The following is a 72,089-nucleotide window of genomic DNA, read 5'->3' on the forward strand; positions in this document are numbered from 1 at the left end:
TTTTATATAACTTGATTCAGTTTTGTTGTTCTAAAGTTTTATTTGTTTATGTTGCTATTTCTATTTTATATGAGTAAATTTATATATCACCTGTAGTCCTATAAAGTTTTTTTTGTTGTTGTTGTTGGTCGTGGGGCTTGAACTCTGGGCCTGGGGGCAGAGCCTCAGCTATTCAGCTCAAGAAAAGCACTCTATCACTTGAGCCATAGGTTTCTCGATGTTATTTGGAGATAAGTCTCACAGAGTTCCTGCCCATGCTCATTTTGAACTGTAATCCTTAGATCTCAGCCTCCTGAGTAGCTAGGAATACAGACATGAGCCACCAGCACCTGGCCAAAGTTGTATGTTTTTGTTTTGCTTGCTTGACTGATTAGAACCTAAAATTGTTCATCTGTTGTAAAATTTGCAATAGTTTTATCGCCAAGAATAGTGAAATATTTAGAATTACGTATTTTGAGAAAATATAGCCGATTAGGTTTTATTGTTTTAAAGTAAAGAATATCTTTTTTGTATACCCTGAAGTCTGAGTTCAGAACATGTAGTTATTGACAGGAACCCTCCTGTGTGAACCACATCCTTGTTCTCATTTTTTAACCAATCATCTATTAAATAATTTGAAGTTCATAAGGCATCTTTTGTTAAGAATAAGTAAAATAAGCCTAAACTCCTGCCTTTTGAGTAATAAAATAAATCCTATTATTAAGAATGTATAGACATAAAAAAATGAAACATCCTAAGAACAAATAATCTTATCAATAAATCGGCAAGTGAATTGACTAGATAGTTCCCCAAACAGATATAGGTGTCTAAGGAATATTTGAAAATATTCAACTTGCTTAGTAATCAAGGAAATGTAAATAAAATCTATGTTGAACTTCCATCTCTGCCTAATCAGAATGCCTATTATAAACAAAAACAGGTATATTTTAGATATGAGACCCTTGTCTGTTGAATGGCTAGTGAATCTGTAGGCTTTCTCCTGATCTTGCTAGCTATGTCCTTTGCCATGCAGAAGCTCTGCAACTTCATGTAATCCCATGTGTGCAACCTTTCTTTGATTTGCTGTGTTTCTGGGTCTCTATTAAGAAAATTTCAGCCTGTGCCAAGGAGACCTAGGGTTACTCCTATTCCATCCTGTAATGTTTTCAGAGGGTCTGCTTTGTCTCCAAGGTCATTGATCCATTTGAACTTCATTCTGGTGCCGAGTGATAGATAAGGATCTAACTTTAGTTTTCTAAACATGATTAATCAATTTTGCCAGCACAATTTTGCCAGCACTGAAGAGGCTGTCTTTCTTCCATTCTATTTTTTAGCTCCTTTATGGAAGATTAGATGGCTATTTGTCTGTAGGTTCATGTCTGCCTTTTCAATTCTATTCCATTGTTTCCGAGGACTGTTCTTGTGCCAGTACCAATCTGTTTTGATTACTATGGCTTTGTAGTGGAGTTCAAAATTTAGTATTGATATTCCCCCAGCACTGTTCTTTCTGTTAAGGATCATTTTTGCTATTCAGGAACTTTTATTGTTCCATATGAATTTTTGTATTGCCTCTTCTATTTCCTTGAAGGATGAGGTTGGAATATAAAACAGACAAGAGTTTCATATCTAAAATATACCTGGATTTAAAAAAATTAAATCCTCCAACAACAAATCCTCAAAGAAACAATTGCCCAATAAATAAGTGGGCGAAAGACTTAAAGAGAAACTTCTCTGAAGAGGAAAGAAGGATGGCCAATAGACACATGAAGAATTCCCCACCTCCCTAGCGATAAAAGAAATGCAAATCAAAACAACATTAAGATACCACCTAACACCAGTTAGAATGGCTAAAATCAGGAACTCTAATAACAACAGATCCTGGAGGGGAGGTGGACAGAAGGGAGCCTTACTACATTGTTGGTGGTAATGTAAACTTGTTCAACCACTTTGGAAAGTAGTGTGAAAGTTCCTGAAAAGACTCCACATAGATCTCCCCTATGTCCCTGCAATCCCACTTTTGGGCATTTACCCAAATAATCACAAACAAGACCACACTAAAGCTACCAGCACAACTATGTTTATTTCAGCATTATTTACTATAACTAAGATCTGGAACCAACCCAGATGCCCCTCAGTAGATAAATGGTAAAGAAAATGTGGTATATATACACAATGGAATTCTATGCCTCCATCAGAAAGAATGACATTGTCCCATTCGTTAGGAAATGGAAAGACTTGGAAAAAATATATTAAGTGAAGTAAACCAGGCCCAAAAATACATATGTCCCATGGTTTTCTTATTTACAACAACTAGTATATGTATGAGACAAACAGAAAAGGTCAGATAAGTTGTTGTTAAGTGAAATGACCCCAAAATAAGGATGCACATGTTTTTTTTTCTTTCTATTGTTTCTAACTTATTTATATGTTGATTTCTTTGTTGGTTTGTATGTCTTTCCCCCACGTTATAACCCTTGCTTTCACTGAATTTGATGTTGTTATAATTTGTGAAGGGGAAGGGAAAAACAAATTGTTTAAATTGGGATATGGGTGGACCCATTGCAACAATGAGATATACAAGTCATGTGGGATAATGAACTTTACAACTTTGGCGAGGGGGGCATGAGATGGGCGGGGGGTGTGAGATGGGAAGGGATGGGAAGTGGAAACAAAGGATGAGGCAACAATGCTTGATAAAAAATGTACTCACTACCTTTCCCATATAATTGTAACCCCTCTGTACAGTATTTTCACAATAAAACCAAAAAAGAAAGCAGAAATACTCACAAGGAGGTGGGGGGGAAGGTACCCTACACAATATTGGCAAATAAGTGAAACAGTGTAGCCCCAAAAGAAATCAGTGTGGAAGTTCCACACAAGAAATCCTACATATACTCCTGAAGAAATGTAAATCATCCCTACAGTAGAGCTATCTGCACACACATTTTTTTCAGCAGGATTCAAAATAATCAAATTCCAGAATTGGCCACCACAGGCAGAATAGTGTGTAAAACTATTATCGCCAATTAACAATAAAAAAAATCTGGGACTATACCTGTGCACCAAGTGGCAGAGTACCAGACTTGATGAAAAAAAGCCAATCAAGTGATTAAGGCCCTAGGTTCAATTCTCAGAACTGGCAAATACACACACACATAGACACACACACACACACACACACACACACACACACACACACACACACACACACACACACACACACACACACAAACACACACACAAAATCAATGCTTACTATATTTTTTAGCCAAGCTTCTTATTCACCTTATATCCATGTACCTATGACAGAGCTAAATATAATGGGAAAGCAATATTTATAATGATAAATTCTATTGAAGAACACCATTTCTTTTTCTTGTTTTGTTTTATTTATATGGTCACTGGGTTTGAACTCACAGCCTGAGTGCTGTCCCTGATCTTTTTAGCTCAAGGTTCGTGCTCTACAACTTAGCTACAGTGCCACTTCCAGTTTTGTGGTAGTTCATTGGAGATAAAGAATCTCAAGGAATCAGAAATCTACACACTGATTTCTAACTGCAATTCTCAGATTTCAACTTCCTGAATTGGTAGAATTAGAGGCCCAATCCACCAATGCCGGGCTAGAATCTGATTATTTTCACCACTGCTCATTGGAAAAGTTCAATTCTTTTTACTCCAGAACACTTGCCAAGCACAATTCTCTCTGGATGGCAATCGAGCAAATAGAGAGGCGCCAGTAGCTCACACCTGTAAATCCTAGCTATTGAAAAGTCTGAGACCTGAGGGTAGTGGTTCAAAGCCAGTCAGGGCAGGAAAATCTGGGGGACTTTTAGTCCCAATTAACACAAAAAATCCATATGTTCAGCTGTGATGCAAGCAGTAGAGCTCTACCTTGATCAAATAACTCAGGGATAGACCTCGGGCGCTTTCAAGCACAAGGATGTAGCAAACCCTGGGTCCCTCCAGATCAGGCAGGTAGCCAACCATGGCATGGGGTCCACATCATTTTCATCTCCAACTTGTTGGTCAGACTCCTGTGAGTCCCTTGTCCAAGGTGCTGGCTGTAGGATCTGGTCCCTGAGAGGCTTCCATTGAACTTCTCTATAGTTCATGGTCCACTTTACATAATGAAGACTGCTGCCAAATTGGTGTGTGTGTGTGTGTGTGTGTGTGTGTGTGTGTGTGTGTGTGTGTGTGTGTGTGTGTGTGTGTGTGTGTGTGTGTGTTTGTGTGTGTGAACAGCACATTATAATTAACATTATGTCATAATATTCTTATGAGAATTGTGTGCTTAACCCATGTGAAAAAAACTAACTAGTACCAAAATACCCAAAAAGGACCAGCTGATATTAGTACCAGTTATGGGTTAGTATGAACACTAGCATTAGTATAAATCAGAGCACATAGAAGGACCCATCTGATCTACCAGTTGAAAATTCAAGAATCATTTCCTCCTCTGCTGCATCTCAGGCAGTCAAAGACAAATCTTTTCAACAGACTTGGGGAAGAAGTAGTTAACTCCATCTGTAAGGCCCAAAAGAATCCCCATGCTGATATATGAGTACTATCACACACACACACACACACACACACACACACACACACACACACACACACACACACACACACACACACACACACTTGTAGGTCCAGCAGTATTCCCAAGCATCTCCCCTGATCTGTGTACTCTATACAGCAAAGGCTAGAATTCGGTGGAAATAGGAGCAAAGCACCTTGTACACACTTCACCAGCTGTTAGACTGGTCTTCCACTGCCCAGTAATAGATGGATGTAATCTTTGTTGCTCTGCTCTGAACTGCAGGAAAAGTGTCTTGCCTTGGGAGGACAGTGAAGGGATTAGTGTATCTACACAGGTAATATGAGGAGTCCTGCATCAGGAAAATACCTCTTTTAAGTGCTAGTTTATTAGAAAGCTTTGAGCACACTTGGCCAGTACTAACATATATTCATGTATTCTCCTTATTTTATTTAAATAAAAATCAATATTTATGAACTCTCATTTCTCCTTGGTTCTTCTGGTATATTCCTGTCATGTCTAATGCTTCACTTTAAAGCTTCATTCCCCCTTCTCTCTGGTGAACTTTCGTGAGAGTTATCAAGTAATTTTCTTATTTAATGCAACCAAGACGATGCTGATGAAGAAAACAGTGTTACCTTCAGGTTAGCTTAAATATCTGCTTTGATAAAGGAAGATGAGGGTCTTACAACCTTCATGCCAAAGGTACTGCCTCTGGAGATAGGGAATTGCATTTCCTCTGCCTTCCTAGCATCCAGGGTAACCTCTGGTCTCCCAGTAAAGGAATTCCTTTCTAAGAAAAAAAAAAAAAAACATTCCAACAAATTGCAGAAGGCCAGCAATCCACATTATTTCTGCTTAAGAACACTTCTCCTACCATATACTGATGATTCACACCCATATCCCTAGCCATTCAAGAGTTTGAGAGCAGAGGATCTCGGTTCAAAGATTTCTGGGGCAAGAACAGTCCATGAAACTTTTATCTCATTCACCACAAAAAGCCAGTAGGAGAGTGATGGGCCAAGCGGTACAGGACCACCCTTGAACAAGAGCTCATGGACAGTGCCCAGTCCTGGAGTTCAAGCATAATGCACACACAAACACACAGAGACACAGACACAGACACAGACACAGACACAGACACACACACAGACACACACACACACACACACACACACACACACACACACACACACACACACACACACACACACAAAAGCTCGAAGTGGAGATGAGGCTCAATACTATAAGTTTAGTCTCTTTTTTTGTATTTTTTATTTTAAAAATCCTTGTTAGAGGGGTTGGTTACAGTTACATGAGCAAGGAACTGATTACATTTCCTATTGAGCATTGTTGCCTCCTCCTTTGTTTTCCACCTACCATCCCTTCCCTCTCACATCCACAAATACCCTCCCCACCCCGCACCCCCACCAAACTTGTAAAGTTCATTTTCAACTAAGTGTTTTGAACATCTTATTGTTACACTGGGTCAACCCACATCTGCAAAAACACAAAGTTAATCTTACGTGAAATTTTTTACTAAGGGAAAATGTCAATGCCCAGATTTCAAGCCAGAAAATCAATACACATTTTTTAAAAAGACTACTTTTGATAAGCTTACCAGACATAACTGATTCTCTTCTTTTTATGATACTGAGGTTTGAACTCAGGGCCTCATGTTTTCTAGATACACACTCTAATATTGAGCCACAGCTGTAATTTTTGCACTGTGTTTTAGACAGGGTCGCATTTCCTGCTCAGGTATTCAACTGGATTTCAGTCATCTTACTTTCCTCTGCAACTATTGCTGGGATGAGAGGTGCACACCACTATGCACAGCTTCTTCTGTTCAGATAAGGTCTCACAGGATTCTGCCTGGGTTGACCTGAAAACATAATTTTTGCAGTCTCAGACTCCCAAAAAGCTAAGATTATAAGTGCAGATCACTAAGCTCACATTATTGAAGCCCTAGATTCAATCACCAATACAAAAATTGAAAATAAAAATAAATTCAAATGGAAAGACAGTATGGTAAGAGCAGGGAAAAGGGATGGAGTAATGATCCTGGGCAGCTCCTGACGTTCAATCTGATGGCTTTATTTACCAACATTGGAAAAGAAAATGAAACGATGTAACAAGAGAACCCTACATGCTTTTCCTTAGCAACCAGACAGTCCTGCCTGTCTTTTCTCATTTATGCCAGAGCCAAAGGGCTCAGTAGACCACGAGTAAGGAAGGAAGTTAGAGATGTGTAAGATGAAAAAGAACAAGCCCTGGACATGTTGGAAATCAAGACAGCCTCTGGAACCTTAGAACTGTTAAGTATTTCAGACACTAGTATCCCAAAGAAACCAAATGTTCAGAGAGAAGGCCAAGATATGCTCTGAGGTGTATAGATTTCCTTATTCAAAGAACACACAGACCTCCCAATGACACAATCCTCCCTGCCAACAGTAGTCTTTCACAGTGAGTCTCAGGGGGTAAACCAACTGCCCTTTTCTACCCACCAGACACCAGCCCACATCCTGAGAGCACTGACAGCAGGGAGAGAAGGTTCATCCCTATAGCAACCCAAGAATGAAGCTGAGGACCACACCTAATTACATAATGTACTCAGACCTCATAAAGTTCCAACAGCTGCCCGAAGGTGTCTTTAGCTCTTCAAAAGGATCATGCTGTGATGCCTAGCTTTACAGCCCAAACTTCCCACCCAGTATTAGCCCTGTTGAATGACATACAAGCCAATTAGGGCTCTCTGATAAATTTCCTAAAATAATCAGGCTCAATGCCAGCATCCAGTCACTTGTCCTCTGGTGACAAAGCCTCAAGACCATTCAAGACAGAAGCAGCCATCACCTCAACTCCACCTGCCATGGGCAGTTCAGAAATCCTTACTCTTTTGCTCCCACAGGCTAGGTTTAATTTTGGGATAATCTCACCAACACTGTCTCCTAATATCACTGTCCCCAAGGGCTGACACCCCTATCCAAGCAAATAGTCAAACAAGCTGGAGGTGTCCTCTTTTGGGAGGACAGACCAGCCATTCATGAGCCCATTTCCAGGGGCTTCCCATCCTCCAGAAGCCTTGGATGGGTCATCTGCTCCCTCCAGCAGCAAGCCTACCACTTTTCCCAGACCCAAACTGACCACAGTATCCTTTAATAAGCTGGAAACTCATCTCCAAGTTAGGAAAGCTGCTGTCCCCAAACTCTTTGGCTGAGATGGTAGGCAGCTTCTTGTGCATTCAGGTGGCCCAAGTTGAACCTGCAAAGCCATCCAGCAAGGTTTATCCTACCAGCCTCATCCCTTGTTCCCTTGCCAACCTGGACAGCCCTGCTTCTTCCAGCTCCATTGCCCACCCTGTCTTTAGGGTGCCTCTGAGCGTAGTTTCTGCTTCCTGAACTTGCCCACATATTCTGAAAAGTGCACAGAGAAGCCTTAGGCATCTCTTTGGCTCCAGAAGTCAGATCACAGGGAGACTTCTGCATCTCCAAGTCTTGCTCCTAGCACAGTCACCAATGGAGCAGTGCCCCCATGATCCAACGCAGACCTCTTACTTGGGTAAAAAAAGACCCTGTGCTTGTATCGCCCACAGTCAGCAGTCAGCAGTCCTGGCACATGGGCATCTACTGAGGCCACCCCAGTAGCTATGGGGGCTCTGACATCAAGACAGAGGCAGGCACACCCAAGCAGGCTGACGTTGGAGCAGCTCCTCTTCCTGGTGCAGGCATGGTGGCCTTTGAAGAAGAACATGACAGTTCACACACTAGAAGATCACAGTACACACTCTAAAAACTTGGTAAGCAATGGCCCTGTGCTCAGAGACCTGACAGAGGCAGGAAATCAGAGAGAGATAGAGAGGGAGACAGACAGAGAGACAGAGAGACAGACAGAGAGAGAGAGAGAGAGAGAGAGAGAGAGAGAGAGAGAGAGAGAGAGAGAGAGAGAGAGAGAGAGAGAGAGAGAGAGAGAGAGAGAGACTCTAGGCTATCTCTGATTTGGGTTTCAAAATCCTTGCCGAGAAATGCATATTTTCACCATGAAATAAAAAGGAAAACTGCTAACTCTAACTCTGACGGAGTAGCTGGGATCAATCTAGACTTCCTAACATAAACAATCACAGAAGTGGAAGTTATGTGAAAAATAAATATATGTATATATAAAATAAATATGTAGACATATATGTATATTCACATATATAATGTGAATATGTAATGTATGTATAATTTATTATGTATATATGTATAACGTACAGGGAGAAAAAAAGAAATACATAGTGTTTGACAGAATAATGACCAAAACGTTCCCAAATTTGATTGAAAGAATGAACCCTTCTATGCAGGAATCTAGCAGCTTAAAGAAGTCAATTAATGTAAGTACACAGGTCCACACTAAGCCATTCTAATTAAACAGTCAAAGTCAGAATACCTCCCAAAGCACAGACACACAACTCATCACACACAAGTGATCTTCAACAATATTATGACAATTTCTTATCAGAAACTGGATTAACTATTAGCAAGGGCAACAAATTTAAGGTGCTAAGAGGACATATCTAATAGCCACCTTTCTTATTTTATTTTATTTTTTTAGTGTGAAAATACTGTACAGAGTGGTTCCAATTACATGGGCAAGATGAGTACATTTCTTATCAAGCATTGTAGCCTCCTCCTTTGTTTCCCCTTCCCATCCCTTCCCATCCTCCCCCTGCCCCCCACCCAATTCTCCCTGCTTACCCCCCACCCCGCACCAAAGTTTTAAAGTTCATTTTTGACATAATGACTTGTATATCTCATTGTTGCAATGGTTCCACCTATATCCCTATTAATCTTTCTAACAAATATATATCCTTTCTCCAAATGTGAGAGATGAGCTAAGTACCTAACGATGGTTCAGGAATATAATCTTAGCTACTCAGGAAGGTGAAGATTGTGGCTCAAAGCCAGCCTGGACCTTGTCCCCTCAAGAGCAAGTTGTAGGAAAGCTACCTTTGAGTTGGATGGAGTCCTTTTTGCTTTGTCATTGCTGGAACAAGATATAAGATAAGGTGACCATCAAGAATGGAGGCTATTGTCTAGTGTCTCCACGGATGCAATTTATGAGACTCAGGAGTTTTCCAGAAGGTCAGAGGATTTTGACCACTGATGTAGTGGTTTCAGGAATGGCATAATAGTGACCAGAGCAACCACAAGCCCACATAGAGTCTTAGCAACAGTCTTTGAAGACTATAAGCTAGAGTATCAATGCTGGCAAGCTATGATTGGTCCACTTTTTCTCTGACCTCACTGGCTCAGACTTTGATTGGTCCATTTCCTCTATGATGTCACTATGCCTGGCTGTGATAGCTCCATTCTGAGATGTCATGCAAGGTATATATGAAGCCAATGTGCTCCAACCTATGTCTTTTAACACCTCTAGGAGCTCTTGATTGGTGACCCGCTGGACTGACTCAAAGCTAAATTCGTGATTTTTTTAGTTGGGGAGGTGAGTTGTCGTTTGGATTTTGGTGTTTCTTTTTATTTTTTTCTGAGGTTTCCATTATTTTATTTAGTTAATTTTAGATAGACTTGCTACCTGCCATCATAGCAGAAGGATGGAAGAATACAAAGAATCCTCCTCCAGATCCTTGAAGAAGGATATCATCAAACAATAAAAGATGAAAGAGCTCATCAACCATCGTACCAATGGACAAGTGAGGCTATCCCATCCTTGCCTCACACACATGAAAGTGGCAGTTAAAATATTCCTGAAGGGAGAGTCCTCCAGTCATCAGTTAAAGAATGAGGTGGTCATTTTTAAGACGGTATGGCACAAACACATCAACAGGTTGTACCAGGTGATGGAGAAGGAAGAGTATGTGTATTTCATCATGGAATTGGCCAGTAGGGGATACCTCCTGGGGTGGATCTGAAGATCCTGCCACCTATATGAGGATGAAACCAAGAGGCTCTTCACACAAATTGAAAGTGCTGTTCACTGCCCATACCAGAACAGAATCACAAACTGAAACATTAAGTACAACAACATCCTGTTGGATACCAAAGGCAATATCAAGGTCAGTGGTTTGATCTGAGCATCTGGTTCACCCTGGGGCAGTTGCTATCGAATGTATTTGCTGCTGAGCTATTCCACCACTTAAATTTTCCTGGAAGAAAGAAATGATTGCTGGGTGTCGCTGGCTTACACTTGTAAGCCTAACTATTCAGGAGTCTGAGATCTGAGGATCATGGTTCAAAGCCAGCCGTGGCTGGCTTTACCCTCTGATCAAACTCATACTGATACCAAAGACTAATTTGAGGAGGAGATGGCAGTGGATAGAGGTGGCTAGCAAAATAGTTACCACTCTTGTCAGAACAAGCTGCTGAATGTGGACCCAGGAACAGAGCAGTTCAAGACAAAGGGGAGGAGAGGGCTGAGAGATATCAAAGATAACTTCACTTGAAAGCCAGAAAGCCTCTTATTGAGATGGGAGAGATTTGTAGGTGGTCTACTAAAAGAAAGAGTTGTAAATGGGATCCACAAATGGAAATGAAAACCCTATTTGCCCAGAAAACCCCAAGAAGACAGGTAAATCAACTGCCTTAGGTTTCCTCAGGAGGGATTCCAGCCAAGGGACATCTTGTACTGCAGTGTAAACTGAATGTTGTAGTTATCAAAGCATGTAATTTTTGTGGATTGTATCAATTCCTTCCATATACAAAACTACTTGAATTACTCTTGAACTACACCCTAGTCTTTAAAAATATAGTTTGTTGAATTTTATTCCGTTATTCTTTAAGATGCAGTCTCATCATGTAGCCAAGTCAACTTCATAATTCTGCTGCCTAGTCTCCCAAGTTTAGGGTTAACAGCTGTGTACCTCTATGTCATGCATCATCCTATTGTCTGTACATTTCCTTAAGTTTTAATACTTTATTTTATCCCTTGGCAGGACTACAGTTTTGATTGAGAGGCTGGTGCTGGGCAAGCAAGTGCTCTACCCCTTGACCCCTGCCCCCAGCCCTTGCTCTTCATTTTACTTTAAATAAGCTCTTATTGTACTATTTTGCTTGGGTCAGCATCAGACTGTGATTGTAAGATTTTTCCTGCTGGGAACCTTTTTTTGTGCTTTCATATATTTTGTAAATATAATTTTTCAGCTGAGGGCCAGTGGCTCACACCTATAATCCTAGCTAGTCAGGAGGCTGAGATCTGAGGATTGTGGTTCAAAGCCAGCCCACGGAGGAACATTCGTGAGACTCTTATCTCCAATAAACCACTAGAAAACAGGAAGTAGCACTGTGGCTCAAGCAGTATAGCACTCGCCTTGAGATGAAGAGCACAGGGACAGCGCACAAGCCCAGAGTTCAACCCCACGACCAACAAAAAATAAAATAAAATCAAAGTAACTTTTTATCTTATTAAAATGAAGCTACACATAGGTGTTACCTTTATATAAGTCATTTTAAAATTCAAAGCCTTATTTTAAAAGAGTAAAAATGCATAAAATCACTAAAAGTTATCTCTAGAAAAAAATGACTACCAGATTAAATGTTTTTGGAGGCTGGGTCAGTAGCATTTGGTATTGTTTTCACTTCAGCTCTAGACAATGCTACATAGTTCCAGGGCTGCATGGCCTAAATAAAAACAAGTAAAAAGTAAAAAAGAAAAATGATCCTTTAGGGCACAGTTGTGGAAGATTTGAAATACTTTTGTACATTTTATTGACCATTTGTACATTTCTGTGCTGATGAAAAGTGATGTAGAAATTTTGGTAGAATTTGACACATTCTTCTAACGTAACATAGAATTCCACATTACACAGCAATTCCATTTCTCATTGCATAACCAAAACAACAACAACAAAAAAAACTAATAGCTCATATACCAATGATAACAGCAAAGTTCAGAATAGTCAGAAGTTGGAAATACCTGGCATGTCTATAAGATGAACAAGTTTATAAAATATTAGGTATACATAAATGGATTATGACTTATCCACAAAAAGGCTGCAATTAATATATATCTGTCACAGATGGATACAAAAATAATCTACTATTTATGTGAAACATATTGATTAAACTATTTCATAAGAGAAAATGTAAGATTAAAATTTCTGGGACAGGACATTGGAATTATCATTACTCTATGATTGTGTGGATTCCATCAGTATCTAAAAGACAGTTCACAAATAGAGGTAATTGTTACAATGCAGTGTGGATATAATTAATCTCACTGAATTTTATACTTACCTATCAAGTATGAGGCCCTGTGTTCAACCTCCAACACATCCAAAAAATGCTAAATCTTCCTTCTGTTACCTACCTTCAGTGGTAGGTCCTTTTCTACTGTTTTGATTATATTCCTCTGAGGATCTCTCGTGGATCTCTGATGTTTAGTTATTCTTTACAGGAAATCCATTATTTGAATATTAATTTTGAGTTTTAAAGGAAACCTCGTATATTAAAATGAGGGAAATGCCTGCAGTTCTAACTCAAGAGGCTAAAGCAGGAAGATCCTTACACAGTCAAGGATGCATAGGTAGGTCATGTCTAAATCCCCATGGTAGATGCTGAAAGTGCAGGGACAATTATTTGTAAGCAATTACAAGTGAGAGATAAGTTTCTGATCACATTATAATATGGTCATGTCAGCTTGTAGTTAATATTTACATGAACTTTAAAATTTTTCCTATTTCCTTTACTCAGTATGTCATTTTGAAACTTCGTACTTTCTCATTTGCCACATTTACAAAGAAACATAATTTTCCTTAGCATCATATTAAACATGGTTTTTGATTTTTTTTCTATATTACACCTACTATTATTTATTTTTAAAAGTTTTTTTTTCTGCCTGTAAGGACTGGCCACTGTCTCAGAGGTTTTGCTTAGTTCTGCCAATTGAGCCACAGCTCAACTTCCAGCTTCATTCATTTGAAAAGTCTCATGCAATGCTCAGCACAACTAAGGAGGCTGAAATCTGAGGATCCTGGTTTGAAGCCAGTCTGAGCAACAAAGTCTGAGATTCTTATCTCCAATTAATCACCAAAAAACTGTGGGTAGTAGAACTATAGCCTTGAGTAAAACAGGGCAATTCAAGCTCTAGTACTGGTAATTACATGAACAAGTCTCATGGACTTTTTTCCTTGGGCTGGCTTTGCACTTCAGCCCTTAGATTTCAGTCTCCTGGGTAGTTAGGATTTACAGACACGAGCAACCAACCACTGACTTATTTTAATATTGCTGTTTTTGTTTTTCTTTTTGTTGTTCCTGGGGCTTAAGCTCTGGGCTTTGGGTGCTGTCCCTGTGCTCTTCAGCTCAAAGCAAGCACTCTACCACTGGAGCCACAGAACCACTTCCAGTTTTCTGGTGGTTTACTGGAGATAAGAGTCTCATGAACTTTCCTACTCCGGTTGACTTTGAACTATGATCTTCATATCTCAGCTTCCTGAGTAGCTAGGATTACAGGCTAGTGCCACCAGTGCCCTTCTGTTTCTTAGCTTTTTGACCCAAGGATGATGTTATACAACTTCAACCACAGCTCCACTTCTAGCTTAGTTTTGCTTATTGGACATAAACTTCTAATATATATTTCTGGGTAGAATGGCTTCAAACCATGATCCTCAAATTTCAGCTTTCTGAGGTGCTCCAATTATACACATTAACAACAAACCCATCGGTATTTGAAAATATTAATATGTTTTCCCCCTTTTGTCTTTTTAAATTTATTCTTGTTTTTAATTTTTGTATATGTGCTAGCCCTGGGGCTACAAATCAGGGCCTGGATACAATGCAAGAGCTTTCTCTTCAAGACTAGTGGCTTACCACATGAGCCAAAGTGTACCATGTGGCTATACTTGTTTTGTCTTAGTGCTTGAACTAAAGCTCTGGGTGCTGTCCTAGAAAGTGATTTTCCAGTTTGCATTCGGGTCACAGCTCAATTCCAGGTTTTCTTCAATTCTTGATAGTTAATAGATGAGTCTTATGCAAAGCCCAGCACGAATTATTTGGCTAAAATCTGAGGATCATGGTTCAAACCTACTAGGGCAGAAAAGCTCATGAGACTCTTAGCTCCAATCAATCACTGAAAAGCTGAGAGTAGTAGAGCTCTATCCTCGAACAAAACAGAATAAGTTCAAGCCTCAGGATGGTACACAGATGTGAAAACAAAGCCTCATGGACTTTCTTGCATGGGCTAGCGTTGAACAATGATTCTCATATTTCAATATCTCTTCATCCTCTTTCTGAAAATTTTATTGGTTCTGTGGTTTGACCTCTGATTCTGGGGCCTATATCTTACATTTTACACTCAAGGGTCGTGCTTTACCATCTCTGCAACAGCTCAAGGCTTTGTGCTGTGTAGCTGGAGATAAGAATCTCAAGCACATTCTTTCCCAGGCTGACTTGACACTGCAATCCTCAATTGTCAGCCTCTTGTGTAGTGAGGATTACACATATGACCAGCAACATTTGGGTCATTTTAAATCTTTAATATGTGCTTGCTTCCACCTTCTTTTCTTATTATTTTTTCATTTTTGCTTGTCCGGGGAGTAGAAATTGAAGCTCAGATGCTGTCTCACGACATACATGGGACCAACCATAACATTTTGCTTTTGGGGGGAGGTTAAATGGAGAGAAGAGAATCATGTAGAGCTAGGCCAGATTCAGGAGGCTGAAAATTGAGGAGAGTCCATGACACTCTTTTCTCCAATTAACCACTACAATCTGAGAGTAGTCTATAATGGAGCAAAATAGTGCAAGTTCAAGCACCAGGACTGGCACACACACACACACACACACACACACACACACACACACACACACATATCTTATGAACACCTATACCTGAACTGAGCTTTAAACAGTATCCTTAAATTTCAGCCTGAGTATGTAGAATGAAAGATATGAGCCACCAATGATTGGCTGATTGACACCTCTGTTACTTGTTCTTTCTTCTCTTCTTCTATCCTTCTTTTCATTTATTTCATTATTTTTGTGTTTATTGGTCTTGGAGATTGAACTCATGCAAGGCCTGGCCTTATTCAGGAGGCTGAAATCTGGCCATCATTGTTTGAAAGCAGCCTGCACAGGAAAATCCATGAAACTCTTATTTCCAATCAACCAACAAAAACCTATACCCAGTATGGCGCCACACACAAAACAGTCTCCTGAAATTTCATGATTAGGTTTGCCTTTACACAGGATCTTAAATTTTAGCAACTTGCATTTCTAGAATTACAGACATGAGCCGACAGTCTTAAGTTCTCTACTTCCAACCAGTTAATTTTTTATTGTGATCCTGAGGCTTGATCTGTGATCCAGGGCACTGTTTCACAGGTTTTTCTCAAGGCTGGTGCTTTATAACTACAACCACAGCTTCATTTCTGCTGTTTGTTGCTGGCTATTTGGAGACTTAGGCACTTCCCTGTCCAGGCTGGCTGTAAACAACCACCTTCCTTCAGATTTCAGGCTTGTGAGTAACTAAGATTACACATATTGAGCAAAAACTCATGCATGGCTCATTTTGAAATTTTAATTGGATTTTCTCACACCGTTTTTTTTCCTAGTCCTAGCCCAGGCCTTGGGCACTGTCCCTGAACTTCTGTTACTCCAGGTGAGAATTGTACTACTTGAGCCACAGTGCCACTTCCAGTCTTTTCTATTTATGAGGTACTGAGGAAACAAAGCCAGGTATTTAAGCATGCTAGGCAAGCACTGTATCACTAAGCCACATTCCCAGCAATTCTTACAACTTTTTATTTGTATTTTTGTTTCTATGTATGCTAGTCCTGGGTCTACAAATCAGCCCAGGTGCAGCCCCAGAGGTTTTAATTGAAGACTAGCACACCAAGACATGAGCTACAGCACAACTTGTGGCTATTTTGTTTTGTTTTGTTATAAGTAGCTACTTAGATTTGATTCCAGGAATTCTCCTACCTGGGCTGGCTTTCAAATGTAATCCTCAGATATGAGTCTCCCAAGTGGATACCATCAAAGGTGTTTGCCACCTATGCTTAGCTCATTTTAAACTCTGAAATTGGCTCTTTCTTCTCCTATATTCTCTACATTTATTTATTTTATTCTTTGTGTGTGTGGGTCCTGAAGTTAATATCAAGGTCTGGGTGCTGTCCCATAAATTATTTTCTCATTTCTGCCATTGGAGCTACAGCTCAATCACCAGGTTATATTTTTCTTCCTTTTGATGGTTAATTGGAGATAAGAATCTCATGTAAAGCCCAGAAAGACATAGAAGGCTGAAACCTGAGGATTGAATTTGAAGCCATCCTGGGCAGGAAAGTCCATGAGACTCTTTTCATCAACTACCAAGATGCTGGGAGTGGTAGAGCTCCTACATGAATTCAAGCCACAGGTTGGCACACAAAGAAAAAAAGCCCCATGAACTTTCCTGATTGGGCTGGCCTTTAAGTGGTATCTTCAGACTTCAGCCTCTTGAATAGCTAAAATGATAAGCAGGAACCATCAGACCCAAGCTTATATTTAAATCTCAAATGGTCATTTCTGCTCTTCTTTCAGTTTTGTTTTTGGCCAACTTTGGGCTGAATTATATACCTGGGTACTGTTTCCCAGGTTTTTCATGGAATTTCAGTAATTTACAACTACTATCACACCTTCATTTCCAGCTTTTGCTGGGTAGTTGGAGAAAAGAATTTCAGCATGTTCCTCCCCAGGCTGGCTTTGAGCTGTGATCCTCATTTTTCAACTTTCTGAGTAGCTAGGAATACACAAATAAACCAACAACCGTGGCTCATTTTGAAATTATTTTCACTTTCTCCCATCTTTTATAATTTGTACTCTTTTTTTCTTTCTTTTTGTAGGTGTCTATGCTAGGGCTTCAGCACCAGGGCATGTGCGTTGTCCCAGAGCTTTCTGTTTAAGACTAGCCTTCTACCACATGTGCCAGAACACAGCTCGTGGCATATTTTTGGTGGCAAATGAGACATAAGAGTATCATGGATTCTTCTACCTGGGCTGATCTTCAACTGTCCTAAGATTTCATCCTCCTGAGTAGCTGATAGAACATCAGTGAGCTACCAATGCTTGATTTATTTAAACCTCTGTCATTTGATCTTCCTTCTGCACTTCTACCCTCCTATTGTTTAATTATTCTGTGATTGTCCCGGGGCTTGAATTCATGACCTGGTTGCTATCCCAGAATGTGATTGCCCAATTCTGCCACTTGAGCCATAACTCAATTCCAAGGTTTTTTTCTTTTCTTTTTGACAATTAATTGGACATAATAGTCTGAGTCAAAGCCTATCATGAATCAAGCCAGCCTTGGAAAGAAAGTCCATGAGATTATGACCTCCAATTAACCACTGAAAAGCTGGGAGTGGTAGAGCTCTAGCCTTGACCAAACCAGCACAAGTTCAAGGATGGCACATACAAGCCACAGGATGGCACAGAGATGCACACACACAGAGAAAATCTTATGGATTTTCTTACTTGTGTTAGCTTTGTACTGTGATCCTCAGATTTCAGTCTCTCTTTTTCCACTCTCCTTTTTATTTATTGTGTTTTATTTGTAAATTTTAGTGGCCCTGCAACTTGACCTCTGGCACTGGAGACTGTTTCTGAGCTTTTTAACTAAAGGCTGCTGCTTTACCACCTTGAGTCCAGCTCAGGGCTTTGTGCTAGATAGCTGGAATAAGCATCTCAAGCATGTTCATGCCCAGGCTGACTTGATACCACAATCCTCAGAGGACCAACAAACCTTGTGTCATTTAAAAATTTTAATATTTTCTTGCCTCTACCTGCTTTGCTTTATTCTTTTTTTTTGCATGTGTGTGCTGTTCCTGGTCTACAAATTGGGTTCTTATTCTGTCCCAGAAGTTTTTATTCAATGCTATCCTCTATTACATGAGTCACACCATAATTTTTGGCCCTTTTTTGGGAGGTGATTAATTACACACAATAGTTTCATGGACTCTCCTGCCTGGGCTGGCCTGAACCATCATCCTCAGAGGTCAGCCTCTTGAATAGCTAATAGAACATGTATGAACCACCAATGCTTGACTCATTTAAGCCTTTGTCACTCGCTCTTCCTTGGTTACTTCTACTCTTCTTTTTTCTTCTGTGCATGTCCTGGTGCTTGAATTCAGGATCTAGGTGCCGTCCCAGAAAATATTTCCCCAGTTCTGCAACTTAAGCCATAGCTCAACTTCCAGCTAAATCAGGTGGCTAAAATCTGAGGCCCATGTTTCAAAGCCAGCATGGGCAGGAAAGTCCATGACACTTTCATCTCCAAGTCAACACCCAAAATCTGGGAATGCTAGGGCATTAGGCAAAGGATTGTACAGAAACACACACATCACACATACAAACACACAAACACACACACACACACACACACACACACACACACAAATATACACACCTATACACAAGCTTGCCGGGACTTTGCTTCTTGGCTGACCTTGAAACTTGATCCTCAGATTTCTGCCTCTTGAGAAGGAGTACAGCCATTATCACCAAGCACCAGGCTTATGTTTAAATATACAGTTGCCCTTTCTTCTCCTACAAATTTTTTAGCACTAGAAATTGATCTCTGGGACAACATACAGGTTAATTTTTAGCTTTTTCACCAAATACAATGCTTTACAACTACAATCATATCTACACTGGGTAGTTGGGAATGAGTTTCATGTACTTTTTTGGCCAGTCTTTCTTTGAACCTTGAATATCTAGGAATAAACATATGAACCAAAATGCATGCTCATCTTGAAACTTTACATTTCTCTTTACCCATCATTTTTAGTTTGTGCTTTTTTGTTTTTTTGAAATGTGTGTATAGGATTTCAACTTAGGGATTAGATGCTGTTCCAAGCTTTCTGTTTTAAACTACTACTCAACTGCACGAGCCAAAGTACAAATTGTAGCTTATTTTTGGTGCAAATTAGATCTATGAGTCTCATGAACTCTCCTACGTGGGCTGGTCATGAAGCGTGATCCTTAGATTTCATGCTCCTGAGTACCTCTTATACCATGTGTGAGCAAACAATTTTAGATTCATTTCAACCACTGTCACTGACTTTTTTTTTGTACTTGTATCCTCCTTTTCTTTTATTTCTTCTCTGCTTGTCCTGCAGCTAGAACTCAGGGTCTGGGTGCTTTTTCCCAGTTCTGCCAGTTGAACTACAAGTAAATTCCAGGTTTTTATTTTTTTGTTTTTGCTTTTCATTAGAAATGAGTATCATGTAGAGCCAGACCAGATTCATGAGGCTACAAACAGGAGCAAAGTTTATACCAGTCTGGGCAGGAAAGTCCCTGATATCTCCAATTATAACCACTTAAAAGCTGAGATTAGTAGAGCCTTGAAAAAAAAAGTACAAGTTCAAGCAGCAGGACTCACACACACACACACACACACACACACACACACACACATACACACACACACACACACACACACACACACACACACACACACACACACGTCTTATGAACTTTCCTAGTTCGTTGGGCCTTTAAATATTATCCTCAGATTTTAGCTTCCTGAGTAACTAGAATTACAGTTATGAGCCACCAATGATTGGTTGATTGGCTAATTGAAGCCACGGTTATTGGTTCTTCTCTTCTTCTACCCTTCTTTACCTTTATTCATTTCATTGTTTTGTGTGTGCTGGTGTTGGAGCTAGAACTCATGCAAGGACTGTCCTGTTTCAGAAGGCTGAAGTCTGATCATCATGGTTCTAAGCCATCCTGAGATGGAAAGTCTAAGAGCCTTACCTCCAATTAAGTGCCAAAAACCTGGGCATAGTACAGTTCTAGCACCAGGATGGCCCAGAAAAAACTGTTTGCTAGACTTTCCTGCTGGGGTTGGCCTTTGCACTGGATCCCCATATTTCAGCCTCCTGAGGTTCTAGAATTACAGGCATGGGTCACCAGCCCCAGATTCTCTGCTTATTACCATTTTTTGTGATCCTGAGACTGGATCTCTGAGCCACGGCACTGTTTCATAGCTGTCTCACTCAAGGCTGGTGCTTTACAACTCCAATCACAGCTTCACTTCTGTTTTTTCTGTTTTTTTTTTTTTTTTTTTTTTTTTTTTTTTTTTTTTTTTTTTTTTTGCTGGTGATTTGATGATGAGACACCATAACCCTCAAATTTCATCTATCTTAGAATGTAGGATTACACACATGAAACAAAATCTCATGGCTCATTTTGAAAATTTAATTGGATTTTTCCAATATATCTTTAATTTCTATTTTTTATTTCCATAGGTATGCTCAGCTTGGGGCTATAAATCAGAGCCTAGGTATTGTCCCAGTAATTTTTTCTCGTCTATCTTATTTTATTTTCTTCTTTTTATTTTGAAAATACGGTACGGAGGGCTTACAATTAATTACATAAGCAAGGTAATGAGTATATTCTTATCAAGCATTTTTGCCTCCTTTGTTTGCTCTTGCCATCCCTTTCCATCTCTCCACCCCACCGCTGTCCCCCTGACACCCTGCACCAAAGTGGTAAAAATTTTTTCAACATAATATCTTATTCATCTCATTGATTGTTGCAATGGGTTCAGCTGTATCCTTATTTTTATATTTATTTATTTATTGCCAGTTGTGGGGCCTGAACTCTGGGCCTGGGAACTTTCCTTCAGCTCTTCAGCTTGAGGCTAAAGCCATACCACTTGTGCTACAGTGCCACTTCCGGCTTTTCATGCTTATGTGGTGCTATGGAATTAAACCCAGGCCTCGTGCATGCAAGACAAGCACTCTCCCACTCAGTCACCTTCCCAGCCCCATCCAAGTACATTTTTAATACTAGCCCTCTAATGTGTAAGCCACAGCACAATTTAGAGCGTTTTAAATAAAACTGTAGTTGGCTAATTAAAGTTGAGTCCATGGGCTCCCCTGCCTTGGCTGGCCTTGAACACTGATCCTCAGATGTGAGACGCTTGTGTAAGTACAATAACAAGTGTAAGCTACCTCAGTTTTGTTCATTTTCAACTCTGAAATTGGCTCTCCCTTTTCTTCTTATACCTTTGTTTTCATTTATTTATTTTATTCTTGTGTGTGCTGGTTCTGGAGTTTGATCTCAAGGTGTGGGTGCTGTCCCAGAAATCATTGTCTCATTTCTGCCATTAGAGCCACAGCTCAACCTCCAGGATTTTTTCTCTACTTTTTGGTGGTTCATTGGAAATAAGAGTCTCATGCAAAGCACAGAATGTATCAGGAAGCTGAAATCTGTGGATCACAGTTTGAAGCCAGCCTACACAGATAATTCCATGAGACTCTTTACCTCCAATTAGCTGATAGTGATTCCACCAATAAGCTGAGATTGATAGAACTCCAGCCTTGAGTAAAGTAAAACAAATTCAATCCTCATGACTGGCTCACACAAAAATGGCCAATGTACTATCCTTCTTGGGCTTGCCTTTAAAAGGTATTTTCTGACTTTAGCCTCCTATGTAGTTAATACAACATGTGTTAGCCACCAGTGATTGATTAATTTAAAACTCTGTCATTGTCTATTCCTTCTCTTCTTCTACACTTCTTTATATCTTTTGTGCTGGTACTGAGGCTTGAACTTGGGGCCTTGGTGTTCATCTTTTTATGTCCTTTTTATAACTTGTTTCAGTTCTGTTGTTCTAATGTTTCATTTGTTTATGTTCCTTTATATATCTCATATAAGTAAATTTTTATATCTCACAAAAATAACTTTATCTTTGTACTGGTGGCTCATACCTGTAATCTGACTCAGGAGGCTGACAGCAAGGATCACAGTTTGAAGCCAGCACAGGCAGAAAAGTCTAGGAAGTTCTTATTTCCACTACATTACTAAATATAGTAGAAGTAGAGGTATGAATCAACTAGTAAATTGCTTGCATTGAGCAAAAGAACTCAGAGCTCTGGCTTCAAGTTACATCCCCTGGACTGGCACAAAAAGAAAACTTTCATTAGCTTATATTAACCACAAGACCACAGCTGGATGAGCTTTCCTAACTGAATTCTGAGATTACATGAGCAGAGCAGGTTCATCTCCTCACAAGGCTACTAAGCACAAAGGACCAGGCACTGTTGTAGGCAACTGGAGAAACAGATGAGAATACAGCTGCAAATGGCCTACTCCATGCAAATTTCATGCTGAAGGAGAAAACCAGAAATCACAATGATGATGTCAATGAATCAGAAGGATGGTGATGTGGGGAGACAGCTTCACATTGAGGATGGGAGGAAGAGACATATGATCTAACAGTAGGGAACATCCATGCAATTACTGCTTTTCCACTCTGTCTCCAATCTCAATCCCAGATCTCATTCTTCTGAGTAGCAAATTATAGGTATGAGGCACCTGCAGTCAGCTCTTTGATATAAATATCTATAATCAAAGTTTTCTAAGTTTCTTGGAAGATTTTTGAAAGGAAGGTTCAAAATTAAATATATTGTGTGTCCTAAACATTCTTTTCATTATCTTCTAATTATTTGAATATGAGCTGTCTTCCTCACTTTTGGGAAAAATCAAGACAGTTGTTTTCATTGTTCAAATCCTGGGGAGGGAAGGAAAATCACAGCTTCTTTGCCAAAGTAGAAATTAATAGTCATTTGAACTTACCAGTTTTGCCAAATGTCTTGTCCTTGATGGGTTTTTCATCTTCAACAATGTTAGATGAATGAAATTATAAATGGGAGAAAAGCAACCACGTAGTAGCAAGTTTATCAAAATGATATATATAAGCTGTTCACTTTCTACCCAATGAAATGCCACAAACATTAAAAAAAAGTTGAATAAAAACTTGGAGCTTCTTCCTCTTTAAACACATTTGGATTTTTGTTTTGTTTTGTTTTGTTTTTTGTTGGTTGTGGGGATTGAACTCTGGGCCTGAGGGCAGTCCCTCAGCTATTCAGCACAAGGAAACACTCTACACTTGAGCCACAGCACTACTTCTATTGTTCTGATGGCTATTTAGAGATAAGCCTCACGGAGTTTGCTGCCCAGGCTGACTTTGAACTGCAGTCCTCAGATCTCAGCCTCCTGAGTAGCTAGAAATAGAGACATGAGCCACCAGCACCTGGCCAAAGTTGTATGTTTTTTCAGTTTTGCTAGCTTGAATGATTATCAAGGAAAAAATAAAATTGTTAGTGTGTGGTAAAAATTGCAATAGTTTTATCATGCAGGATAGTGAATATTTAACATTACATATTTGAGAAATTGTAGCTTATTAGCTTTTACTGTTTTAAAATAATAAAATATATTAAATTTTTTGTAGACACTGAAGTCTGAGTTCAGAACTTATACTTGTTGGCAGGCACTCTCCTATGTGAGCCACATCCTTCTGATCATTTTTTAATCCATCATTAAATAATTTGAAGCTCACAAATTTTCTTTTATTAAGATTAAGTAAAATAAGCCTAAACTCTTGCCTTTTGAGTAACAGAAGAAATCTTAATATCTAGAATGTATAGACTAAAAAATGAAATACCCTACGAACAAATAATCTTATCAATAAATAGGCAAGTGAATTCACTAGATCGTTCCCCAATACAGATAGGTGTCTATGTAATACATTTTACTAATCAAGGAAATGCAAATCAAATCTATGTTGAAGTTCCATGTCTGCATAATCAGAATGCTTATTAAAAAAGAAAACAGAAATACTTGCAAGGACGTAGGGAAAGATACCCTACACAATGTTGGCAATTAAGTGAATCAGTGCTGGCCCAACAGAAACCAGTGTGGAAGTTCCACCCAAGGAATCCTACATATATACCTGAAGAAATGTAAGTCAGCCTTATAGTAGAGCTATCTGCACATACATTTTTGATTTCATGATTCAAAATAATCACATTCCAGAATTGGCCTCCATAGGCAGAAAAGTATGCAAAACTCTTATCTCCAAATAACAATTAAAAAATCTGGAAGTAGAACTGTGGACCAAGTGGCAGAGTACCAGCCTTGATGGAAAAAATCCAATCAAGAGATTAAGGCCTTAGGTTCAAGCCTCAGAAATGGCAAACACACGCACACACGCACCCGCACATGCACGCGTGCGCGCGCGCGCACACACACACACACACACACACACACACACACACACACACACACACACACACAAACAATGCTTCCTCTATTTTTAAACAAGTTTCTAAATACCCTAAGATTCATATACCTATGACAGAGCTAAATATAATGGGAAAGCGCTATTAATAATGATAAACTTCTACTGATGAACCCAGGTCTTTTTTCTTGTTTTGTTTTGTTTTTGTGGTCATCAGACTTGAAGTCACAGCCTGAGTGCTGTACCTGAGCGTTTTTGCTCAAGTTTGGTGCTCTACCACTTATCTACTGTGCCACTTCTGGGTTTGTGGTAGTTCGTTAAAGATAGTCTCAAGGTCTCTGTCCTCCACACACTGATTGCTATTTGCAATTCTTATATTTCACCTTCCTGAATTGGTAGAATTAGATAAATGTTGGGCTAGAACCTGAATATTTTCACCACTGCTTATTGGAAGAGTTCAATTCTTTTTACTCCAGAACACTTGCCAAGCACAGTTCTCTCTGTACGGCAATCAAGTAAATATAGAGGCACCAGTAGCTCACACCTGTAAATCCTAACTACTGAGATTCGAGGCCAGTGTTCAAAGCCAGCCCAGACAGGAGAATCTGGGAGACATTTATCCCCAATTAGCCACAAGAAATGACATATGTTGAGCTGTGGCTCAAGCAGTAGAGCTCTACCTTGATCAAATAACTCAGCAATAAATATCAGACCCTGAGTTCAAGGCTCAAGACCAGTGCATATTCACACAAACACAATTTTATAACATAGTTCTAAAACCTAGCAAGGTGCCATCCTAATCCCTTAATGTCATGCTTTGCTATGAGAATTAGAAAAGTCTAGCCTCTGGCATGGGTTGCAGTCCATGCTGGTAAACAACATCTAGAGAGAGTAATTAGCTCAGAGCCCATGGGACTGGCCCAGACCAGAAGAAGGAGTGAGGTGGTGCAGACACATGGCCCCTACTCCCCAACTCACCCAGACCGAAAGCAGCAGTGAGGTGACAGGCACGCAATTCCCACACACCTAGACCTGAAGCAGGATTGAGGAAATGTAGGCACATGGTTCCCACTCACACAGACCAGAAGCGCGATTGAGGTGAGAAGGGCACTGGCCCGACTTATCCAGGCAGGAAGCAGTAATGATGTGGTGCAGGCACATGGCCCCTACCCACCCAGACCAGAATCAGCGGTGAGGTGACACACGCACCACAGCCCCTACTCCCCTACTCATGCAGACAAGAAGCAAGAGTGATGTCACACAGACACTGGGCCCTCACTCCCCCAGACTGGAAACAGGAGAGAGGTAACACAGGCACAAAGACCCCCATCACCTAGACTGGAAGCAGGAGTGAGGTGACCTGGGCATGAAGCCCCCACTCACCCAGAACAGAAGCAGGAGTGAGTTAGTACAGGCACATGGCCCCTACCCACCAAGATTGTAAGCAGTAGTGTAGTGACACAGGTAGGCGGTTCCGACTAATCCAGCCAGGATGCAGAAGTGAGGTGATGGTCTCATGCCACACCAGCGGTGCCTAGAATTCTATGGTGGCCCCATTTTCTCCCATCCTTTGTGAAGGGCTGCTGGGTTCCATGATGCACTCCGGAGGTCAAGGGGCTAGAGCCAAGGATGCTGCTGCCATCCCCCAACTGGTACTGCACCTGCTGCAGCGATGGTAGCAAACAATAAGTTCTAATTCACAGAATATATACTATGAACTATTAGTGTCTTCAGGTACTGTGCGCCAATTGCTAGTCAATTAATTTTATAGTTGCCAATGTCTAAGCATTCACTGACTTGTAAATACACTGGAATGGAAATCCTAATATCACTGATGTCTTTTAATTTCTAGGAATGATGATTTTGAACTGGCGCTTTCTGAAAAGAAGGTGAGGGAACATGGACCCAACTATTCAAGAGTGCCTCAGGGTGACACTATATTGGCCCAAGAATGAGTTGACACAGTTGGTATCCAGTTATTTTTGATAAGTCTTTTGGGTCATACGTTCTCTTTGGCCTTGAAGAGTCTTAGGCTTCTCTTTGTAGACACAGAAGATGAGAAAGTAATTGCCAAGGCTTATATAGTCAGGAGCTATTTACTTTCTGCTCTTCTGAGGTGGCATCTCACTACATAGCCAGGACAGCCTTGTACTTAATATGCTTCTGATTCAGCATGGCAAGTGATGGAATTACAGGTTTATCATACCATGCCCAGCTATCTCTTATGGCCCATTTGAAATAGAAAAACCATGACCTGTGTTCTGTATCTACTAACAAACTTGTGCAAAGATCAAATAACATACAACCCGTAGTTAAGAATATAGACTCAGGGAGGAGTTCCAGGAAGATGGTGGAGGAGAAGCTGGAGGCTAAAAAAGCATTCACATAGCAGTTTTAGAGTTCCAGTGAACAGTCCTAAGCCAGAAAATCACACCAAGTGTGCTATCACAGGACAGATAGTTAGGCCAGAGAGGGAAAATCCAGGCAAGGAGACAGATCTGAGCATATGCCGTCAGCCACCACTGCAGCAGCAGTGGTGGCAGTGGCGTCTGTACCCGCCATACCTGAAACACAGAGAGTCTGGGACAAAGGAGCCAGTCGCGGTGGTGAGTGGATTCTACTCAACACCAGCAAGAACCGACAGGAACAGACATCTTCATCCTGCAGTTCCCAGGTCAGAGACGACCCAGGAACCATGACTCGGGCGTGAGTAGAAGCCTAACGTCCTCACCCCTTCTCAGGGAACAGAGGAGGGATGCCACAACCCCCCCAGTACCGGAGATCTTCATCTTGGATACTGACAAAGCTCGGCGGAGCTACTAGCTCTAACTGAGGCCTTGGAAGAAAACTAGAGTCATTTAGCAGGTCACAAGAACCTAATGTGACCTGCTAGACTCAGCTCCACCCAGGGAAAAGTCACCCAGCTCGGGCGCCAGCCCCAGGAGTGGCTTTCTTCACTGGGTAATCAGAACCAGAGGCTACCCCTCCCTTTAGCAGCCTTGACAATCCATTGAAATTCTGTAAACATATACCCTGAGAGCTCCAGGCTGGGCTCTGTGAGTTTCTCACAAACTAGCCCCCAGGAAAAGCTACTGTTTGCTGAAAGGCCTCAACTCTACCCAGAACCTAGCCTCAACACAGCACCTCCAAACTTGAGGAAAAAGCCATCTCTTTATTTATTGATACTCAAAGCAGATCTCCCTCCCATTGAAATAACCTAGGAGTAGGATCACAAAATCCTGGGTAAATCAAAGAATTTTTCTGCGTGTTCAAACAAACTGACTCAAGAAACCAACCAAGCCACAGGAAAATCAAATACCACAAGCTGACCAGAGACTCCAACAAGAGGCTGGCTATGGATTAAAGGGAGATACAGGATTTCCCCCACCCCTCGCAAAAAAATCAAAGAACTTTTTTTTTCTTGTTTTTTTGTACCTTTTATAAAATTTTTTTTTCAAAACTTTTTTTAAATTTTTAATTTTTTGAAAAACATTGTTTTCTAGTAACTTTTTTTTCCTCTTATAATTTTTATTTTAGGGGTATTTGTGTGTGTACGTTTGTTTTTTTTCTTTAAATTTTTTTTTTGTTTACCTCTACTGAACTTCTGATCTTTTTTTCTTTCTTTCTTATCCTTTTCACCTTTTCTTCTCTTTCTTTCTTCTTTATGTGACTTAATTGTTGTTCTGCATATCCTCAGATAAACCAGTAGTTGATTATTAGACCTTATCCCCCATTGTGTACACACTTAATCTACAAATTTATTACTCAATTCGAAACATCTTAGACTTAAATTCTTTAATAGCAGTACTACCTCTTTATACCTATATAATATTTTAAGTATTTTTATTTTTAAGTTTTTCACATCTCCTTTATATCCCTCCCCTTCTCTCATTATATTCATGTTCTTCATTGAATATTTTGTTTTCCTATATGCATAATATTTTTAATTTTAACTTTTGTTTTTTTTTCTGGTCTCTATTTTTTCCCTTTCTCTTTATTCTTTTTTCTCTCTCTCTCTACTGTCATCCTATCCAAACTATTTCCTTCTTTGAGATTAGGACTTAGTTAACTCTCCCTGTGCCTTCCCACATCATTCTATTCCTATTTTTTACCCACATCTCTCCCTAACCCTAATAATTTCTGGTTTACCAAATTCTTTGTTGTTTGTAGCACATTAATATATCGTTGTTTGATGTTGAATAGATGTATCTGTTGAACTAGATTGTATCTGCAGAATATTGACTGTGCAAATACAGACTCTGGTTGATGTTTGCCTTAAGGTAGTGTTCTTTCACAAAACGTGATATTTTCATCCCAAATGGGCAAAGTAAGCCGGAAAAACACAAGAAAAATGGCAAGTCCTTGTATCTCAATTCCCACTCATGATAATCACGGAACAGAACAGATAATGAATAATCCAGAGGAGAATTCCCAAATAGCTCTACAAACACTGCTGGCAAACATGATAAATGAAAAGATCTTAAACATACAAAGGAATATGTATGAGCGTGATAGGGAGAGAGAGGAGGCAAAAAAAAAGGTCAGTGCAGGAAAAGATTGAAAACCTACAAAGGACTCTGTATGAGCGTGATAGGGAGAGAGAGGAGGCAATCCAAAGGTATATACAGGAATATCATGAGCGTGAGGAAACTACTCAAAAACTGATACAGGATTTTTGGAACAGTTTGAGAATACTCAAAGAGAAAAGGCAGGAATAGCATGAGCAGGCTGAAAACACTCAAGGAGAACTACAGGAATGGCATGAGCGTGAGGAAGCTAAGCAAAGAGTAATACAGGAACTGAGAGAACAGGATGAGAATACACAAAGATCACTAAAGGCATTCATGTAATCCATTAACAAACAGCTGAAGGAAGTCAGGGAGATCAAAAAGGGAATGCTGAATGGAAACCAACAGAAGGAATGGGAGTCCAAGGAAACAAAAACCAATCAACTAAGAGATTTGAGAATAAACACAACACCAAATTAAGGAAGGAAAGAATTTCATACAAGATCTAAAACAAAGGTTCAACAAAGAATTTGAAGCCATCAAAGCTGACAATTAGAAGGAAAAGAAATAAAAAAAGAAAGTTGAAACTCTTGACAGCAGGTTAGACCATGCAGAAGATCGAATCTTGGAATTGAATACAGCCTAATATTACAGAGAAAGAACATACAACCATCCAAGACAAGTCCAAGAAATATGATAGATCTATTCAACACTTGGAAGACACCATCAGAAGGCCTAATGTGAGGATAATGTTTGTAGAGGAGCTCCTATAAACAGAAGTTAATGGTCTAAGATATTTGTTTAACAGGATCCTAGCAGAGAACATCCCAAAAATGCAAAAAGATAGGCCTAACCAGATACAAGATGCCTTTAGAACTCCAAATAGACCAGACCAGAATAGGACATCCCACCATCACATTATAATCCACACAGGAGCAATTCAGAGGAAGGAAAAGATCATTAAAGCTGTCAAGGAGAAAAGATCAATTGCCTATATAGGGAAAACAATTGGAATCACCACAGATTTCTCAGCATAGACAAAGCAAGAAGAGCCTGGAATGATGTATGCCATGCCCTAAAAACAAACAACTATCAACCAAGAATACTGTACCCACCTAATCTCTCCTTTATAACTGAAGCTCAAATAAAAACCTTCCATAGCAAGGAAAAATTGAAACAATGTATCTCCACCAAACCAACCCTCCAAAGATTCTTAAAGACGTCCTACACATAGAAAACCAACAAGACCACAATAAAGGCCAAGAAACTGCACCCAAACTGAGAATCAAAGAACCATAGGAAGAACCTAGTTTTCACAGCCCTGAAGAAGGTGGATAAGATGGCAGTAACTCCCAAATACCTCTCAGTCCTTTCTCTCAACATTAACGGACTTAACTCTCCAATTAAGCGACATAGACTGTCTAGTTGGATTAAAAAAGAAGATCCTTCTGTCTTCTGCCTTCAGGACTCACATCTTGCCCATAAAAACAAACACATTTACAATGTTAAAGGCTGGAACAAACTCTACCAAGCAAACGGCCCGCATAAACAGGCGGGAGATGCAATCCTAATATCAGATAAAATAGACTTCAAATTAAAATACGTGAGAAGAGATAAAGAAGGTCGATACATACTAATTAAGGGATCTCTCCTTCAGGAGGATATTACAATTCTAAATATCTATTCGCTAAACAATGGAGCACCCAAATTTATCAAAGAAACTCTACTTTCCCTCAAATCCCATATAAATCCAAGACAGTAATTGTAGGGGATTTTAACACACCACTCTCACCACTAGATTAATCAACTAGATTGATCAATCAGAGCATTTTTCTGTCTGCTCAAACAAACTGACTTGACAAACCACTCAAGCCACAGGAAAAGCAAAAAGCACAAGTAGACCAAAGACTAAACCAAAAGACTGGTCATGGACACAGGGGAGATACAGGACCTTCCCACTACCCCCCCCCCAAAAAAAATCAAAAACTCTTTTTGTACCTTTTTTAATTTTTTAATTTTTAAAATTTTTTTCTATGAATCTTTATTTCCCCCTCTAATTTTTATTTTAGGTGTATGTGTGTGTGTGTACTTTTTTTTTACCTCTTTTGAACATTTGGTCCTTTTTAGTCTTTTCAATTTTGTTCCTTCTTCTTTTTTTGTGCGAACTAATTGCTGTTCTGCTCATCCCCAGATATATAACCATCGCTGATTATTAGACCATTTCTCCCATTGTGTACATACTTAATATATAAATTTATTACTCAATTCACAACCTCTTAGGCTTAAAATTTTAACGGCAGTATTATATCTTTATAGCTATATAATTTTCAAGTAAATAATTTTAAGAATTTTTATTTTTAGTTTTTCATATCTCCTTTCTATCCCTCCATTCCTCTCATTCTAACCTTTTCTTCTCTCAATATAAGTTCTTTTAACTTAAATAATTATTGTATTTCACTTTTTAAATTTAAATTTTTGTTTGTCCATTTTTTTCCTTTTTTAAAAAAAATCTCTCTCCTATCATTCTGTCCAATCCATTTCCCTCTCTGAGATTAGGACTTGGTAAAATTCACTCTCTTTTTACCTTTCCACATCCCTCTAATACTATTTTTTCACATATTCTCCCTAAAACTAATAATTTCTGGTTTGCCAAATTCTTCTTTGCTGTTCTTATCTACTTAATTCATAGTTGTTTGATGTTGAATAGATTGTGTCTGTTGAACTAGAATGTATTTGCAGCCATGTTGACTGTGCAACTACAGGACTTTGGTTGATGCTTGCCTTAAAATAATGTTCTAGCACAAAATTGGTGTTACTTTCATACCAAGTGGGCAGAACAAGCTGGAAAAACACAAGAAAATGGCAATTCAATGTATCTTTACACCCTCTTATGACAATCAGGTGAGAATAGTGAATGTATAATACAGAGGAGGTTTCAAAGAAAGTTTTATGAACAATACTGGTAAACATGGTGAATTAAAAGACTGAAATCCTGAAAAGGACTCAGTTTGAGCGTGATAGGGAGAGAGAGAAGGGAAACCCATGATTAATACCGGAATCTCGACAGTGTGAGGAGGTTACTAAAAGATTGATACAGGAATTGTATGAGCAGGTTGAGAAGAGAAAAAGAGCAATAAAGGAATTGTGTGATCAGGCTGAGAACAGTCAAAGAGAAAAACACTAGATTTAACAAATATCTACAGAATATTTCGCCAAACAGCACCAGAATACATGTTTTTCTCAGCAGCACATGGAACATTTTCAAAAATAGGTCACATTTTAGGTCACAAAGCAAACGTCAAAATTCAGAAACATTGAAGATATACCTTGCATTCTTTCAGACCACAAGGGAATAAAATTAGAACTCAACATGAAAAGCCACCAAAGAAAGTCCTGTAGCATATGGAGGCTGAACAACACACTGTTGAATCACCAGTTGTTCATGGAAGAGATTAGAAAGGAAATTTAAATGTTCATGGTAATCAAAACAAATTAACACACAAATTACCACCCCCTCTGGAACACAGCAATGGCAGTGCTCAGATGCAAGTTTACAGCGCTGATTTTCTAAATCAACAAATTGGAGACATCTGAAATCAACAACTTAATGAGACATCAGAACCTCCTTGAAAAAGATCAGCAATATAAACCTCAATCCAGAAGACGGAAAGAATTAATTTAAATAATAATTACAAGAATTATACTCCAAATAAACCAGAAAAAGAATAAAAAAGAGTTGATTCTTTGAAAAAATTAATATGATTTACAGACCCTTAGCAAATCTTATCAGGAAAAGAAGAAAACACACCCAAATAAATAAACTCAGAGATGAGAATGGGAACATTACCACAGAAACACCAATATTCAGAACATTATAAAGGAATATATTTCAAACCTTTATGAAATAAGTTTGAGAACATGGCACAAATATTGAAATGCCAAAACTAAACCAAGATGAGGTAAACCATCTTAAGAGAACCATATCAAGCATTGAAATAGAAACAAAAATATTAGACCTCCCATTTAAGAAAAGCCCAGGACCAGATGAACTTACAGCAGAATTCTACACGGCCATGAAAGCAGAGCTCACACTAATATTCCTCCAAATCTTCAATAAAATTGAAAGCCAAAGTTCACTACCGAACACATTCTATGAAGCCATCATAACCTACATCCCCAAACCAGGCAGGGACTCATCAAAGAAAGAGGATTATAGACCCATTTCTTTGATGAACATTGATGCAAAAATTCTCAACAAAATTTTTGACAATCAACTTCAACCATTAATCCAAAAAATCACACACCATGATCAAACAGGATTGATTTCAGGGATGCAAACCATGTTCAATATATGCAAATCAATATAAAGCTTCACATCAACAAAGAAAGGATAAGAGGCACATGGTTATCTCAATAGATGCAGAAAATAGCATTCGACAAGATCCAACACCCCTTTATGATGAGGGTTCTGGAAAACAGGAATATAAGGAACATTCCTCAAAACAATAAAGGCAGTATATGACAAATCTACAGCCAGCATTATTCTTTCTTTTAATTTGTATTTTTTATTGTGAAAATACTGTACAGAGGGGTTACAATTACATGGGCAAGATAGTGAGTACATTTCTTATCAAGCATTGTAGCTTTCTACTTTGCTTACCCTTCCCATCTCTTCCCATCCTCCCTCCCTGCCCATCTAATCCTCCACCCCCCAAGTTGTAAAGTTCGTTTTCGACATGACAACTTGTACTTCTCATTATTGCAAAAGGTCCACCTATATCCTTATTTAAACAACTTGTTTACCCCTTCCCCTCCACAAATTATACCGTCATCAAATACAGTGAAAGCAGGGGTTATACTGTGGGGGAGGGACATACAAAGCAAAAAAGAAATAATCTTATAATTGCGTTAGAAAAAAATGCATGAAAGGAAAAAAATATTTAAAATACATATCTTAGGGTTCATTTTCCTAGCATCCCATTATCTGGCCTATTCTGCTTGACTCAGACATATACTAGATATTGAAAATAACGGAAATCATGGGACCTATGTTTCTTTGGGCTTGGCTTACTTCACTTAATATAATTTGTTCCAAGTCTTTCCATATCCTAAAAATGGGGCAATGTCATTCTTTCTGATAGAGGCATAGAATTCCTTTGTGTATATATACCACATTTTCTTGATCCATTCATCTACTGAGGGGCATCTGGGTTGGTTTCATAGCTTAGCTATAGTAAATAATGCTGCAATGAACATACTTGTGCTGGTAGCTTTAGTGTGGTCTTGTTTGTAAACATTTGGGTAAATGCCCAAAAGTGGGACTGCTGGATCATAGGGGAACCCTATGTGGAGTTTTTGAGGAAACTCCATACTAGTTTCCAAAGTGTTTGAACAAGTTTACACTCCCACCAACAACGAAGTAAGGTTTCCTACTGTCCACATCACTTCCAGCATCTGTTGTTATTAGAGTTCTAGATTTTTGCCATTCTAACTGGGGTGAGGTAGTATCTCAATGTTATTTTGATTTGCATTTCTTTTATGACTAGGGAGGTTGAGCATTTCTTCATGTGTATATTGGCCATTCTTCATTCTTCATCAGAGAAGTTTCTCTTTAAGTCATTAGCCGACTTATTTATTGGGCAGTTGTTTATTTGAGCATTTGTTGTTGGGGGATTTAATTTTTTGAGTTCCAAATATATTTTAGATATGAGACCCTTGTCCATTGTATGGCTATTGAAGATCTAAACAACTGCATAAATCAACTAGATTTAACAGTCATCTACTGAATATTCACCCAGCAGCAGAATCCACATTTTTTCTCAGCAGCACATGGAACATTTTACAAAATAGACCCAGTTGTAAGCCACAAAGCCAACTTGTCCAAATTCAGAAACATTGAAGCTATACCTTGCATTCTTTCTGACCACAAGGGAATAAAATTAGATCTCAACTCCAAAAGCCACCAAAAAATGTCTGGTAACCCATGGAGGCTGAAAACACACTGCTGAATCACAAGTGGGTCCAGGAAGAGATTAGAAAGGAAATTCAAAAGTTCATGCTGTTCAACAAAAATGAGTTCTGAGTTCCTACAACAACAAATTGGAGAGAACTGAAATCAACAATTTAATGAGACATCTGAACCTCCTTGAACAAGAACAACAAGATAAACCCCAATCCAGTAGACGGAAAGAAATAATTAAAATTAAATCAGAATTAAGTGTATTAGAATCCAAAAAACGATAGAAAGAATCAATAAAACAAAGAGTTGGTTCTTCGAAAAATTAAAAAAATTGACAGGCCCTTAGCAAATGTTATCAGAAAAAGAAGAGAACACACCTAAATAAATAAACTCAGAGAGGAGAATGAAAACATCACCACGGAAACAACCAAGATTCAGAACATTTTAAGGAATACTTCTCAAAACTTTATGCTAATAAGTTTGAGAACTTGGCAGAAATGGACCTTTTCTTAGAAAATATTGACATGCCCAAACTAAACCAAGATGAGTCAAACCATCTTAACAGGCCCATATCAAGCATTGAAATAGAAACAGCAATAAGAGACCTCTCAGCTAAGAAAAGTCCAAGACCAGATGGTTCTAAAACGGAATTCTACAAGGCCTTCAAAGCTGAGCTCACACCAATACTCCTCCAAATCTTCAATGAAATTGTAAGAGAAAGTTCACTACCGAACACATTCTATGAAGCCATCATAACCCTCATCCCAAAACCAGGCAGGGACTCATCAAAGAAAGAGAACTATAGACCCATTTCTTTGATGAACATTGATACAAAACTTCTCAACAAAATTTTGGCCAATCAACTTCAACAATTTATCCAAAAAATCATACACCATGATCAAACAGGATTCATTTCAGGGATGCCAAGCTGGTTCAATATACGTAAATCAATTAATATTATTCATCTCATCAACAGGAGCAAGGATAAGAACCACATGGTTATCTCAATAGATGCAGAAAAAGCATTCGACAAGATCCAACACCTCTTCATGATGAAGGTTTTGGAAAAATTAGGAATCCATGGAACATTCCTCAATACAATAGTCTGTATATAACAAACCTACAGCCAGCATTATACTTAATGGTGAAAAACTAAACCATTTCCTCTTAACTCAGGTACAATACAAGCATGTCCACACTCTTCCCTTCTCTTCAACCTTGCATTAGAATGCCTAGCTACAGCAATAAGACAAGTTGCAGACATAAATGGGTTCCAAATAGGGAAAAAAGAAATAAAACTCTCCCTCTTTGCAGATGACATGATCATGTACTTAAAGCATCCCATAGATTCCACTCCCAAATTACTCAAACTGATTCACAACTTTGGCAAGTAGCAGGGTATAAAATTAACCCTCAAAAATCAATGACTTTTCTGTATGCCAACAATGAGAAAAGTGGGGCTGAAATTAGGAATGCAACTCCATTTGTAATAGCCCCACAAAAAATAAAATACCCAGCATTATTCTTAATGGAGAAAACCTCAAGCCATTTCCACTTAACTCAGAAATGAGACAAGGATGTCCACCCTCTCCATATCTCTTCAATCTAATATTAGAATGCGTAGCTTCAGCAATAAAACAAGATGGAAACATAAAAGAGATCCCAATAGGGAAAGAAGAAGTAAAACTCTCCCTCTTTGCAGATGCCATGATCTTGTATTTAATGAATCCCACCGACTCCATTGTCAAATTACTCGAGCTGATTCAAAACTTTGGCAAAGTAACAGTGTATAATATTTACTCTCAAAAATCAATGGCTTTTCTGTATGCTAACCTTGAAAAAAGCGTGGCTGAAATCAGGAAAGAAACTCTGTTCATAATAGCTCCACAAATAATAAAATACCTAGAACTTAACTATAAACAAAGAACTGAAGGACCTCTATGATGAAAACTTTACAAACCTGTAGAAGGAAATCAACATAGAACTTAGAAAGTGATAAAAACTCCCATGCTCCTGGATTGGCAGAAGCAATATCGTGAAAATGGCAATATTTCCCAAGGCTATCTTCCAATTCAACAGGATTCCTATCAATATTCCAACCTAATTTCTCAAGGAAATAGAAAAGACAATCCAAAAATTCATACACAACAATAAAAGACCTCGAATAGCAAAAACGATCCTGAATAGAAAGAACAGTGTTGTAAGAATATCAATAACAAATTTGAAACTCTACTACAAAGCCATAGTAATCAATACAGCTTGGTCCAGGCACAAGGAAAGACCTCAGGACCAATGGAATAGAAATGAGAACACAGAAGTGTTCTGACAGAACTATAGCCATCTAATCTTTAATGAGGGAGCTAAAAAATAGAATGGAAGAAAGCCAGCCTCTTTTGTAAATGGTGCCAGCAAAATTGGTTAATCATTTGTAGAAAATTAAAGCTAGATTCTTATATGTCACCCTGTACCAGAATCAACTCCAAATGGATCAAAGATCTCAGTATCAAAGCAAACAATGAAAACATTACAGTATGGAACAGGAGGAACTCTAGGTTTCCTTGGTGCAGGAAAATATTTTCTTAATAGAGACCCAGAAACAAAACAAATCAAAGAAAGGTTGGACAAATGGTATTGCATGAAATTGCAGAGCTTCTGCTTGGCAAAGGACTTAGCTAGCAAGATCAATAGAAGGCCCAAACTAGCCATACAACGGACAAGGATCTCCTATCTAAAATATACTTAGAACTCAAAAAATTAAATCCTCCAACAAATCCTCAAAGCATCAACTGCCCAATTAATAAGTGGACTAAAATCTTGAAGTGAGAACTTCTCTGAAGAAGAAAGAAGGATGGCCAGTAGACACATGAAGAATTGTTCACCTCCCTAGCCATAAAAGATATTCAAATCAAAAGAACATTGAGATACCACCTCACTCCAGTTAGAATGGCTATAATCAAGAACTCTAATAACAACAGATGCTGGAGGGGATGTGGACAGAAGGGAACCTTACTGCATTGTTGGTGGGAGTGTAAACTTGTTCAACCACTTTGGAAAGCAGTATGGAGGGTCTACAACAGACTCCACATAGAGCTTCCCCATGACCCAGCAATCCCACTTTTGGGCATTTACCCAAATTATCACAAACAAGACCACACTAAAGCTACCAGCACAACAATGTTTATTGCAGCATTCTTTACCATAGCTAAGAAGTATAACCAACCCTGATGCTCCTCACTAGATGAATGGAGCAAGAAAATGTGGTACATATACCACATTTCTTTGCTCTATCAAAAGAAGGATATTGCCCCATTTGCTAGGAAATTGAAAGTCTTGGAAAAAATTATATTAAGTGAAGTAAGCCAGGACCAAGGAAACACTGGTTCCAAGCTTCCCCTATTTGCAATAACTAGTATATATCTGAGACAAGCAGAAACAGATAAGTTGATATTAGATGAAATGAACCCCAAGATAAGGATTCAAATGTTTATTTTTTGTTTCTTGCGATTGTTCCTAACATATTCATAAGATTATTTCTTTGTTGCTTTGTATGTTCTTCCCTCACAGTATAACCCTTTTTTCACTGTATTTGATACTGGTATACTTAGTGGAGGGGAAGGGAAAAAACAAATTGTTTCAGTAGGGATCCAGGTGGACCCATTGCAATAATAAGATGTACAAGTCTTTATGTCAACAAACAAACTTTACAATTTTGGCAGTGGGCGAGGGGTGTATTGGGTTGGGGTGGATGGGAAGAGATGGTAAAGGGAAATAAAGGAGGATGCAAAAATAATTGATCAGAAATGTACTCATTACATTGCCCATGTAATTGTAAACTCTCTGTATTGTATTTTTACAATGAAAAAGAAACTAAAAAGATAAAAAGAATCTCATGAACTTTCCTACCTGGGCTGGCTTTGAACTGCAATCCTCACATCTCAGTCTCATGAGTAGTTAGGATTACATGTGTGAGCCACCTGTACCCAGCTTCCTCATTTATTTTATTTTTTTAATTTTTTATTGTGAAAATACTGTACAGAGGGGTTACAATTACATGGGCAAGATAATGAGTACATTTCTTATCAAGCATTGTAGCCTCATCCTTTGTTTCCCCTTCTCATGCCTTCCCATCCTCTCCCCCCTCCCCCCCCGCACCAAAGTTGTAAAGTTGGTTTTCGATATGACGACTTTTACATCTCATTATTGCAATGGGTCCACCTATATCCCTATTTAATCGATTTGTTTTCCTATGGTGAATTCTAGCTGACTCCTTGTAGTTCCTAGCAAACTACAAAGTAGGGCTAGTTGTACCTCATCCATTACAGTAGTCCTTGGGTATAAATGACTGCTGAATGCAGGAAGGAGATGCGTCTAATATAAAATACACTGCTGTCTTGGTATTTAAAAAAAAAACTAACAAACAGCTGAGAGTAGTTCACATCTGTAATACTCAGAATGATGACATCTGATAATTATGCTGAATTTTGATTAAAGCTCTTTTGGTGGTTTTTATTATAGGTTTTATTTATTTTCCTATTTTACTGTTTCTTATGTGACTACTGAAAAACTGAATGAGTTCCATGGCTTCTGTTCCTGGATGACTTTGGAGGTGCTCTAGAAACTTCATCAGAGGCCAAACTTGTTCTACTCAGTTGAGTAGCCAGCCACAAACCTGTAAGTGACAACACTTAACGTAAGCAAAATTACATGAAATTAAAAATTCAGACAGTCAGTTTACCTAGCCATATTTTAAATAAAAATAGAATTCAAGTTTCAGTTAATGTTAGTAAAGTTTTAATATATTATTTCTATCTGTGTCCTCTGTCACACTGCCACAGCAGAATGTAAAACGTATGGGATATCATGTGGCTCCCAAGGCCTGGACATACTTACTTACTCTGTTTCTTTACAGAAAATGTTTGTATGACCATGTTCCCTAGTGAACATCATTTATTATGCAGAGCTACCCTCTTTTCCATATACAGTTATTCTCCCTCTTCTTTTCTCTCTCCTCTCTTCTCTCACCCAATCCCTTCCTTTTCTTGTGTTAAGGATCAAAACTCATGCATGCTAAGCTGCTAAGCTGAATTCCAGCCCTGTTTGATGACGGGGTAGATTTTCGGGGCTTGAATTTTGGTCCTGGACAATGTCTGTGAACTTTTGTGCTCAAGGCTAGTTCTCTGCCACTTGAGCCACAGCCCCACTTCTGTCTTTTTGGTGGTTAATTAGAGATAAGGTCTCATTAGCTTTCCTTCTTGGGCTGAATTAGAACCATGATCTCATCAGCTTATGATTACAGGAATGAGACATTGGCATCTACCTTACATTTTTTTAAGTTTTCAATTAGAACCTATATCCAAATGACATATATCTTCTTTAAATGTAAAAGAGAACAAGTGTGGGAACCTTTCAGAGAAGTAAACAACTGAAAACTGTATAGATTTAAATATCTCTGTATCATCACAAAATTGATAAGTATTTTTTTTTGTCGGTCGTAGGGCTTGAACTCTGGGCCTGGGCGCTATCCCTCAGCTCTTCAGCTCTAGGCGAGTGCTCTACCACTTGAGTAACAGCACCACTTCTGGTTTTCTGGTGGTTTATTGGAGATAGGAGTCTCACGGTCTCTCCTGCCCAGGCTGGCTTTGAACCGCGATCGTCAGATCTCAGCCTCCTGAGTTTTTAGGATGACAGGCGTGAGCCACCAGTACCCGACAAGTATTTCTATTAATAAGATATTATAAGGTGAATTTTCAGGACTAACACTAACAAAGTATTTGGAGAAATGATATTGCTTTATTTTTAGGTATCCAAGTCATATACTTTATTCTATATCTTAGCTTGAGAAATCTGATACAGTGTATAGAATAATTCCTATGAATTTCTGAGGTACATAAAAATAATGACAGACCTGGTTCAGTCATTGATTTTAGAGTTCTAAAACCATATTTACAAATTATTTTGTATTTTAAGCCATACAGTATAGCGATTTTATCTAAAGCATGCTTTACTGACACATATCACTAGAAAAATTTTCTTAAAAATATAGTGAATTTGGAAAATCAGTCTATAATCAAATCTTGTCAAATTAAGAATAGATTTGAATAGTGATGATACATGGCTAAGCAATAACTTGAAATAATTATCACTATCTATCTTGACAGGTAGGATTAGTAGCTTCTTCGATTTCTAGTTGTTATAATATTTATACTTAAGTAATGCTACAACAGTGTTAGAATCTTGACAATTTCGAAAGGACAGATAAGAAAAACAATGTCAAGCCAGCGCTAGTGGCTCATGGTTGTAATTCTAACTCCTCAGGAGGCTGAGATCTGAGGATTGCAGTTAAAAGCTATCTCAGGCAGGAAAGTTCATGAGACTCTTATCTGCAATAAACCTGTAAGAAAACTGGAAGTGGTGCAGTGTCTTAAGTGGTAGAGCGCTAGCCTTGAGCTGAAAAGCTCAAATCAGACCCAGAATCCCGAGTCCCACAACTGACAAAAAAAAAAATGTTCCTCACTGGACAGATGGATGCAAATTGAGTACATTTTCTCGATGAAGTATATTTAGGGCTAGTTTTTCTATATTTTTGTCTTACCTCATACGTTGTGATTTTTTGCAATGAATTGAAGGTTCTTAAGCTACTTTTTTTCTATGAATAATTGAGTTTGTAATAAAGTAATTTTGTAAAAGATTGTCTATTTTCAATTATTCCTTTTTATCGTTTAAATCTTCCTCTTTGTTCTGCACCACCTTCCACTTCCACACGTTTCCAGAGTGTATCATAAGAAGACTGTACACATTATTCTGGGGTCCACCAGTGCCTCCCATGTCATTAGGTAAGGCTATGAACCACTCTTTAACAAATACCTGGGGATTTTCTTTCACTTTAATCCTAATGAAGTAAAAATAGAAGGAGTTAGAAAAGTTCTAAGTCAGTGACTGCACTTGTGGTTTGCTGTGTACAAAAAGATCCATGAAAGCAGTAGTAGCAAGTGTTAAATTGAAGTATCTAGGAGAAATTATTTACCTATAAGCTCCCCTAACCTCTAAAACACTGAGAGAGCAAGTATTTTTCATTGTACACAGGTTTCTTGTTCAGTGTTCTGACCGTTGATTAATACATTCTGTTCCTTTTGCACTTCTAGCCAAAATCAACCTTGTCTTTGTTATTTTTTTTTAATTGTGAAAATGCCATACAGAGGGGTTGCATTTACATGGGCAAGGTAATGAGTATATTTCTTATCAGACATTTTTGCCTCCTCCTTTGTTTCCCGTCCCATCACCTCCCCCACCCCCGCCAAAGTTGTAAAGTTCGTTTATCGACGTAATGTCTTGTACATCTCATTGTTGCAATGGGTCCAGCTGTATCCCTATTTAAACCATTTGTTTCTTCCCTTCCCCTCCACAAACCTTGTCTTTGTTATTATTTTTTATTCATATATATATATATATTTGTTTTTTGTTTTTATTGTGAAAATACCATACAGAGGGGTTACAATTACATGGGCAAGATAACGAGTACATTCCTTATCAAGCATTGTTGCCTCGTTTTTTCCCTTCCCATCCCTTCCCATATTTCTCCCTTCCCCCTCGATCCTCTCCCTACCCTTTACCAAAATTGATGAATTCGTTTTTCGACATAACAACTTGTACATCTCATTGTTGCAATGGGTCCACCTATTATTCTTATCTCAAAGAAATGAGTCAAACAGAGCACCGGAGCATGGTGTTCAAATATGTAACTGAGGTCTTTTTGCTGTGTCTCCCCATGAAGAATATTAGAAAGGCAAAAAAGCATGAATGAGAGACTGAGAGGGTAACACTATACTGACTTTGCAACAAGTTTATTTGCATAATGAACTCATCTGTATATGAGGGCAGAGTTCTCCTTCATGATCATGTCTTAAAGATTCTACCTCTTTTTTCTTTTCTTTTTTCTTATTTTTGCTAGATATATGGCTAGAACTCAGGGCCTGGATCCTGTACCTGAGGTCTTTTGCTCAAAGCTACTGCTCTACTACTTATATTCACAGCCCCAATTCTGAGAATGCCTGAGCACCGATGGCTCACACCTGCCGTCCATGAGACACTTATCTCCTACTAATCACAGAAAAATCTGGAAGTGGCGTTGTGATTCAAGTGGTGGACCACTAACTTTGAATAAAAGCAGCTCAGAACCAAGTACCAGAAAAAAAAGAGAATATTAGACAGATACCTTGAAGGAAAGTATAGGAATCTCTAGAAATAAAGCAAGGCTTTCCAAAAGCAGTGATGATTAGTCTATGTTCTACTATATTAGATATGATTTATCTGTCTTAATACTGAATATCTCTAATATCCTAGTCCCTTTTCCCAAAATAAAAAAAATTGAAAACAAATGGCTTTAATTTTAAACCTATAAGAGTCTCATCCACCTACTGATAAATTTGAATGACCAAAAAAATAATTTTGGCTGTGGGGGTGTGGTACGAGTGAGAATTCTCAACTTTTGCCTCAGGAACATTTTCTTTTCAGATTACAGCTTTGATGATCCAGAAAAATGTTTAAAGTAATTGTGTTGTATCTTAGACATTATTATAGAATTAAGAATATCTCTTTTAATCTCACTCTAACTGTGTATAGGATGGAAAAATAGTTTATTCCAATATATTAGAATACTTCAGATTTTTTTGATTCTCCTAATCTTATAGTCATACTCTGAAAACAAATCCTTAAGTTATTGAAAACTGATGAGGGGAAGGGATTGTCCTACAGCATCACCTTTGAAACCTTGGTGGTGAAACTTTTGACATAAACATTCTCATCAGGGACATCAATTAAACCAAAATGAGTTGCCATGGTCTGAAGTCTCCCCTCCGGTTGCTCTGTTCCCATCTTGCAAGTTACATTCCAAACTAGAGATGTCCACCATGCTAGGCAGACTGCTTAGTTTTTTTTGAAAGTCTATGAGTGAATGAAGGTATCTTGCGGGACTTTATCATTGAGTGACATGCATGAAGAATTTACACATAATAGGAATCAGTTCTCAATTGTGGAGATTTGTGATGAGATTTCATATCTTATCCATTAATGTTCCATAGGCCAAGTACTTTAACTTGAATCAAAATGATGCCATGGCAAAATTAAAATATAATAGTGTTTTCAAATCCAACTGCAAAGTATTTCTGCTCATGAAAACATAAAATGAGCTATCCACATTGCCCAATTTAGTACTTGTTTGACCATATGAAAATTCTTCATTGTGACTAAAATTTTTAATTTATTTTTAAAAATGAAAAATATTTTAAATTCCCATGTGCATATCCCATTAGGAAGTTGAGGTGATACCCAGAAGCTCTCAGAACTCTATTCCTGTCACTTAGATTTTCTTGTGTGTGCCAGTCCTCTTTTTGTTTGTTTTGATTTGTTTTTACATGAGGCTAGTGCTCTACCACTTGCCATAGCTCTACTTTCATCTTTGTTGGTTATTAGTTAGAGCTTAGGGAATGCAAGTTCCTTCCTGCCCAGTCTGATTAGCCACAATTCTCAGATCTTAGCCTCTTTAGGATATGAATGAGCCACTGGTGCCCAGCTATGTTACTTGTATTTAAATCATGTAATCTTCTAAGGGTTCTCCCATCGTTTTTTGTAAAAATATGCCTCACCAAAATAAATAGTTAAAGAACAAAATAAAAGTTATTGTGATTCTCCGAAATAGACAAAAATACATAATATTCTAAATTTAAGTGATAAAGTATATTTTTTGGAGTTGTTGTTGAAAGACTGTATATATTTAGTAGCATTTTGGAAAGAAATGAATCAACTATTCAGAGATAGAGCATGAAGCAAAATATATTTTATGAGCAGTATTAATGTGTACAACATTTTTTATGTCATTAATATAATACACTTCATGTAGTATCGAATTACAGGTGCTAAGATCTGCTATGCATATGGTCATTGCTTAATTCTAAAATTCTGTCTTCCTGAGCATTTTCAGTTTTTCCTCAGTAGCAGTCACATTGAACCATAAACTCATACAGGAGTCACCTTTAGGCATTTTACTCTTAAGAAACAATTTCTTATTTATTTTCCAAATTTGTTTATTTAAGATCCAACACTGGGACTCAAATTTAATATCTGACTGTTTTCCGCTAAGTTCTACCAACTGAGCCATGCCTTCAACACTAATTTCTGATTTTAAAGATTCATAAAAGATAATAGTGATAATTGTTCTCTGATTTTCTTCTCCCAGAAGCCCACATATAATTATGTTTGATTTAATAGTCTCTCAATATACTTATATGCTGTCTTTTTGGTTTTGGTTTTGTTTACTGGGCTTCAAATCAGTACCTTTCACTCTTACAGAAACTAGGCATTTACGGTTCATGCCTATAAGATTGGCTGCCTCAGAGACTGAGGTTGAGCATCAAGTTTCTAATCCAGCCCAGGCAAGAAAGTCTGTGAGACTCTTATCTATAATTAATCCGGTAAATGAGTAGGAAAGTGGAGCTGTGAAAAATAGTAGAGCCCAAGCCTTCAGCGCAAAGGTAGAATGAGAAGTAAGGTCCTGAGGTCAAGTAGCACACAAAAAGTTAATCTCCTTTCCTGTGAAGACTTAGGGTCTGTGTTGGAGGGATGAATGATGCAGGCTCCAGCCTCAGGATTATCTGAGGACTGTATTTGTGTATGTGCAAAGCTCTTGGCATGCAGGGCTAGAGAGGTTACATGTTCTCTCTCCCTATCTCAAAACACATGTCACAGATTCCTGGGAGCTGACGAAGTAGCTCTTCTGCTTACTTAAGCATAGACGAACATCTAGTCAATCATTTTCCTGAGTACTGGGAAGTGGTTTGAACTTGCTCTAAAATAGTTTAGATAAAAATATACAAAGATATGTCTCATAGTTTGAGCAAAATTGTATCTGTTGAAATTCTTTGTGGGAAAGTCTTCTGACTAAATCTTGGCAAAGATAATGCTTGCTTGTCTTTAAATACCCACTAGCAATAAAACAAAGCATGCAGTGAAAATTGCTGTTTGCACTCTCCATGCCCTGTGTCCTGGTGATTTCGTGACCTTTACCCAGGGACCCCAACCCCTTATACATTGACACTTTCACTTCAGCACTCTAATAAGTTAAAAGGATAAACATTGTATTAATTAATGGTTAACATTAATATAGCAATCATAAATTTTACTTATTGGTGATATTCCTTTACTTTCCTAAAGTTATTTATATACTAATATCATAATATAAGGAAATAATTCCTGTTTAACAAGTTTTTAATGGCAGTTAAGCATCAGAAATGTATACAAAGAGATTTGATTGGAAATAGGCATTTTCAAGTTATTCATATACATATATAATAGTTGAATAAGCTTGGCATGTACGAAGTAGGCTAAAGAAACCCAAAAGAATAGGGCCACACAGACTTGGGGAATAATAAAATATTAGCAAAGAGGTGATTCTGGAAAATAAAAACTCCGGAAGAATGGAAAAAAAGAAAAATGTGTACCTATTTTTAACGACCTTGAAATATATATGTTCTTATGGTAAGTGGGTATATATGTATGTATATATATATATATATATATATATATGTTGTGTATATATATACATGGTCAGTCGAGTGGCCTGAACTCTTGGCCTGGGTTTCAGCTCTTCATCTCAAGGCTAGTGCCCTACTACTTGAGCCACATCGCCACATCTGGGATTTTCTGCTTATGTGGTGCTGAGGGATAGAAACCAGGGCCTCATGCCTACAAGGCAAGCAGTCTACCACTGAGAACTTCCCAGCTGCAAGTGGGCGTATTTTATTTTCTATTATAGAAAGTAGTGTATTTTGCAAAGTTAACCATGACTGATATTTAATACTAACTGGCCTCTGTGTCATTAAATAAATTATTCTTAGAATGTTTGTTTTATTAATTCAACTTGCAGACAAGAATGGCTGCCATGTAATTAGGATGAGTAATAGGGATTTTTTTTAAATTTGTGTTATCAGAATTAAGTTATAAGATGTATAGAGAAAAACATATTTATTGTCAAAATTAGTTTGCTTTGCTTTCTAGTTCAAATTGCGTGTACAGACAGATTAGCTGGAATGCAGATGACAAAATAATGGCTCTTGGCAATGAAGATGGGCTTGTTTGTAACCTTTAGAAAATAATAAAAAACTTATGAAATGGTAGCCTTTCTATACAACACCTTAATAACATCATAAAGGCATTATTATTGTTATCATTATTGTTATTATTATTATCATTATTATCATTATTTTGTCATGGGGCTTGAACTCTGGGCCGGGATGCTGTCGCAGCACTCTTCTGTAAAAGGCAAACACTCTACCAGTTGAGGCACAGTGCCGCTTCTGGTTTTCTGATGGTTAACTGGAGATAAGAATCTCATAGACTTTCCTGCTGGGGCTGGCTCTGAACCATGATCTTCAGATCTCAGTCTCCTGAGTGGCTGGGATTATAGCCCTGAGCCACCAGTGCTAGCCTAAAATTATTTTTTAAAAAACAAACTATCATTACCCTCTTTAAAATCACAATCTGGCAATTGCTATCTATAATGTTTGTTTAGGAGACTGATGGCCTCAGGTTCCAACAATATAGTTGTTTCTGTGCACAATCTAAAACCTGTATTTCATGCTGTGTTCAGCCACTTGCAATTCTGAGATTTGGTTTTTAGGTCTTTTAAGCATTATTTTTTCTCCGTTTTTCAAATAGAACACTTGTTTACCTTTAATATTCAAGTATTCTAAAATGGTTAATGTAGAAAATAGTCGCTAGTCACCAGTGGCTCTGTTTTTTAATCCTAGCTGCAGGGGAAGCTGAAATTTGTAGATCTTGATTTAAAGCCAGCAGAAAAAAATCTGAGACACACTTATCTCTGATTAAACAATCAAAATCCAGAAGAGGAAATGTGACTCAAGGGGTAGAGTAACAACATTGAGGAAAGACACTACAAATGACTGAGAGGTCTAGTTCAAACTCCATTACTCACTTGTGACACACACACACACACACACACACACACACACAAACAAACACACACACACACTCGCCCTTACAGAAACACACAAAATACATTTCTCTTATAATCGCATCCTTTAGTAGTAATCAATGCTATAAACTCAGCACCCATTTTCTCCAAGTTTTGCAGGTATTAACCTAAATATATATATATATATATATATATATATATATATATATGATAATATGTAATTTTGCATTTCTGTGTAGTAATGTAAGAGAATAATCAGCTTCATTTGATGGAATATCACAGGAACTGTTTTGTCCTTAACCTGTCCTCAATCTTGAGGGTTCCTCCCTGTGCATTCAAAAACCTAAAATCTAAGGAGACATAAAATTCTGTCTTTTTTCTGGAAGTTATGGACATGTTCTTCATCCCCTGATGTCATCAGATGTGAGCTCTAGAAGCCATTTTGCTTATTCAAAACCCTTAGGGTAAGTCTGGATTTTAAACTTAGACAAGAAGAAATATAGTGATAACTAATACCCCTCTGTAAATCACCTTCACAATTAAATTTTTAAAGATTCCAGAGCTGGAATTTCAATAAAAATCTGATGACTGTGAGAGCTAAGAGGATAAACATTGTACTTCTTGGCTATTCAATGTGGATGCAGAGAACTTTTTTTTCATCTACAAAGAGATATAAATCAGTCTTTCAATATGGTGATAACATTGTGTAATTTACACACCACTACCAGGTACAGATGCCTCAAATCACATGGATCCATAAACTTTGTTTCTTTTTTAAATATTCTCATAAACAGAAATTCAATGATAAAACATTTTTACATATTTCATTCTTTCTTTTTTCTTTTTTGTCAGTCTTGGGGCTTGAACTCAGGGCCTGGGCACTGTCCCTCAGCTTCTTTTACTCGAAGCTAGCACTCTACAACAACAGCCCCAGAACAATTTCCAGTTTTTTCTGATTATGTGGTACTGAGGAATAGAATCCAGGGCTTCATACATGTTAAACATGCACTCTACCACTAATCCACAATCTTAGCGCTCATTCTGGGAGTGAGCTGGCCAGGATTCATGTGAACAGTTGTCTTTGTTTTTGTATTGACTTGGTTTTAACTTTGCTTTTTGTGCCATTAGAAGAGCTTAAACTTATGAACTCATGCTCTAACTTGGCTTTTTCACAGAAGGCTGGCATTCACACTTTGGTGATTAATTGGAGATAAGTGTCTGACGGGCTTTTCTGCCCCAAATGGTTTGCAATATTGGTCTTCAGATCTCAGTCTCCTGAGTAGCTAGGATTATGGCATGAACCACATATACTGACACAAAGCACTTATCTTAACTTCAACTTAGAAATGTTGGTTGATTGCAAAAATTATTGTTTTTGTTTGGGGAGTTATGTTTTATTGTTGGTTCTTTTTTTTACATAACCTATTACTCTGTTCCTTAGGCTGGCATCAAACTATAGATCTTCCTGTTTTCATATTTCTGCATGCTTTGATTATGAGCATGTATTATTATGCCTGGCACAGAAACAAATGTTGTCTCAGCTATTTTTTTTTATTTTTTCTGTCAGTCGTGGGTCTTGAATTGTGAACTTCCCCTGAGTTCTTCAGCTCAAGGAGAGCATTTTACCAATTGACCCACAGCGCTACTTTCAGAAACATTTTTTAAATAATAAATTGGTAAATCAGAAACCTCCACTTTCTCAAAAATAAAAATGACATGCCAAGCTATGGCTGCCATGTAGAAGTTCTAGATGTCAGATCCAGATTGTTTTTAGCAGATTAGTGAGTAGCATCTGTGGTGGATGTGTGGCTTGGTGTTGAATTTTAATTGAGATTTGTGCACAAATCTGGGCACCATGAAGAAATGCTGAATTCTCTGAAACCCTTCATACTGAAAGATAACACTTGTTATTGGGAGATAACAAGGATCTGAGTGGTGCACATTCATAATCCTTGATACTCAGGATGCTGAAATATGAGTATTGGGGGTCATATTCAGCCTGGGTAGGAAAATTGGAGAGACTCTTTCTTCCAGTTAACTAGTGAAAAGCTAGAAGTGAAGCTGTGTCTCAAGCAGTAGAGAACTAGTCATAAGGGAGAGTTAAGGGTCAGCAACCAAGCCCTGAGTTTAAGTCCCAGTCCTAGCACCAAAAAGGTGGGGGGACAAAGCAAGGGACATGGTAATTTTCCCAGGAACTCAAAAACAAGAGAATATTATTGGGTTATTAGACCTCTAGTTGCCTTTCGATATAATAGCACACATTAGTTGTACAACAGGGAGGTTTTGACCTTTCCAGAGGAGGATACAAATGGATCACAATCTCACATCCTCCATCCCCTCCTTTCCTTCCTACCCAGTTTTATCTCCATTAATCCAATAGAAGCCAGGTTTGGAGGGGGAGCTCAAGTGGTAGATTGCAAGCCTTGGAAAAAATTAAAGTTTATTTCCCTGTCCCTTAATTGAAGCCCTAGTACAATCACTGCCCCCCCCCAACAGAAACTTGCTGTGGGAATGCCTGCCCATCTTGTAGCATATTGCAGTGTACAGGAAATAGTGATGTCTGGCACTTAGCTCCCCACAATGTGAAATAAGAAAATAAAGGTCCAGAGTTGTTTTGAATAGCATTTTATCCTCTGAGAATAACAGAGTAACTACACCTTGTCAATGGATATTCTGTCGCCTAGTATAAGATGCATGTGTAGGATAATATCTGGAAATAGCCTCTGTGCAACTCCTGAGTACATCGAGGTTGAGTGCTCTGTGTAGCAAGGCCCCCATTGGGTCTAGATTGCATCTACTTAGGAATAGATAAACTGTGTATGTACAAATGGCTGATGTCCAGGCAAGATCACTCCAGGCCTCCTCAAGGGTACTCAAAACATGGAGCCACTAAAATGTGTGCTGAATACCCTTTCTCTTGTTTTTATTAGGTAAGCAGAACAATGCAAGAAATGTTCACGCAGAGCCCCAGAAAGGGAGGCAGGTCTATAGGAAAACACTGCCTATCATCCAGAGATTGATTCCTACTTGTCATTCTTCACTGAAAAGATCCAGGGCTATTTTGGGAAATGACAGGATCAGGGATGTTTTGTTAAATCAGAAAGGAAAGACATCATCAAAGATCCAAGCAGAACTAAGGATACCGTAGCTAGCTGGAAGGGGCTGCTGCTACTGATGGATCTGGTACTATTTGGAGTTGAAAATAAGATATAGAAAAAACTTATTTCTGACTGCAGAACACTGATAGCTAACCTGAATACAGGCATAAATAACAGGAGATAATTGGAATATAATGAAAATCAACCAGAATCCAGACTTGGTGGCTCAATCTAGTAAAACCAATTACTCAGGCGACTGAGAACAGAGGATTGTGATTTGAAACTAACCCAGGCAGCAAAGACTGTGAGATATTTCTCCTCTCCTTGGTTATTGGTCTTGAACTCTGGGCCTTGGCACTGTTCCTAGACACATTTTCCCAATGTACACTGTACCTTTGAGCCACAGCTTCACTCCAATTTTTCTAGTGGTTAATTGGAAATAAGAATCTCATGGATTTCCTCCCCAGGCTGACGTTGAACCACAATCCTCAGATCTTAGCCTCCTGGGTATTTATGGCTACAGGAGTGAGCCACCAGTACAAGGCATTGTAACAATATTGTATATGTATTTATATTACATATTATAATATGTATTAAATTTTATATTTATGGTGTATTATTATAAATTATTATTATATGGTATATGATATATAATATAGTGTATAGTAAATATATCATATTATGTATTATGAGAAATATATTGTGTATACTACATATGGACCATATAGTGTCCACTTGTATAAAATGCATAATTATATAATATAAAATATATATGATTTAAAATATAAAATATATTATATATAATACATAATATATAATATATTATATGAACGATATACAATATACTATACATACTATACATACTATACACCATATATAATACATAACATAAATCGTATAAGCATATTATATAATGCCTATTATATCATATATTACTCATATGATATATTGTATAATTATATATTATATAACATGCAATATATTATATGTAATACATAATGACATAATATGCACTGTTATATGATATTCAATATATAACAGTGTACATAATGTTTTATAGTATGTATATATAGTATATGCAATGTATATATAATATGGTATATTATATAACAGTGCATATTTAGTATATACACTATAGTATATTTTATATATTGTACTACATAATATATATTATATAATAATATATTATATATTAATATGTGTTATACATATATAGATTGTGTGTGTGTGTGTGTGTGTTCGTGCATGCAAGTGTGTGTGTAGGTACTCTAGTATGGTGCTTGTTTGAATGTATAGAACCAGAAATTAGATAAAGGAAAAAGACTATAGTCGAGCATGCCACATGTAAAAGTAAATATTAATAAACACAATAAAATTTTGTCTCAAAAAATAAACTGAACAGAAGAAGCCAGTCATAAAAATGACATATTACTTTATAATTCTTTTTACATGAAAGATTAATTGTAGTGATGGTCTATCAATCATACAACCTGTGACTCAGTATGGAGTTGAATTTTACTACAGAAAGACACGAGATCTTTTAGGGGGTCAAGGAAAACCTTTATACTTTATGGTGGCTGTGGATAAGTGTGAATTCATGAGAATATTGAAATGCTATATAGCTATAGCAGTAAGTCATAATTTACTAACGTGATTTAAAATTAGGCAAATGATAGGAACTTTAAAAGAACAATTAAGTTATTAAAAATAGTAAATAATTCAGATAGGAGTCCATGTATATACTGACAAGTAAGTGAATATTTAATAAATGCGAAATGCTGTTCTTTCTCATGATAGAATGCTAACTGATCAATATAAATTGAATGAGAGAATTTAGTGTAGATGCCCCTTTCACATAATCTAATAGATATGTTGTACATCCCAGAGCACTCAAACCTCACACAGTACATAGTGATGTCTGAAATTGAATTTATGGGAAATATGTACAAGTCCTTATTTACAAGTCATAAGACTTATTTGTGTGTGTATGCCTTATTTGTGTGTGTATGCCAATCCTGGGGCTTGATCTGAGGGCTTAGGCACTGACCCTGAGCTCCTTTTTCTCAAACGTAGTGCTCTACTAATGGAGCCATAGAACAACTTCCGGCAATTCTTGAATAATTTTTGCAGATAAGTGTCACGGATTTCCATTCCCAGGCTGGCTTCAAAACAGCAATCCCCAGATCTCGGCCTTCCCAGTAGCTAGGATTATAAGTATGAGCCACCATTGCCAGCTTTCTCATTAATATTATTAGAGGAGAAACATCAGTACACACTGATACAATGAATGCAAATATTTCAGAATCTAATCAGGAATACATTTTCAGAGGTAACCTACAACAACTTCTTTTGAGTTTTTATTAGCATATATAGAGACATTTTCATGCAGAATAAAATGTACTCAAATCAAAAGTATTCATTTTTTTCTATCCCTTCTTAAGGCAATTTTAGTAAATTTTACTTGGTTTTATTTTTTTTGCAGGTCCTGGATCTTGAAATCAGTGCCTGGGAACTATGTCTATGCTTCTTTTGCTCAAGCCTAGCTTGTGACCAAATAAGCCAAAGCTCCACTTCCTTTTTTAGTGGTAGTGTACTGGAGGTAAGACACTCGTGGACATTTTCTGCTCGAATTGCCTTGAAATAGGATCCTCAAATCTCAGCCTCCCACTTAACAAGAATTACACTTGTCATCCAATTTTTCCAGCTTCATTTTTTTGTCAGTCCTGAGGCTTGAGATATGGGCCTGGGCATTGTCCCTGATCTCTTCAGCCCAAGGCCAGTGCTCTATCGCTTGAGCCACTGTGCCACTTCCAGTTTTCTGGTGGTTAAAGGGAGAGAAATGTCTTATGGACTTTCCTGCCTTGACTGGCTTTGAATCATGATTCTTAGCTCTCAGCCTAGTGAGTAGCTAAGTTTATAAGCTTTGACCACCAAACCCTGTCTCATTGTTCATTTTTATATGTGCATATAAAGTACTTTGACCTATATTTAGCCTGTCTACTTGGCCTTCCCCTCTCTCTGCTACCCCCTGATAGCCATATAATAGCTCTCTTAATCAAATGGTTAAAGTAAACCAATCAAAGGGAGAAATAAAAAGGTTGCTCTGACATGAGCACACTATCACTTCAAGTTAAAAATCGATAAACAGCAAATTAGGCAAAACATCTAAGAGATTCAAATTGAGGGATATTGAACAAAGTAAGTCCTCATCTTCATGTTTCAAGTCAAATTAATAGGAAAGCAGAAACTGCTGTAGGCAGTTCTAGGCAACCAGTGAGCCTGAATAGCCAGCCACAGTATGTGATACTGTAGTTTGAAGGAGATATGGATAGTAGTAATGTATTGCTTTGTAAAGTCCCTGACATCAGTTGTTGTGCTGTGATGGTGTTGAGAATGTCTTTGTTCATAAGATGTATGTTATGTCTTCAAGGGTATTGACACTGCCATGGCTTTGACTAAAACTTCATTGGGAAATCCTAGCTACTCAGAGGGTGAGATCTGAGGATCATGGTTCAATTGTCTCCATTTAACAACCAAAAAATCTACAGGAGGAGCTGTGGTTCAGGTGGTAAAGCATTAACTTTGAGAGGGGAAAAAGGAAACAGAGACAGATCCCAAGCCCTGAGTTCAAATTTTTAAAAAAATGATTGGGGAAGAACGCAAAAGGATGTCAAAACAAAGAGTGAAATATGTTATCAGAGTTTGGAGATTACCATCTAGGATGCCTTTAACCAAGAATGCCTCTTTTAGATGACTTTTTCTTGTGATTTTTGTTTGTAGGCAAAAAGTATTGAATTACAGAATAAAAATATGTCTCTCTGAACCTAAAACAAAGTTCAAAAAGAAGAACAAGCCTACCTTGTGCATGCCTATAAACCGGTAGTCACTTGAAGGGATTGAAGAGAGCATAAATAACTTAGTACCCGCAGAGAATAGGGTGTCAGACCAGAAGAGCAAAGAAGTAGCCCAGGAACCATTGTCACTCTGTGGCCTCACTTCAGTGATTATGTGCAGAATCATGTGTCCACTCACTGAGTCTAAAGATTTTGTCATGGTTAGGAAACCAAGCTAAGTGCTTACTCAATCTTCTCAATCTTCCCTGTCTGATTTGACAACTTCTTAACTTAGCTCGTGTCTTTCATGCTTTTTGGAAATCATATTAATTTTTCTTAAAGCTTTATTTCTCTAAAATAAATACTCAGCGTGTTAAAGGAGATTTGGTGGATGGTTGAAATGGAAATAGTTATGTTCTGTTAAAACAACAACAAAAGAGTTGGGAAGAGTAAGACCATGGGAAAAGGTGCAATAAAGATAGTGTCTACAGGGGGCTGGGAAGGTGGCTCAGTGGTAGAGCGCTTGCCTTGTATGCCTGAGGCCCTGGGTTTGATTCCTTAGCACCACATAAGCAAAAAGAAAAAAGCCGGTAGTGGCACTGTGGCTCAAGAGGTAGAGCGCTAGCCTTGAGCTGAAGAGCTGAGGGACAGCGACGAGGCCCAGAGTTCAGGCCCCAAGACCGGACCCCCCCCCAAAAAAAAATAGATAGTGTCTACATAATCTCTTCATGGGAATAGTCTTAGCTGTGTGACATCTTCAGCCCATCTATATGAAACCACTGTTCCTTATAAATGGTGGCCTTGGGAATTACCACTCCACAAGGAACTGACAAGTGTCACTGCTTTTTTTGTTTTGCCTTTTCTTCTCTTTTTCTTCTTTTATTGTGAAAATACCATACAGAAGAGTTACAATTACCTGGGCAAGGTAATGAATACATTTCTTATCAAGCATTGTTGCCTCCTCCTTTGTTTCACCTTCCCATCCTTTCCCCTCTCCCTCCCTTCCCATCTCACTCCCCCAATGGCCAAAGTTGTAAAGTTTGTTTTTTGACATAATGTTTTGTTCATCTCACTGTCTTATAAAAAGCACATTCCTGGCTTTTGGTCTTCTTAGAGAGGAAAAAATTATGTGTGATTTTTATTGTTTTACATTCTTAAGCTGGGGTATAAAAGGTCTCAGGTTTCTCACAGAAGAGGACATGACTATTTTTCCATGATTAATTCCATTTCAAGAGGAAAAACTGTGATTGGGTAAAATGGCACTCATATATTTAAACTAACTATCTGGTGCTATTGATTACTGAAATGAATGAATAAATATATCAGACAATACAAAAAGAATGAGGATATAATTAGAGAAGCGGAGGGATATGAAGGAGACGTGAAAAACTTAACAATAAAAATAATTAAAATATTATATAGGTATAAAGAGTTAGTACTGCTATTAAAGAATGTAAGTCTAAGAGGTTTTGAATTGATTAATATATTTCTTGATTAATTGTGTACTCTGTGGGGGATAAGGTCTAATAATCGACTACGGGTAATCTGAGGATGTGCAGAACAGCAATTAAGTCTCACAAAGAAGAATGAAAGAGAAGAAAAGGTGAAAAGAATGAGGAAGAAAAAAAGATTAAAAGTTCAGTAGAGCTAAACAAAAAAAAATATTTTTTTTAAAAAGCAAAAAAAAGAAAGAAAACATGCACACACACATATACCCCTAAAATAAAAATTATAAGAGGGAGAAAAAAATGTTACTAGAAAACAATTTTTTAAAAGTAAAAATTAAAAGAAGTTTTAGAAAAAAAATTTATGAAAGGTAAAAAAAAAAAATTCTTTGATTTTTTGGGCAGGGTTAGGAAAGTCCTGTATTTCCCTTGTGTCCATTACTAGCCTCTTGTTGGAGTCTCTGGTCTACTTGTGGTGTTTGATTTTCCTGTGGCTTGGTTGGTTTCTTAAGTCAGTTTGTTTGAGAAGGCACAAAAATGCTCTGCTTTACCCAGGATTTTGTGATCCTCCTCCCAGTATAGTTCAATGGGAGGGAAATCTGTTTTGAGTATCACAAGAGGGAGATGGCTGTTTCCTCTACTTTGGAGATGCTGTGATGAGGCTAGGTTCTGGGTAGAGTGGAGGCCTTTCAGTAAAAAGTAGATTTTCCCTGAAGGGTTAGCTCCTGAGACACTCACAGAGCCCAGCCTGGAGCCATTCTCAGGATTTATGTTTACTGAATTTCAATTGATTGTAGAGTCTGCTAAAGGGATGGACAGCCTGTCGCTCTTTCCTAGTGAAGAAAGCCACTCCTGGGTCTGACAGCCTGAGCTGGGTGACTTTTCCCTGGGTTGAGCTGAGTCTGGCACATCAGGTTAGGTCCTTGTGAGCTCCTAAATGACTCTAGTTTTCTTCCAAGGCCTGAGTTGGAGCTAGCAGCTCAGCCAGGCCCTTGTCAGTATCAAAGATGGAGATCTCTGGTAGTGGGGGATGAGAGGTGTCTTCCCTCCTCTTCTCTCTGAGAAGGAGTGAGGACGTCAGGCTTCTACTCACACCGGGTCTTGGTTCCTGGGTTGTCTCTGGTCTGCTAACTGCCGGATGAAGATGATTGCTCCTTGTCGGTTCTTGCTGGTGTTGAATAGAATTTGCTCACCTGCCGAATCTGGCTCTTTCGTCCCGGACTCTCTGTGTTGCAGGTATGGCGGCTACGGCTGCCACCGCTGCAGCCACAGCCACAGCCGCGATTACTGGCAAGTGCTCAGATCTGTCTCCTTGCCAGGATTTTCCCTCTCTGGTCTAACTCTCTGTACTGTGATGGCACACTTGTGATTCTCTGACTTAGGACTGTTCACTGGAACACTAAAACTGCTTTTTATGCGAGAGTTGTTTAACCTCCACTTTCTCCTCTGCTATCTTCCTGGAACTCCAAGAATTCTTCTTATAGCCCTCCGCTTTTTCATCCCTGCAGCCTTCTTTGATATTCTCACAAGCAGCAGAACAATAACTACTGCTGAGGGAATGAAAACAAGAATAGAAAGAAGGGCCACAGAGGACAGCATGGTACCAAAACCCCTTTCTGTGATTGTTAGTTCCGTCAGGGGGATGTCATGGTGCACATCTGGGAGATTCTTCACAGCACAGCTGAATGTCCTATTGTCCATCAGGTTAGGGTTGCTTATGCTTATGGATGCATCCCCTTTGTATGCATTTCCATCCCAGGAGATCTGATCCAGAAAAGTGCCTGCTGTGGTTGGGTAATTGAAAGACTGATAGTGAAAAATAGATTTTGTGCAACTGCTGCTGGGAGGACGGTACTTACAGTCTATGGTCAGTTTGTCAGTGACATATGAAGATGACTTGAAGGTACATCTCAACTTGACATTTTCTCCAACATAACCTCGTATGTCAGCAGCTGCACTAATCCTGCAAGAGTAGGATGCCTATTAGGGCAGAGAAGGTGCAGCCCTAGCCTCAAGCGGCTCTGATCAGCAGCATCCCGGCTGCTCCTCAGGTACCTGCCTAATTCTTTCTGATGGAGGCATAGAATTCCATTGTGTATATTTTCTTGATCCATTCATATACTGAGGGGCATCTGGTTGGTTCCATATCTTAGTTTTGCTAAATAATGCTGCAATAAACATGGTTTTGCTGCCTTCCAAAGTGGTTGAACAAGTTTACACTCCCCCCAACAATGCAGGACGTTCCCTTTAAGCACATCCCCTCCAGCATCAGTTATTATTAAATTTGTTGATTATAGCCATTCAAACTTGGGTGAGGTGGAATCTCAACGTTGTCTTGATTTTCATTTCTTTTATGGCTAAAGAATTTGATCATTTCTTCATGTATCTATTGGCCATTCCTATTTCCTCTTCAGACCTTTTTCTTTAAGTCTTTAGCCCACTTATTTATCGGGCAGTTTTTCTTTGAGGATTTGTTTTTGGAGGGTTTAATTATTTGAGGTCTAATTATATGTTAGATATGAGATCCTTGTCCATTGTAAGCCTAGTGAAGATCTTCTCCAAATCCTTGGGCTTTCTCTTGATCTTGATAGCTATGTCCTTTGTCGTGCAGACGGTCTGCAGTTTCATGCAATCTCATTTGTCCAACCTTTCTTTGATTTTATGTGTGTCTGGGTCTTTATTAAGAAACTTTTGGCAAGTGCCAAGGAGCCCTGGAGTTTCTCCTTTTCCTTCCCGTAATGTTTTCATGGTATCTGCTTTTGCTCTAAGGTCTTTGATCCCTTTGGAGTTGATTCTTGTTCAGTGTGCTTTATAAGGGTCTATTTTTAATTTTCTACAGGTGTGAAACAATATATGTTTTATAAGTCTTTGTCCATCTCTGTAGAGCCCTCCACAAGTTTATATGTATTTGTAGCTTGGAAAAGGAAATAAGAGTTAAATCAGGACAGTTGGATGCTATGGTTTATAGGGCTCATTTGAGACCCTTTTAGACGGAATGTTAACTTTTTCCATCTGATGTACTACAGATGGCAGTCTTGGTACAGGAATTGAGTAGACTGCTATTGGATAGGAAGCTTGTACTGATTCCTCCTGACTTTCCCCTGAAGACAAGGAGGGTGAAGTAGCCATGGGCATGAATCCGTGTGGGATTTGCAATAAATATCTATTGACTGTGTATTTCTAATTTCTGTTGCCACAGGCAAATGAATGAACGGATTTTTCCTTTCGTACTTTAGCTGTAACTAGATATTTTTCATTTTCTAAATCTTATTTTATTGTGAAGATTCTATAGAAATGCTACAGATACATGAATAAGGCAATGAGTACATTTCTAGTCAAGCATTGTTACCCCTTCCCTTGTTTTTTTCTACTATCCCCTACCTTCCCCTCCACCCTTCCCTACCCAATGTTGTAAAGTTCATTTCTACCATACTGTCCTATGGATATCATTGTTGCAATGGGTCATCCTGTGTCCTTGTTTCAGCAATTTGTTATTTTGGTTCCCCTCCCCAAATTAGAAAAATGTATATACAAGGTGCACGGTATCAAAGTCAATTCAAAGTCAAATGGGGATATATCATAGGGGGAAGAATATACATAATATATTTAAAACAACAACAACAAATGAACCCCAAAATATAGTAACTTGTTTATATACAACATTTAGTCTAAAACTCCTTAGACATCTTAAGTTTGGACTATTTCTTTTATTTTCTGCCAGTCCTGTGGTTTGAATTTGGGCACTCTACTGCTTAAGCCTCAGAGTGCCACTTTGAGCTTTTTCTGAGTAGTATATCTTATATAGAGTGTGATTACTTTTCAGCCTGGTCAGGTTTCAAATAATGATCCTTAGATCTCAGCCTCTTGAATATCTACGAGTACAAGCATGAGCCACCAGCACCTTGCTTGAATGATCCCACAGTTTTAACTACAGATTTTTCATATCCCCTACCAACTATGCTTCCTGATCCTTTTTTAAAGTTATCTCTAAATAGCTTATGGAGGATTTTGAGCATTGCTTAATCATTTTTTCACTTTTATTAGTATATACTAGTTGCACACTCAGAGGTTTGATGGAGTTACTTCCACACACGCATATGATGTACTTGCTCATATTCACCCTACCTTCCCAGTGTCCAGCCCCTTAATTCAAGGCCCAGAACCACTGTACACATGCAAACATTCACTGACACTCTCAAACACACACACACACACACATACACACACACACACACACACACACACACACACAGCAGAGCAATTAGCAAAGGATATAATGTGGACCAGGAACTGCAAGGAAACATGGGAGGGTAGATTGTCTTTTCCCAGTTCCTCTGCCTTCCTCCATTCTCTGCTTTTCCTTAGAACAATTCAAGCCTTACACAACTCACATCTGTCTGTTGTGAACAACCTGAGCCTGGATTCCAGTTTGCCATTCATAGGAAGCTGCCGTTGCTTGGATAGCTGGCCCTCAGAGTAAGCAGAGGCTCTCAGGTCATGTTTTATTTTTCCATGTGTAGTGTGAATGCAGGCCTTGAGACCGTAAGCAGTATCTTGAAGTGTATTGACATCTGTGTTGAGCTACAAGACTCACCTCAAAAAACAAGCAGAGGAAGTGGGATGCAAAGTACAAATCCTAAACCAATGGACCTATAGGTGACTGAGAGTCAATTTCCACATTACTGGAGTAAATACAAGGGCAAGTCCATTTGAAGAGGGGTCTCCAACCATTTCATGGGCCCACATGACATGTCTGGCAGAAAGCCACTTGTGTGTGTGTGTGTGTGTGTGTGTGTGTGTGTGTGTGTGTGTTTGTGTGTGTGTGTGTGTGTGTGTGTGTGTGTGTGTGTGTGTGTGTGTGTGTGTGCCTGAAGGCGGGTCTGGGGCTCAGGATCAGGCTGGGTGCTGCCTATCCTTATGCGTTTTTTGCTCCAGCCGAGTGTTCTACCACCTCAGCCACAGCTCCACTTCTGGCTTTTTTGGTAGTTGATTAGAGATGAGAATCTGATGGACTTTCCCACCCAGGCAGGCTTCAACTGTGACCTTCAGATCCCAGCCTCCTGAGAAGCTAGTATTAAAGGAGGGAGGCACTGGCACCTGTAAAGAAGCCTCTTTTTTGGGGGGGGTTGTCCGTTCGTGGGGCCTGAACTCTGGGCCTGGATGCTGTCCCTCAGCTCTTCAGCTCAAGGCTAGCACTATACCACTTGAACCATAGTGCCACTTCTGGCATTTTTTCTGCTTATGTGGTGCTGAGGAATCGAACCCAGAGCCTCAAGCATGCAAAGCAATTGCTCCACCACTGAGCCACCTACCCAGCCCAAGGAAGCCTCTTAAATAACAGATCTATTCATAGGGAGACAGTAAATGCCTCAGTCCAAGAGATGGTGTTGAGTTTTCATGTTTTAAAAGAATAATTACACTCAATAGCAAAGTATGAAGTAATATTGAAGGAAAGAAGACAACAAACTTTCATAAATCTGGGGTTGTGAAAGCCCATCGAACATGAGACTTTCATATAGGAATAACATCTATGTAGCAACACTGAGGCTCACCCATGTGGTCACATGTACTGTTTGAAGCCCTGTTCTCACATGATATGTTTCCAGAAATCTGGGATTCTGCTCTGTAGAAGATGTTTCCCAGTCACACTGGTAATTCTTAGTTCTGTTTTTCACACTTCTCATCCTTCATTCTTAGTATTATCCAAGTATCTTTTCCAATGCTGCTCCAGAAGATGCTTTCAATGTTACTGTAAGGATTCATTTAATAAGAGAAATATGTTTGAAGAACTTTAATACTTACATTAATAATATCATTACTAATAAAGACTAATATTCAAGAACTACTTTAAGATCAATAAAACATGATTTGGAACAGCTATGTGGCTTTGATATTAAAGCTGATAGCAGACATGTATTCCTAGACCATGATGAATCTGTATTTATTGCAATCTTACAATAAAAAAGTTCTTAAGAAAGAAAATGTCGCCGGGCGCTGGTGGCTCACGCCTGTAATCCTAGCTACTCAGGAGGCTGAGATCTGAGGATCGAGGTTCAAAGCCAGCCCGGGCAGGAGAGACCGTGAGACTCCTATCTCCAATAAACCACCAGAAAACCGGAAGTGGCGCTATAGCTCAAGTGGTAGAGCGCTCGCCTTGAGCTGAAGAGCTGAGGGACAGCGCCCAAGCCCAGAGTTCAAGCCCCACGACCGACAAAAAAAAAAAAGAAAGAAAATGTCTTGATAATATAAGCAACCCAATAGTTGTTGAATAAGACATATATAGTGAGGACGTCTGTTGAGCTGGTACAAACTGGTTCTTGCTCTGAAAGCATCACCTATCTGTTCTGAGGGACAATCAGGGTTAAGAAGGGACACATGCTTCCAGATGACTGGTCTGCCTAGCATTAACTGCATAAGTCCATTCAGGCCCACAGCCCTATAACCAATATAGGACAATCTTCAGAACAGTCATCTTGTCTTTCAGATTCAAGCCTGTAATCCTAACTCATCAGCAGACTGATACCTGAGGATCACGGTTCAAAATCACCCTAGGCAGCAAAGTCTGCAAGATTCTTATCTCCAGTTAACCACAAAAAAGCCACAGTGAGAGGTATAAATTGAGAAAAAGGAAAGGGGTGTAATTGTCCCCCAAAAATGGATTCTTTACCTGAAAACTGTTTAACTGACTTAACTGTTATCCCTCTGAACATCATCTTCCTAATAATATTTTTTTAAAGAAAAGGAAAGATGGGGCTGGGAAGGTGGCTCAGTGGTAGAGTGTTTGCCTTGCATGCATGAGGCCCTGGATTCAATTGCTCATTACTACTTAAGCAGAAACAATGCTGGAAATCACGCTGTGGCTCAAGTGGTTGAGACTAGCCTTCAGCTGAAGAGATGAGGGACAGTGCCCAAGCCTAGAATTCAGGCCCATAACTGGAAAAAAGGAACAAAGAAAAAGAACTAAAAAGGAAGAGAGTTGCTACCATGCTCAATGGCCAATCTTCTAATCCTAGCTATTCATGAGGTTGAGGATAAGTGATTGAAGCCAACTTGGGCAGGAAAGCCTGTACGAATTCTATTTCCAATTATGTCCAAAAAACTAGAAGTAGAATTGTGGTTCCAGTGGTGAAGTAGTAGCCTTGAGGGGAAAAAATAAACTTCAGGGATAGTGTCCATTTCCTGAGTGCAAGCCCCAGAATGGCACAGAAGAAAAGAAGAAAAGACATTATGAACTTGGTTTATCTGTAACTGTGATGCCTTTGTTACAGACCATTATGGACTGAAACTCTGAACACGGCATACTAGGTCTGGAATTTTTGTGCACAAAATGTGTGCATAACCATCTTAACTCCTTCGCTATCCTATAGTTGCAGGTTTCATTATCTTCTCACCATGGAAGAGGCTTCAGTATTTACTTTCTCTAGAATACCTGCTTCCTTGTCCTCTGCTCTTTACTCACTGACAGCATTATTTTACCTGAGAACACAAGGAGGAGAATTGGCAAGACCATGAAAGAAGGGAAGTTGCTAGAAGTGGGTGAGATGCTTGAGATAATGCCCAGGACCAGGTCAGAATTTTTTTGTGACGACTTGCCATGGTGTGTCAATCTTTATCAATATGCTGAGGGTACTTGGACATGAAGAGGAGGCCTCAATGCCTACTGGTGTCATTCAAACTACACAGATATAAGCCAGCTAATAATGCTCTCACTTTCCCAACATGGAGTTTTGGTCCCTGCGTGTCAAGGGAACTCAGGATCAAGCATGGACAGCTATCCACACATCAAGTTGTGACCTCTACATTGTTACAGCATTGAAAGCAGTTCAGCATGAATCACATGGAGCTTGTCAAAATCATTGAAGGGATGGGAAAGTGCTTCTATGTTGTATGGACCAAAGCAGACAGATCACCATACAAGTTTCCTTTCAGAGACCCCACTTCTGTTCAATGGCCAAGAGAACATACATGAAAAACTCCAGAATGAGGAGGTATGTATACCCCTATGTTTCTAAACTGGACCCTTCACTGCATGATTTCCCAGAGCTTATGGAAACAATGAAACTAAATCTCTCGAAGATCTGGCACTGAAGTCCCGCAGAGACCATTGCCTACATCTGTGAGGAGAGCATAGGAGTTAAAATGGCCTGTCAGAGAGGGGAATACCCACAGAGTGTCTTCACGACATCTCAGGCATCCAGGATTCAGATAATTTTGGGGAGGTAATGAAAGCCTCTTTGGTGTGGATGGTGAAACATTGAAGCAGTTGGGACAGAGGATGGGAAAGCCAGTTGAAGAGTACATGGGTCCCATCAAGTCCCAAGATGGGCAGATCTACTATCAAGACAGCTGGACATTGTGATGGATATGTTACATAACTGCTTTTGCTCATGGACAAGTCTTAGACACATGTTATACTGCAGCGACTCTGTTGTCTACTACCACAAATGCATGGAAGAGAGATAGAAACTTGATACAGTTGCTGACATCATCAAGATCATCCTAAGGAAGAACTTGATAGACATTATCATCTGATTGTGTGTCTGGGTGATGGATGGGGAGATGTGTATGTGTGGAAACTAGGGCTTAAACTTTGGGCCCTGAGCTTCTTTGGCTCAAGACTTGCACTATAGCTCTTAAGCCATAGCTCCACTTCCAACTATTGTGATATTTTATTGGAGTTTCACAAGTACTTACTTACAAGATAAACTTTAATTATGAGGTGATATGATTTTAAAGATGATATACTATACATTTTCACAAATATATTAGTGTCAACGGACATGGGTTTCTTATAGTTACTTTAAAATTCATTGTTCGGACAGTTAACGTCCTAGGCCATAATACACTTCTCTTTCCATCTCAGTTTTAGGAAATACTAAACGATGAGCACAGCATTGACTGCACTGCCAACTACTATGGAGACAGCATCTTATAGCTGCAGAGAATCGAGGTATATTACAATGAGGCAGATGGTGATTGTCTCCCATCTGGCTTCCCACACCATGGCAGAATAATTCCCTGAGGAAAACTAATGACAAGGAAGGAGTTGGTGCCTTTCTAAGGGCAGTATTTTAGTTTGAATTTGAGACCTTTATCTTGTAAGTGAGGTGCTGTATCCACGTGAGCCACTCAACCAGATATCTTAATTTTTGAGTATACACTTGGGAATTTCCCCAGGACGCCTTATATGTGAATTCCCCCTACCTCTTCTTGCTGACGAGCTACAACTGGATTTTTTTTTGTCGGTCATGAGGCTTGAACTTTGAACGTAGACACTGTCCACCAACTCTTCAGCTCAAGACAAGTGGCACTACCAATTAATCCACAGTGCCACTTCCAGTTTTCTGGTGGTTTATTGGAGATAAGAGCCTTGCTGGCTTTTCATGCCCTGCCTGGCTTTGAACCATCCTCCTCCATCTCAGCCTCCTCAGTAGCTAGAATTATAGGCATGATCCCATTTTACATCATTAAAAATTAGACGGCCTAAATATGTATTCTAAAACAATTGATAAAATATAATTTAAATACAATCCAAGATAAGGACTCAAATGTTTTTCTTTCTTGGTATTGTTTCTAACATATTTATAAGAAGATTTCTCTGTTGCTTTGTATGTATCTCCCCCATGGTATAACCCTCTTTTCATTGGATGTGATGTTGGTATAATTTGTGGATGGGAAGGGAAAAATCAAACTGTTTAAAAAGGTATACAGGTGGACCCATTCCAACAATGAGATGTTTAAGACGTTATGTAGAAAACAAACTTTACAGCTTTGGTGTTTGGGGGAAAGGAATGGGAAGGGGTGGAAGGGGAACAAAGGAGAAGGCAACAATGCTCAATAAGAAATATACTCATTACCTTGTTCAGGTAATTTTAACCCCTCTCTATGGTATTTTCAAAATGAAAAAAATTGTAAAAGAACAAATACAGTCCAATGCCGTTTTATTGTGTGCTAGTCATCCTTCTAAGCTCAAGATCTTGGCACTGACCATGAGCTTCTTTTGCTAAAGGCTAATGTTCTACCTCTTAAGTCACATCTCCACTACCAACTATTTTGGCTAATTTCTTAGAGATGAGAGTCTCCCAGAGTTTCCTACCCCAGCTGGCTTCAATTTGCGATCCTAAATTCTCAGACCTTTGAGTAGCTAGAATTACATGCTTCAGCAACCAGAGTCCAGTTACATTGCCATCTTTAAAATACAGATTGCATTTCTAAAAAAATATTTTTAATTCAAAATTTAAAATTTTTGGGGGGGTCCGGATGTGGGGACTGAATTCTGGGCCTGGATGCTGTCCCTGAGCTCTTCAGCTCAAGGCTATTGCTCTATCACTTGGACCACAGCACCACTTGTGGCTTTTTACTTTTTGCTTATGTGGTGCTGAGGAATCGAACGCAAGGCCTCATGCATGCAAGGCAAGCGTTCTACCACTCAGCCACCTTCCCACCCCCAATTTTAAAATTTTAAAGAGGGATGTTCAGTCACTAATATGCATGAGAATAGTCCAAATTACAAAGCATAAATAAATTGTTTCACCCTGAAATCTATAACACTTCTGGTCTTGAGCATTTTGAATATGAATACTTAGCCAACAATAAAATCTTTTTAAGGTTTTAAAGTAAGAAAGCATTCTTCTGATGTAGAAAAACTAATGTGTAAACATTGTTTTAAATGATTAATATTATCTTTCCTAATACAGACAACCTAACTGAAGTCTACAGATTAGATTTTGAGTTTTTGTAACAGTCAATGTAAAGTTTATTTAATTTTATATTAAGAGTTTCCATTCTACATTAGTGTATAAAAACAAATCATGGGAAATTGGCTTTCCTGTGTAATAAACCAGTGAACAAGTTCAAACAAAAGGATAAATATATTTAATTTATTTGATTTATGGATCTACATTTTGGGATGTCTCACCTTGATATTTTGTGTAAATATTGTTTAAATAACGTCTAAGATTCAATCTTCTAGTTCCTTGGTTGAAAGTGGTTGTGGGGATTGTGTCACTCCTATGAACAATATTTTAGGTTGTGTCTTTATTAGATCCTGTATATCCAGCAAGATGGCCAGTTTTCTTTATGTGAATGTTTAGAAAACGGGGCATTTTCAAACTGGTATTTTATCATTTTAAATGATGTCCTTTGGCCAACTCAGGTTAAATGGCTAACTGCAAGTAATTGCCCAAGTTTCCTCTGAGTATTTGAATACAGGGACATGTGCTATTTAATAACCATTATTGTAACATTATAAGACAAGAAATATATATTGTGTATATTTTTCCCCAGGAAAGACTTATACTTGAATTCCCCCTACATCTACTTGCTGAATAGCCACACTTGGCTCTTTTATTTTTGTCGGACATGGGGCTTGAACTCTGGGTCTAGGCATTGTCCCTCAACTCTTCAGCTCAAGGCAAGCAGCTCTACCACTTGAGCCACAGTGCCATTTCTGGTTTTCTGTTAATTTATTGGAGATAAGAGTCTCATGGTCTTTTCCTGCCCGGGCTGGCTTAGAACAGCGATCCTCTGATCTCAGCCTGCAGAGTAGCTAGGATTACATTCATGAGCCACTGTTGCCTGGCACCTGTCTTATTTTCTTGAGAAAGCTAATTGGATAAGGGAAAGAATAGTGGGATAATAACAAAGGGAGGGGTAACAATTTTTGAGAAGAAATGTAATTTCCTTACTCATGTAACTGTAACTCCTATATGCAGCACATTTACAATAAAATAAAATGAACAAAAAAGCAAAAGGTTCTTGCTTATAGGCGCTGGTGACTCACACCTGTAATGCTAGCTACTCAGGAGGCTGAGATCTGAGGATCAGGGTTCAAAGCCAGCCTGGACAGGAAAGTCCCTGAGATTCTTATCTCCAATAAGTCACTCAAAAAAACTGTAAGTGGGGCTGTAGCTCAAGCGATAGAGTGCTAGTCTTGAGCTGAAGAGCTAAGGGACTGTGCCCAGGCCCAGAGTTCAGCCACATGACCAACCAAAAAAAAGTGGTTCTCATCTTTCTTTTGCCCTATTAGGCTCAAACCCTGATGCTCATCTTTGCCTCCTGAGTAGCTGAGAATTTGGCCACCATGCCCAAACAAAGGAATGAATATTCATGGAAACAGACAATTGCAAATGTTAAAGTTGCTGAAACCTTTTGCATGTTGATTCATGTTCCCTTCTTATTACCATTTTATGTGATCCGTGGTCTGGATCTCTGAGCCAGGACACTGTTTCATAGCTTTCTCACTCATGGCTGGTGCTTTACAACTCCAATCACAGCTTCACTTCTGTTTTCTTCTTTGGTTTGCTGATGAATTGATGATAAGAGACCATAGCCCTCAGATTTAATCTGTCTTAGTATTTAGGATTACACACAAAAACCAAAAACTCATGAATCATTTTGCAAATTTAATTGGATTTTCTTATACTTTTTTTTCTATTTTTTATTTCTTTATGTATGCTGGGCTTGGGACTATAAATCAGAGTCTAGGTATTGTCCCAGTACATTTTAAAGACTGGCACTCTAATATGTGAGCCACACAATTTGTGGTTTTCTTTACTCTAATTGGCTAATTAGAGATGAGTACATGTCTTCTCCTGACTGGGCTGTCCTTGAACATTGATCCTCAGATGTGAGAATCCAGAGGAACTACAATAACAGGTGTGAACTACCTCAGTTTTGCTCATTTTAACCTCTAAAATTGTCTCTTCCTATTCTTCTTCCACCTTTCTTTTTATTTATTTATTTTATTATTTTTGTGTGTGCTGGTCCTGGAGCTATATCGCAATGTGTGGGGGCTGTCCCAGAAATCATTTTCTCATTTCTACCATTGGAGCCACAGGTCAACCTCCAGCTGTTATTTTCTTCTTTTTGGTGCTTAATTGGAAATAAGGTGGCTCAGTGGTAGAGCACTTGCCTTGCATGCATGAGGCCCTGGGTTCGATTCCTCAGCACCACATAAGCAGAAAGTAAAAAGCCAGAAGTGGTGCTATGGCTCAAGTGGTAGAACGCTAGCCTTGAGCTGAAGAGCTGAGGGACAGTGCCCAGGCCCAGAGTTCAGGCCCCATGACCAGACCCTCCCCCCACAAAAAGAATCTCATGAAAAGCACAGAATGACTCCGAAAATTGAAATCCGAGGATCATAGTTTGAAGCCATCCTTCACAGTAAATTCCATGAGACCCTTTATCTCCAATTAGCTGGTAGGGATCCCACCAATAAATTGAGAGTGATAGAACTCCAGCCTTGAGTAAAGTAGAACATGTTCAACCACCATGGCTGGCACACAAGGGAAAAATGCCCCATGGACTTTCTTGCTTGGGCTTGTCTTTAAATGGTATTTTCTGACTTTAGCTTCCTATGTAGCTAATACAACATTTGTAAGCCACCAGTGACTGACTAAAACTCTGTCACTGTTATTCCTTCTCATCTTCTATACTTCATTTCTTTTGTGGTGGACCTGAGGGTTGAACTTGGGGCATCAGTGTTGCTCTTTTTATGTCTTTTATGTAACATTTTTTCAGTTTTGTTGCTCTAAGGTTTTATTTTCTATATGGCTTTTTATTTCTTATACAAGTAAATTTTTATATCTTACAAAAATAACTTTTATGGGTACTGGTGGCTCATAACTCTAATCCTACTCAGGAGGCTGACATTGAGGATCACAGTTTGAAGCCAACATAGGTAGAAAAGTCTGTGAAATTCTTATCTCCAATAAACAACCAAATATCCTAGAAGTGTTGCTATGAATCAAGTAGTAAAGTGCTATCCTTGAGCAAAAGAAATCAGAGCCCAGGAGGTGATTTCAAGCCCCTGTACTGGCACGAAAAGAAATTCATTAGCTTTACTAGGATTTCTGGTGTGAGCCACCAGTTCTGGGCTTAAGAACCAACTTTCGTAGCAGTTGCCACTTTTGATCTTTTCCTTAGGAGCTTTAATGATTTTTTTTCCATGCCTACATTTACATTCCACAAATGGCTTTATTTTTTTGGTTGGAGGGACAGTTCAATAATTCAATAACATATCAAAAAAGGCATGTCTTGAATTTTTTATTTTAAATAGGAAAGCAAACCATATGCTTAGTCTGAGACCAGCAGAGTGTGAATGCTGGTTTGATTGCAGAGCTGTGGAATGTATTTCAGGAAGTGGGAGCCTACCAGTTTGGGTGTTTCAGTTGTCAGGTCTTCCTGCAGCTTCACAATAAACTTCTATGATGTCACGGCCATCTTTGCCATCACAAACCTCAGGTGTCAGGCACTGATTTCACCCTTATGTGGACTTAGATACACAGGAAGGAAAAAAATAGAAGAAATGACGATTGACCACAAGACCACAGCTTTATGAGCTTTCCTGATTGAATTCTGAGATTTCATGAGCAGAGCAGGCTCATCTCCACACAAGACTCCTAAGAACTAAGGACCAAGCACTGTTGTAGACAACTGCAGAAACAGATGTGAATACAACTGCAAATGGCCTGCCTCCATGTACATTTCATGCTGAAGGAGAAAACCAGAAATCACAATGAAAACGTCAAACCATCAGAAGGATGGTGATCTGGGGAGAAAGCTTCACATTGGAGGATCAGAGGAAAAGACATATGATCTAACAGCACGGGCCATCATCCATGCAATTAATGCTTTTCCATGCTGGCTCCAATCTCAATCCAAGATCTCATCCTCCTGAGATGGAAACTGTAGGTGTGAGGCACCTGGGCTCTTTGATAAGAATATCTATTACCAATGTGTGCTAGGTTTCTTGGAATTTTCTTGTAAGGAAGGTTCAAAATTAAACGTATTATACTTCTTAAACTTTCTTTTCATTATCTTCTAATTATTTGAATTTGAGTTGTCTTCTTGACTTCTTGGAAAAATCAAGATAATATTTTTCATTGTTAAAATCCTGGGGAGGGAAGGAAGATCACAGTTTCTTTGCCAAAGTACTAGAATGCAATAGTCATTTTCACTGATCAGTTTTACCAAATAATGTGTCTTGTCCTTGATGGACTTTTCATCTTCCATAATATTAGATGAATGAAACTATAAATAGGGGGAAAGCAACCACAGAGTAGCAAGTTTATCACAATGACAAATATAAATTGTCCACTTTCGACCTAATGAAAACAGTTGCCTGAAGCATTAAAAACTTGAATAAATACTTGGAGATTCTTCCACTTTATACAAAGTTGTTTTTTTCTTAATTCCTTTTTTTTTTCTTTTTTTTTTTTCTTTTTGGTTGTTCGTTGGGCTTGAATTTTTACCCTGGGGGCAGTCCCAGAGCTATTCAGCTCAAGGAGAGCGCACTACCACTTGAGACACAGCACCACTGCTGGTTTCCTGGTGGTCATTTGGAGGTAAGTCTCACCAACTTTCCTGCTTAGACTGGCTTTTAAATGAATTCCTCAGATCTCAGCTTCCTGAGTACTAGTACTACAGACATGAGCCACCAGCACCCGGCCAAAATAGTATTTTCTTTTCAGTTTGGCTAGTTTGAATGATTACCAAGGAAAAAATATAGAACCTAAAATTTTTAGCTTGTGTTAAAATTTGCAATAGTTTTGCCGTAAAGAATAGGGAAATATTTAGAATTACATATTTTGAAAAATGCAGCTGATTAGCTATTATTGATTTAAAATACTACAGCATATCTTTTTTGGTAGACACTGAAGTCAGTTCAGAACTTGTTGGTGAGCATTCTGCTCTGTGAGCCAAATCCATCGGGACCTTTTTAATTTGATCATCGATTAATTAATTTGA

This window comes from Dipodomys merriami, unplaced genomic scaffold (genome assembly GCF_024711535.1).
Source record: "Dipodomys merriami isolate MVZ:Mamm:240054 unplaced genomic scaffold, mDipMer1.0.p SCAF_454, whole genome shotgun sequence".
In the NCBI taxonomy this organism is placed as follows: Eukaryota; Metazoa; Chordata; class Mammalia; order Rodentia; family Heteromyidae; genus Dipodomys; species Dipodomys merriami.